Consider the following 67,882-nt stretch of genomic DNA (forward strand, 5'->3'; position numbering starts at 1 on the left):
GGGTTTTGATCATCTTGAGAGAGGCCTCTTATATTCTCATACTGAATTCCTGAATTTTCATTGTTTCAATGTTTTCATTGTCCAGTCTTTTGCTCCATTAGTAATTCGTTTGTTTTAATTCATGAGTTAGGACTCAAACTGTATTTTCCAAATGTCCATGATGTTCTCCCAAGAGCATTTATTAACTACTGAGTTTCCCCACATTCCTGATTCTCATCTGTGTTTGAGTCTGTTCAGAGACTTTTCATCCATTCTATTGGGCTGTGTGCAGGAACCCCAGTGGTTTGGTTTTGTTTGCTTTATCTTTGAAGCACAGTTGACCCACAATGTTCCATTAGGTTCAGGTGTACAACATAGTGATTCGGGGTCTCTACATGTTTGTATGCTCACCATATGCCCCCATTCTTGCTACTGCGATATCACTATGTTCCCTGGGCTGCACCGGTCATCCCCATGACTTACTCATTCCATAGCTGGAAGCCTGGATCTCCCACTCCCCTTCACCTATCTTGTGTATCCTGCCTCTTTTGGCAACCATTACTTTGTTCTCTGTGTTTATGGGTCTGTCTCTGCTTTTTGTTTGTTTGTTTTGTTTTGTTTTTTTAGATTCCACATGTGAATGAAATCATATGGTATTTGTCTTTCTCTGCTTGACTTACTTCACTTAACATAATACCGTCTAGTTCCACCCATGTCATTGCAGATGGCAAGAGCTTTTTCATGGCTAAGTAATATTCCATGATATATATCACATCTTCTTTATCCATTCATCTATCAATGCCACTTGGGCTGCATCCGTATCTTGGCTATGAGAAATTAAATGGCCTATGAGTTGTAAACAATGTTGAAACAAACAGGGATGCATATATCTTTTTGGATTAGTATTTTCATTTTCTTTGGGTAAATACCAAGCAGTGGAACTACTAGATCATATGACCTTTCTATTTTTAATCACTCCATACTGTTTTCCACAGTGGCTACGCCAGTTTGCATTCCCACCAACAGTGCATGAGGGCTCCTTCCTCTCTGCATCCTCACCAACACTTGTTATTTCCTGTGCTTTTGCTTTTAGCCAATCTCACAGGGGTGAAGTGACGTCTCGTGGTGCTTTTGATTTTCATTTCCCTGATGATGAGGGATGTTGAGCATCTTTTCATTTACCTGTTGGCCATCGGTATGTCTTCTTTGACAAAGTGTCTATTTGGGATGTCTGCCCATTTTTAGGAGGCCAATGCCTAAATGGGTTTTGTTGTTGTTGTTGTTGTTTTGTTTTGCTGTTAAGTTGTTAAGTTCATTTTGGATATCAACTCCTTACTAGGTCTATCATTTGCAAATATCTTCTCCCACTCAGTAGGCTGCCTTTTTATTTTGTTGATGGTTTTGTTCACTGTGCAGAAGCTTTTTGTTTTGGTGTGGTCCAGAACCCCAATGTCTTAATTATTTTATCTTAACATCTGGTGTGGATAATTCATCCCTATTAGTCTTCTTTAACAGAATTTTATTAGTTATTCTTACTTATTTAAATCTTCAAATATACTTTAGGATCAAATAGTCTGGTAAAAAATATGGCTGATATTTTTATGGACTTGCATTACATTTATGGGTTGACTTGAGGGACAACTGACATCTTTATGAAATGTTCCATAATTGTGACATGCATTCCCTTTGTTTGTGTCCTCTATTGGGTCCTCAAGAGTGTAATTCTTTTTCACATGGAGTTTGTATAATTTTTGTTAAATTTATTATTAAAAATAATTTTGAATTTTATCAGAGCCTTGATAATATCACCAGAAATGATCACACAATTTTTCTCTTGTGATCTATTACTATGAGGAATTTTATCAATAAGTTTACTAATATGAATTATGTTCACAATGCTGAAATGAAGCTCTTATGTATTACCCTCCGATAGCATTACTGTGCTCTATTTGATGATATTTTAATAATTTTATATTGATATTCATAACTGAGACCAATCTGTACATTTCTTGACAGGTTTTGGAAGCAAAGTCTGAAATTCATAAAAATGATTTGGAAAGTTTCCTTATGTTTTTAGCCTTCAAATTAACTGTCCCTTAAAGGTGTGTTAGATTTTCCCCGTAAAAGACTTTTTGAAACTGGTATTTCGGGGGGAAATACCTCCTTAATAACTTATTTTTCCGTTTTCTAGGTTTTTTTTTCTAGGAGATTAGTCCATTAATACTCTATAACTCTCTCACTGTCAGGTTGGGTAACTTATATTTTTATAGAAACTCCCTATATTAATCCAAGTTTTTATTTATTCCATGAGGTAAAGTAAACATTTCCCTCCTAATGGTTCTTTACTTTCTTCTCCTTTTATGGTTATTTTCCCAATAGCATTTATTACTTGATGTATACTCTCTTTTCCCCTTTTTCCTTGATTAGGGCACAGAAGGCTCTGCATTTTACTGGTATTTCTCAAGAACCATCACTTCACCAAATATACCATTTTTCTATTTTCTGATTCAGTAATTTCTCTTTTATATTTGCAGTTTCTTCCTTATCCTTTCTTATGGCTATGTGGTTTCTTCCCCTAACATTTGAGTGGTATTGCTAATTAATTTGTTTTCATTCTTTTTATTTATTAAAATTATCTTTAGGACCCCAGAGCTGCTTTACTTGGGTCTCTCAGAATCTGAGGCACTATGTGTTCATTTCCATTTTCTAAATAATCTGCAATTTTCTCTTTCATTCAAATGTTGTCCCGCAATCTCCATATTCTTGCGGTAAAAAGAACCATAGACTGGTCTGGCTCATAAAGAGGGTAAAACCCAACTTTGATCATCCTAAAACATGAGTTGAAGTGTCAGCAAGTGTCTTTCCTGGTTTGTCCTCTGGATCAGGTGTTTCTGGGTGGGTGGAGAAAGCCTGGGGGATAACAGGGCCACGTTCAGGATTCTGAGTCCAAGTTTTCCTTGTAAATATTTATCAGCACCACCTTAGTACCCTAATTACCAATTGCAGCCCTAACACTGAATGGTGTTCACCTCTTTCCTGCCCCACTCAGTTAATTATCAGATCCAGCTGTCACTTGGGTTATTGGGAAGTCCCAGATGGAGCCAAGAATGGAGCCTGTGAGACACAAAGATCCATTGTGAGCAAGGGCCCCAGGACCCTACACAGTCTGGCAGGCGTTGGGCTCACCCTGGGTTCAGGAAGGTGGCCCAACACCACGAGGTCAAGGAGGGCCCTGGGAGCTGGATGTGACGTTCTGTTCCAGAACCAGCTTCTGGCTGACTTCAATAGCCCTGGACACAAGGCCAGTCTTGGTTACTAACTTTGTGAGTACAGGTCAGGGACTTGGCATATTCCAGCTCATTCTTGACATCTACACAGGAAGCTGATTGGGAGGGGTCAAAAGTGACAATGGACATGAAAGCACCTTGGAAAGTAGCAGAGCTTGAGAGAATGAGAAATTAAATGGCCTGTGAGTCAAGGAAGCCATTCATCCATCCGTCCATCTAGCCAACCTTCCATCCAACCGTCGACTATCCACCCCCCAGCCATCCAGCTGTCCGTCTATCCGTCCGTCATCCACCATCCCTTCTTCCTTTTCTCAAACACCATTTGCGGTTCTGTGTGCCCTGTTTTTACAATCTTTGCTATCTCAACACTGCCTCAGTAGAGCCCCTTGGACAGTCAACTCTGAGATAAAGTCTGCAGAGATTTACTACATGGAATACGGGTAACTTTCAAAATGCAAAAACAGTTGTTTCTGCTACACAAACATGGATCAGATGACATTATCGGTGCTGCCGCAGATGCCTGTGTCAAACAAGGCTGGCAGGTACAGCACGTAAGAAGCAACGAGCCCTTCTTAGGTTCAGAAACCGTATTATGCACATTGACAGCAAGAGCAAGATAAGCAAGGGTGCCAACCCCCACGTCCCCGTCTTACGGGATGATAGCAGGTCCAGAAGGATCTGGATACGGCAATGCAACCACGGTGCTGGGGTGTCCTGTTGTTGAGAAGCCCCTTCCCGACAAAGCTGAGTAGCTTTTCCCTGGGAGGCAGAAGCCTCAGACTGCATCGGAACCCGGCAGGAGAAGCACTGTCCCGTGGCAGCCTCCTAGGAAGGTGTGGGGCAAGTAGGAAACGCTCTCAGAGCGGCCTCTCCCAGGCCTCCCTGGTCTATGTTCCAGAAGGGTCACAGGGCATCTGTCAAGGCTCCTGTTCAGTAGGGTGTAACTCTCCACCCGCCTATGGGGTGCGTGCAAGGCGGCAAGCGTGCCGCAGGGAAGCCCGGCCGTGACGGTATGGGCCCCCAATACGTGGGACCTTCAGGCATGCCCTTCTCAGAAAGCGGTCCCCAAGCCTTGCCTCGCACAGGGAGGGTGGGTTTGGCAGCCGGTGTGCGGCGGAAAGGCATTCGGTGGGAAGGTTGTCGCTCTGTGGGGGTACCAGGGTGGGGTCCCGAGCTGCAGGTATGGGCTTGGGGCAAAATTCAAAGGTGAGGCAAGGAATGCAGGAGTGTAGGCCCTAGACGGGGGGACTAGGGAGTCAGCATCTACAAATCTCAAGAGCCAGAGATCCCCGGACAACCCCACAGACCGTGAGCCCTGCTGGGGAAGCTTTAACCTGCTTGAATCCGAATCAGAGGTGGGGAGAGGCAGCCAGTAAAAGGACCTTCTCGATCCCCAAACCCAGAAGTTCTGCCCTCAGGTCTTGAAGGAAGGCCAGATACACACCGTCCTGGGATCCCGATGCGCGTTCCGCCCAGAACGCTTCCCAGCACGGGGGCGCCCGCCTCCGCTCGTCGGTGTTTCAGGATCAGCAACACGATCCCACTGGCACGTGGGGCTTTTCCCTCTGCGGTGCCTGGAGCGAGGCGAGGGCAGGGACCCGGCCCTGAGAGCAGAGCAGAGGGCGGGGACTACTTATAGGGGAGACGGAAGGTCAGTCGGAGGAGGATGGAAATCGGGGATGACTCCCAGGCCCCCCGCGGAGACGTGGGGAGAGTCAGGTCTCTGGGAAAGGAGCCGGGTCAGAGGTGCTTTGGTGGGAGCTGGGGGATGTCCGGGCACGGGTGCCCACTAGGGAGCTGACCTAGGATTCAGGACACTCACAACCGAGATGAAAGCTAGAGGTCAAGCAGCCCAGACACTGGGGAGCGGGGGAGACCCCCAGCCGCTGAGCATGAAGGGCGAGCGCTCTGGGCATGGGGAGTGAAGGGACCCCGGGGTCGGGAGAGGTGTTCTCACGGGAGCCAGGACTGGTCAGCAGGCCGCCCTGGTGGAGAGGTCACCAGGGACGACACCAGAGGCCACCAGTGCAACTGCGGGGCCGAAACCAGACTGCGTGGCGGAGAGGGTCGGGGGCAGGTCACCATGGCCACCCAGACCCTGGGCCGAGCAGCGCGGGGCAGAGAGAGCCAGCGAGGGAGAGGGTGGGCGGACAGGAGGGGGCGGGTCACGTTCTTCGTTGTTCTAAGGAACGGTTCGCCCCTCGCCGTAACCCCGGTCGCCCTTTGCAGGGAGGCCATGGAACAGGCTCCAAGATGGACACAGAGAACGCTCCGGTGCTGATGGGCTGGCACCACTGCCTGGTGAGCTCCCGTGGCCATCGTGGCAGGGGGGAAGCGGGCCCCACTCCAGGCTGGCCCAGAGCTGGGGACAAACGGGAGGTCGGCAGAGTGGGGGGGGCGGCAGAGAGCCGGCCTCCTGAGAACGGGCTGAGCTTCCCGTCTGTGCTGGGCACGAGGGGCCCCTCACGTCCTGTGTCCCCGCAGAGGCGCGAGCCTGGGGGTGGCCACGGGGACAACCTTCACCCATCTGGGACCAGTTTGCACAGCTGGACAGCTTCGGCTGCCTCACGCCCATCACTGCAGCTCGGAGCCCCAGGGGGACACTATCCAGAGCTCCCCCCTCGCACCTGTGTGGGGTCTGCCGCGGAGGGGGGTCCCCAGAAGTGTGAGGTCTCCCGCAGAGGAGGCCCTGGAGGTGTGGGGTCCACTGCAGGGGGTACCCAGCAGTGCCAGGCAAGCCCCCCACAGGCAGAGTGGCCATCGTCCCGGCAGGGCAGAGAGCACGGTGTGGGTTCTGTCGCGGCCTGTGTCCCTCGGAGACGCCGTTTCCTCCACTGGGCTCGTGTGTTAACAGAGTGTGGGTTTTCACTTGGCAAGGGCAATGCATGGGGGTAATGGAAAACCACATTCTTGTCAAGAATTTGTGACTTTTAGAAACCCATGGAATTCGGGGCACCTGGAAGGCTCAGGCAGTGAATCATCTGCCTTCGGCTCCCATCATGATCTCGGGGTCCTGGGATCGAGCCCCACATCGGGCTCCCTGCTCGGTGGGGAGCCTGCTTCCCCCTCTCCCTCTGCCGCTCTGCCTACTTGTGATCTCTGTCTGTCAAATAAATAAATAAAATTTTTGAGGGGGAAAAAGAAAAGAAAGAAAGAAATTCATGGAATTCTCAGAACAAGACATAAGGTCTGCAAATGCCTTCGTCCACCCAGGCCCCGGTCACCATTCTCTGCCGGGACCGTCACACCTCACCTTCCCAAGCCCTCCGTCCCTCGTCGGGGTCCCCGGCATCCCCAGCACCTGGGCCTGTGGGACTGTCTAACGCTCCTGGACATGAGGACCCTCGTTGTCCCTTCTGGCTGACGAGCTCCCACACTGGGCCGGAGGCAGAAACGGCTTTGTGATCAGGGGCTCATAAAATGTCACCAGAGCAACCGGCAGGCGGGTCACAGAGGACAGCAAGTCGACCAACGCAGAGTTCGTGAGCCCCGATGAAGTCATCAGGAGGAAACGAACCAGAAGGGGTCCTCGCCAGCCAGCCCCAGACCCGCGGGCTTTCCTCTTCCTTTCTTCCCTGAGTCATGTAATTACTCCGTCCCTCGCTCTCAGCACCTCCCCTTGCTGTCCCTTCTGGTCTCCCCGGAGCCTGTGCTCCCCCTGAGCTGCCCTCCGAGACCCCCAAATAAAGGCCTGTGTTTTTTCCCGTTTGGGCTCCTGATCGACAGGCCCCCTGCTGCGCCCTGGGTCCCCTGGTCCCCCTCCCCGCCCACTGCGTCCCCACGTCTGCCTCCCTCTCCGGAGCCAGCCATGCGCTCATCCGCCTGGGCCCAGGGGCCCGCTCTCCGCCTTCCCGCCGCTGCTGCCGCCCTGCCCCTGCCCCCAGACCTGCGAGCAAGGGAAGGAAGCTGGTGCCTGTGCTTTGGGGCATCGCGAACCCACTGAGGGTAGCTCTGGATGGGAGGCGAGGGCTGTGGGCGTCCCGTCGGCGTCCTCTGCACACTCCGCATGCGAAACAGCTGGGAGCCAGCCCTTGCCCCGAGATGATGACGTGTGGGCCCAGGAGGCCGTGCAGGGGCAAGGAGGGGTCCCCATGGGGCAGAGCAGACTGCACGGCCACGTCCAGCCCCAGGGCAAGCATGCTCAGGACAGCTGTGTGAACTGGGTGGCCGCAGGAAGGGACCGGGAGGGTGACAAAGTGTGCCCCTTGTGCAGGACAGATGGCCACCCACGTGCCACCGACGGGCACGTCGCCCACAGACCCTGGGGCTGGCATGGGGCCCTCCCACCCTCCGGGGCACGGCTGTCCTCGGTGCTGATTCTGACCTGCTGTAGCCCACGTTCGTGACCCGGGAAGTGTTCCTGTCGCCAGCACCAGCCCGCACCCACCCGGCCCGGGAGCCTCCCTCTGGGGCTGCCAGGAACTGTCCAGGCTCCGGGCACACGGGGACCTTCCTGTTCCCACTGAGAGGGAAAAGGCCTCCTATTGTCCTGGGGGAGGAAGCCCTGGGGGTCTGGGGAGGAGCCCCGGGGGATGTGCCCGGGGGTCTGGACGGGGCTGGCTTGCAGGCCCCCGGCCCCCATATAAGGGCCTGAGCCCGCGGCCCGGCCTTCCTCACTCCCGGGAGCTCAGCGTGTCACAGCCGCAGCCATGAAGTGTCTCCAGCTCGCCCTGGGCCTGGCCCTTGTGTGTGGCCTCCAGGCCATCGTCATCCCCCAGGCCACGAGGAACCTGGATATAAGAAAGGTAGGGGCCTGTGGGGTGGGTGCTGGGGGCCAGGGCCAGGGCCGGGGCCAGGGTGACTGACAGAGGGCAGGAGGGCCCGGCTGCAGACATCTAAGGGCAGACACTGAGGCAAAGAGCTCGGGCACGTCTCTGTCCCCCCGAATGCTGGCTCCAGCCACCTCCCCGCCCCCTCTCGCCCCCGGAGTGGAGTCCCGTAAGACGGGGCCACGCCCTGAGTGGGAGCTTACTCAGGACAGAGCTGGGGCGGAGGCGGTGGGAGTTACGAACATGCAAGAACCCCGCGTGGGCTTTGGCATGGGGTAGGGACCCTCTGATGTGCCAGGTCCTAGCGCACTTGCGGGGCTGCTGGGAAATGCGTGCAGGAGACCACCCAGCAGGCGGGGTGGGAGGGAGAGCCCTGGGGGGGCCGGGCCCCTTCCCGTTCCCCATGGCACTCAAGGCCCCGTCCCCAGGTGGCTGGGATGTGGCACTCCATGGCCATGGCGGCCAGCGACATCTCCCTCCTGGACTCCGAGACCGCCCCCCTGAGAGTGTACGTCCAGGAGCTGAGACCCACCCCCGAGAACAACCTGGAGATCATTCTGCGCAAACGGTGGGTGTGCCCCTGCCCTGGGCTGGGGGCAGTGAGGGCCTAGCTCCGGGTGGGGCAGGGGGAGGGCAGGGAGGCGTGGAGGGGTGTGGGAGGGCAGGGTCCTGATGGAAGCCGACTCCGTCTGGGTGATTCCCGGTGCCGTGGGGCCCTCCGGGCTCTGGGACAGCAGGCCGACCCCACAGGGCGGCCACAGCTCCGCAGGCAGAGCGGGGGCCAGCGCTCAAGGAACTCTAAGTGTCCCCATGACGAGGTCCCTGGAAGTGCTGTCACCCAGCCCCTCCCAGACTGGGTCAGTTTTCTGACACGGGCTCTCGGCCACCAGCAGGTGTCCCGGCCGGCTTGGTCTGCCCCATTGCCGACTTGACCAAGTCACCTGATCAGGGCCACGGGGCTGCTCACATTCGGCCACGCACTGCCCTCAGCCGGCCCGGGGCCAGACGAGGCTGGGCGTGCGCAGGGCTTGTGGACGCTTCCTGGAGCCGCTCCTGTCCCCGCACTGGGGCTCATGGACGACCCCCCACACTCTTTGGCTTTTCAGGGAAAACAGCGCCTGTGTTGAGGAGAACATCATGGCCCGGAAGACTGAGGACCCCGCCGTGTTCACGGTCGACGGTAAGTACACCGACTCCACGCCTGAGGGCCCCCCGCACCCCCAGGCGACTCCCCTCAGGCAGCTCTGGACAAGCAGTGCCCCCTCCCACGCTGGGCACTGGGGGCTCGCTCGGAAGCCCCGCACCCCGGCGGCAGGAAGGAGTCAGGCCCTGCTTCTCCTGCGCCTACGCCACAAAGGCCACGAAGGGCACTCACGGGGGGTATGAGGCCTGCGGACCCCACTCCGTCCGGGACTCAGCCTCCTCCCGGCCCCTGCGCTCCCTGCGGGGCGTGGGAAGACGGCAGAGCCGCATCTGGCTCGCTGTGACGTCTGTACGGCCGTGCAGGTGGGGGTCCGTGGGGGGACGCATCTGAGGGCGGGTGTGAGGGGACCTCCCTGCTCAGGGACAGGCAGCCTGTGGCTCCTTGGACGTGTCCCCCAAGCCAGACCTCTGGCTAAACACACTGTGCATTTGCCTCTCGGTCCTGGAACCTGCTTCTGGAACGTTCTGGACCTCACCAGCCTCGGTCCCTCCTTCCCATACCGCACTGTCCCCTGGGTCCAGCAGCCCCCTGCCCCACCCTCGGCCTCCTCTGGGACAGACCCCGGACCCGCCCCATGGCTGCCAGCCCTCCCCTGCCACCACTGCCCACCTGCCCTCTCCCGAGTCTGTGGGGATCTCGGTAGCAGCTGTGGAACTGAACGGCAGGGGAAGGCGAGGCCTGAGAAGGAGGGGGCGGGCCCTTGGCTTTGGGGAAGGGACCGTGACAGCGCGGGAGGTCCCAGGGGCCCACAGACAGATTTCGGGCCTCTGTTCCGGCCTCTGTTCCAGACCAAGGGGAAAGAAGGATTTCCGTGCTGGACACAGACGACACCCACTACCTGTTCTTCTGCATGGAGGCGCCCGTGCCCCGCGCTGAGAACGGCATCACGTGCCAGTACCTGGGTGCGTAGCGGAGCCCTGCAGGGGCTGGGGGGCGGGGGGCGAGAGGGGGAGGGGCCGCCCCAGCCCCCGGGGCTCCCGTCAGCACCGGCGTGGGGGACTGAGGGACAAGCGACAGGCCGAGGGTGTGTCCACGAGCAGAGGGGCTACACGGGGCAGTGGGGAGAACGGGTCAGTGAGAATCCGAAACCAGCCAGGAAGGAGATTTCTAGTGGTCTCAGAACTGTTCCAACATGAACGCAACTCTGGAGGGCGACATTCAGACACACCCCCGGGAGCTCAGTACCAGGCTTGCTGCTGTCCTCCGGCGTCTCTCCCCGGTCCCCGAGGGGCCCACGGCGCGGGGGCAGCTGAGGCTCCCGGGTCCATAAGTCAGTGGCTGCCGGTGCGGGAACCCCAGCAGCCCGGGGCGGGGAGGCCTCTGTTCCCAGCGCCGTCCCAGGAGGTACGGAGGGGACAGGGACCCTGCAGGCGGGTGGGCTGAGCCCCGGATGCCACCCTGGGAGCTGACCGCAGGACACTTCCCAGCATGCCCTTCCTGCAGTCACTCCCTGGCCGGGGCCCCCACAGCTCCCCGAGGTCGTCAAAGCCCCGCGGCCCAGGGACTGACCCGCCGCCCCCCACAGCCAGGACCCTGAAGGTCGACAACGAGGTCATGGAGAAATTCGACAGAGCCCTCCAGACCCTGCCGGTGCCCATGCGGATCATCCTGGACCTGAGCCAGGGGAAGGGTGAGCTCCGGCCTGCCGCAGGCCCTCCCCCGCCTGCTGTCCCAGCTCAGCGTGCCCGTCAGGGGTTCCAGAGACATCCGGACAACGTCTTCCTTCCCTGTGGCCCTCATTCCCCGGGATCGGGAGGGTGAGAGGTGCAGAGCCCCCGAGGAGGGGTCCTCCCGCCCCACCCCCTCTGCCGCACCCCTCTGGGCCCAGGGCTGTCCTGGCGACTTGTGACCCCCCCCACGGCTCTCCCCTCCCCCACCAACAGAGCAGTGCCGCGTCTAGGTGAGCTCCTGCCTGACCTGCCTCCTGCGGTAACGTACCAGCCCTGCCCCCACGTCCTGGGCACACGCATGGGTGGGGGGCGTCCCAGGGGACCCCCAGCTCCCCTCTATTGGGTGCTGGCCCCTCTGCGGGAATGGCTGGAAACTGCCGTCCCTCCTGGTGACCGCAGGGGCCAGGCTGGCCACGGACACCCTCTCTCCCATGGCCTTCCTGGGATGTCCTCCCCATGTCCCAGTCAAGCTCTCGCACTGATGTCCCCGTGGCCTCTTCTGGGCAAGGGTGTGGGGCCTGGCGTGGGCTGCCCACCACTCAGCCTGAGGCGGAGAGGCCGTCCCTCACCCCCAGGCTGGGAGGGGCTGGCGAGGGCCCAGCAGGCTCCCCAGGAGTCACAGGGGAGCCCGCGTCCGTTTCAGGTCCCAGAGATGACATCGTCCCCTTCCTGCCCCATCAGAGGAATCAGGAGGGACCGAGCCCTCCCAGACCTGCTCCTGCTCAGGCCCTGGGGTCCTCGGGGCCCCTGCTCTGAGCCTCCTCCTCCAGCAATAAAGGGATCAAGCAGCCGGCAGTCTGCCTGGGTCTTTCTTGGTCGTCGCGTGCAGGATGCACAGCTTGGGCAGTGGGGTGGGGGCGGGGTGGGGGCGGGGTGGGTCCCAACAGGGCCCCTTATCATCCCCGCCCCAGCATAAGGAGTGTTGGCCACAATCTCCCGTTACTGTGCCTGGCACCTCCCTCGCCCAGGACCGCGGAAGTCCTGTGTGCTGACAGGGAGACGCCTGGAGACGCATAAGTTTTCGGTTCCATTTCTTGAGAAAGAAATGTCTCGGGAGTCTTCTTGGTTCCTCCTGCTGTCCCTCCATCCTGGAGGTGGGGGTGTTGTGTCTCCAGGGTGGGGAGGGGACACGGCCTGCGCTGTGGACAGACAGATGCCGAGACAGCAGCATCACAGGGCCCCTCCCCAGCTCCGCCTTCTGGTTAGGGCTCCGGGCTCCCAACAGGGGAGCCGCTGCAGAGGGGACCCACTCCCCCCAAAAGACAAATGGGAGCGGGAAAATGTCCCGACCTTTGCACGCCAAGGCTGTGAGAGCCTTCCTTGAATCCTCACCAGCCTCCGGAGGGCAGCCGCTCCCCCCGCCCCCCGTCCACCCCAAGGGAGGGTGGCCAAGCAGCTCCCAGGCTCCAGGGCACACAGCCCAGTCAAGGCAGAGTTGGACGTGGACCCCCGCCCCCATCCCCAGGTCCCACAGTTCCAACCCTGCTCTAACTCCGACAGAAACCTCCTCTGAAGGGTCCACCCAGGTTCCAGCCCCGGAGACACAGTGATGGCCACAGGTCACTGGATGTGCGGGGCGCCCCGCACAGAGCCGGGGTTCCACCCTAGTTAGTGGTCCTCTGGGCCACGCAGCCGACGTGGCAGTGAGGTGTGGGTGCTGTGGCCAAGAACACGGACTGCAGGCCGGCCTGCTGCGACCTGCTTGCTGGGGACCTGGGCGAGCCCCTCACCGCCCCGTGCCTGCTCCTTCTCTGCCCCGTGGAGAGGACGGGAGCGGCGGGTGGGGTTCCCCAGAGCTCAGGCTCCTCCAGCTGCGGGCCACCACCACCGCAGTCTCACGGTCCCGCCTTCGTGGCCACCGCCACCCCCTGCCACGGGGGATCAGGACCCCACATCAGGGCCAGCCTGAGGTCTGCGGACTGCCCTGCTTCCTGCTGGGTCCTCCTGCCGCCACCCCTTGTTGAAAGTCGGCAACGGCAGCTCCGTGCTCCTCCGTGCTGCCCCACAGATGCGAGCCCTGGAGACCCCACCAGCCTGGCAGGGGGACGGGGAAGGCCATGTGGTCTGGGACCTGGGATCAGACAGTGGCAGGCTGCCCTGGGCGCCCCCACTGGAGAGAAGGTGACCGCGCCCCGGTGTGTCCTAACACTGGCCAGGTAGCAGAAGGCAGCCCAGGGCGGCTCATTCCCTGCCTGGATCAAACCAGAGTCCCTCCTGTGACACCAGGTTACCCAGTGCCCTGGCCAAAAAGATCCATGGGGCCCCTCCCATGGGAAGCCGCCTCTGGACGCCGCCACCTTCCACAGGAGGCCGGGCCTGAGGCTGGGCTCATTTCAGAACGAGGCTTCACACACACCGAGCCCCCAGCTTCGGTGCGAACCCCAAGATTATTTGGCACAAGAAGGTTCTCAAAGGAGGTTTCAGGGCAGGCCACCCTGGCCTTTCTGCAGAAGAGTGGTCAGGGCCAGGGGACGGGGCTCAGGTGCCTTCGGAGGAAAGAGAGTGAGACCCCTCCCAAGATGAGTGTTCCCGGAAAAAGGATCAGGAGGGCAGCCTCGGGACGAAAGGACAGGAGTGCCCAGAGATGGGGTGCTGCGGGCAATTAGACTTTTAATTACGGCAGAATACACAGAACGTGCATCACACCATCCCAGCATTTCTGAGTGCGCAGTCGGGGGACGGCCGCTGTGCGCCGTCCCCTCCGTCCGCCCCCAGAACGCGGTCGTCTGCCCACACTGGACTCTGTCCCGTTAGACAATGTCTGTCCTTCCCCGGCCCCCGGCCCCCGGCCCCCCATCCTACGGTCCCCATAAACTTGACTCCTCCGGGCCCTCACGTAAGTGGAACCTCCCGGACTGGTCCATCTGAGCCGGGCTGATGTGTCCAGGCACCACGTCTTGCAGCTCCAACCACATGGTAACAGGTGCCAGGATTCCCTCCTTTGTAAGGGGGAGCCCTGTTCCAAAGTGTGGCCGGGCTGCGTCCTGCTCATCCATGCGCCTGCGCGTGGGCGCTCGGGCTGCCCCCCTCCTCCGGCCGGTGTGGACAGAGCTGCTGGGAACACGGGGGCGGAAAGCACTCTCCAAGGTCCGCTTCCAGACCTCTGGGGCACGGCGTGGCGTCATGGGATCGTAGGTAATTCTGTTTGCTTTTTGGGGGAGCTGCCATCCATCCCACGGCAGTAGCTTGGCTTTTAAGAGATTCTCTGTGGGGCCACCTGGGGGCTCCGCCAGTGAAGCGTCTGCCTGTGGCTCAGGTCATGGTCCCGGGGTCCTGGGATCCAGCCCCGCACTGGCTCTGGGCTCGGCGAGGAACCCGCTTCTCCCTCTCCCCACTCGTGCCCGCGCGCTCTCTCTCAAATGAATAAATAAGAAATGTATCAAAAACAAAGAGACGCTGTTTGGTGACACCCCGGGGGCCCCTCGGGCTCACTACAGCGTCTGTTCTGCGACAGCGACGTCAGCGCCAGCACGAGCGCCCGCTGCGCGGGGGGCCCGGGCCGCGGGGTCCTCCCAGTAGCTGCGGATCCGTGCAGGGAGGGGGCCCGCACCAGGAACGGGGCTGTTTCCAGGAGAAAGGGACCCACGGCTGTGCAAGCCTGGGGGCATCGCGTGCCGGCCCCACGGTCACACCCAGCAAAACGCAGACGCCTGCTCCTGAGCCACGCAGACGCCTGCTGGGGGCAGGGGTCCCCGGGAGACAGGGCGGCGCATGCAAGAGGGGCGCTCACAGAATGAAGTCTCACTGACCCTCCCTGGCCCCGGGAGTTCAGCCTAAGAACGCCCCTCCTGCAGGGATGGGCCTGCTTTCCCGCCCCACTTCCAAAGCACGGCGGGGGGGGGGGGGGGGGGGGGGGGGAGGTCCAGGAGGGTGGGGGGAGGGGGAGCAGGGGGAGCGCCTGCAGGGCCCAGTCTCCTCCCAGGCCCACTGGGGCAGCGACCTGGGAAAGTGGGACCCCCGGGGCCTGGGTCTCCCACTCCCCAGACAGCACAAACCGCGGGAGGCCAGGCACGGCTTCTCACCCCACGTGCCTCTGCAGCGGAGCTCCCCGGAACACCGTTTCTGGACAGACAACTGTCTGGCCCCGTGCTGGCCCCCATGGGCAGGAACACCACAGCACCTCTGAGCCCCGTGCCGGGCAGATGCTCCCGTAGGTGGTGGGACCTGCGCCTCCCAAGTTCACCAGAAAACGGGGTTACTTTTCACCCGCGAACCCGTCTGGAAGCCGGGCGGGATTAGGAGCGCAGCCTCCCGTCTCGCAGCCGCGGCCCAGGGGACGCCTGCCAGAGCCACCGGGCCCGGCCCGCTGGGGTCTGCGGTGGGCAGAAGCCCATTCTCCCCCAGTTCAGAGACCCAAAGCCCAGGGTCAAGGTGTGGACAGGGCCATGCTCCCTCCGAAGGCCCCAGGGAGGGTCCGGGCCTCTTCATCCCCGGGTGCTGCGGCGATGCCAGGCGCCCCTTGTCTCTGTCCCTCCAGATTCTGGCTCTGTCGTCACATGGCCTCCTCCCTGGGTCCCCACTGTGTCCATTTTCTCTTAAAAGGACACTAGGCGTGAGCCCCTGCTCCTGTGGGCCTCATAGGGTGTCATCACAGCTGTACAGGCCTTGTTTCCAACTAAGGTCACGTTCAGAGGTTCCAAGGACACACGGGTTTTGGGGGACGCCAGCCCACCCAGTGCGCCGCCAGCGGCTCAGCTCACACCATGAACACGCTGACCGTGGCGGGCCGTCCCAAGGCTGCAGGCGGGGTGGGAGGGCCGGAGGGGCCGCTGTGCACAGGGTGCCCCTGCAGAGCCCGCCAGACGCCCGCCTCACTGGGCTGCAGGATGGTCCGTGTCTCCCCGCTTTGCTCAACCCCCACCCAAGTTTCCGCAGACCTAGAACCGTGGCCCTTCGGGCGCAGGCCTCCCTGAGCAGAAGCCAAGCCCACATTGAGACCTGCCACCTGCCCCAGGAGACACAGGGGTCACGGGACTTGGATGCCACCAGAGGGCCACACCTGAGTGATCGCCTCGCCCCGAGACAGGAGCCCAGTGGGCCCAGGACCACCATCTCGCAGGAGGGGTGGGCTCCCTCCTGGCACAGGGACGCCGGGTCCCCATGGAAGAGAACCCAGAGCTAGAGCAGAAGCGACCTTATCCTCCAAGACGCGGACGGTGATGACACGGGGGCACCGAGGCCCCGAGCACAACCTGTGGACCACCCGGGAAGGCCCAACACTTCTGGGCATCAGGAGAGTGAGGCTGTCCCTCTGTGGGACGCGCTGGAGGCAGCTGTCCCCCTTCCTGCTCCTTCCTCTGCCCTGAAGCCCGCCCCCCCCCCATGAGCAGGTTAACCACCAGACGTGTCGGGCTCCACTTGGGACACAGGGCGCCCATATCCCCTGCGGGGGCTGCCCGGACAACAGGGGTCAGCATGACGCGTTCTTCTGCCAGGGGATCCCTGGTGACAGCTCACACAAGGAGCCCTGGGAAGCACGTCAGGAAAACGAGGGAGCGAGCAGATGCAGGATCCCCACCGTGTGGCCTTCACCAGCACACAGAGCCACGCGGAACCTGCCCGAGCTGCCCGCGCGTGCACCGCCCCCCGAGGGGCCACCCCGCCGATGCCCGCAGCCGCCGCCCGCCCATTGCTGCCCGTCGCGGTTACTCAGCATCCCATGTTCACAGAGCGCTCGCGGCTGGCCAGGCCCATCCTCGGGGCCACCAGAAGCCGCCCGCGCCCCTTCCTGCCATGGGTGGGTGCGGTGACCAGGGAGGAGCAGAAGCCTGAGGGGAGAGTGAAACGGGAGAAACACCAGGAAGGACTGAGACCTTCAGGGAGGCCAGGCACTGGGTGGCCTGGGGGTGGGGGCGCCAGCAGAAAGGAGAAGGGCAAAGGTGTGGGTGACGTCTGTCCCTTGTGCAGGACAGATGGCCACCCACGGGCACGTCGTCCACAGACCCTGGGGCTGGCATGGGGCCCTCCCACCCTCCGGGGCACAGCTGTCCTCGGTGCTGATTCTGACCTGCTGTAGCCCACGTTCGTGACCCAGGAAGTGTTCCTGCCGCCGGCGCCAGCCCGCACCCACCCGGCCCGGGAGCCTCCCTCTGGGGCTGCCAGGAACTGCCCAGGCTCCGGGCACACGGGGACCTTCCTGTTCCCACTGAGAGGGAAAAGGCCTCCTATTGTCCTGGGGGAGGAAGCCCTGGGGCTCTGGGGATGGGCCCCGGGGGATTCGGGGAACCGCGTCCCCGGGGGGCCTGGACGGGGCTGGCTTGCAGGCCCCCGGCCCCCATATAAGGGCCTGAGCCCGCGGCCCGGCCTTCCTCACTCCCGGGAGCTCAGCGTGTCACAGCCGCAGCCATGAAGTGTCTCCAGCTCGCCCTGGGCCTGGCCCTTGTGTGTGGCCTCCAGGCCATCGACATCCCCCAGGCCACGAGGAACCTGGACCTGCAGAAGGTGGGAGGACGGCGGGGGCGGAGCGGGGCCGGGGCCAGGGGGAGCCGCAGGCCGGGCAGGGCAGCGGGAACTCAGGGGTCCACAAGGGCACGAGCCAGACCCTTGAGGTCAGGAAGCCCCCCTACCTCTCTGTCTTCGGGGCAGCTTGTCCCTTGGTTTCCCAAGATCCAGAAGGTTCTAGAGAACGTGTCTGATGTGTATCCAGACCCATCTGGGGAACACTGGGGTGTTATTTCCAGCGTGGATACCGTGTAGCCCCGTGTCTGGTGGACGGCCCAGGGTCCTCCAGAGCTCACTGACGGCCGCCCTAGCTAGACTGGGCCTCTGCCCAGGTGGGAGGGAGAGCCCTGGGGGGGCCGGGCCCCTTCCCGCCCCCCATGGCACTCAAGGCCCCGTCCCCAGGTGGCTGGGATGTGGCACTCCATGGCCATGGCGGCCAGCGACATCTCCCTCCTGGACTCCGAGACCGCCCCCCTGAGAGTGTACGTCCAGGAGCTGAGACCCACCCCCGAGAACAACCTGGAGATCATTCTGCGCAAACGGTGGGTGTGCCCCCGCCCGGGGTTGGGGCCAGCAGGGAGAGGGGTGGGGGATAGGCCGGGGGGTGGGGCAGGGCAGGGTCCTGATGGGAGCCGGCTCTCTCTGGCTGGTTCCCAGTGCCCTCGTGACCCCTCCCCGGGCTCCGGGCCGGCAGGCCGACCACACAGGGTGGCCTCAGGTCCTTGGGCAGAGAGGCCCGTGTGGAGGCCGCTGGGCAGCCGTGGGGCCGGGGCCCTGGGGGCCTGGGCTGGTCCTGCCATGAGCCCTGTCTGCTATGAGGGACCATAGCGAGAACAAGTTCAGCGTCACCCCCTAATGCTGTCACCACCTTTCAGGGAAGACAACAAGTGTGTTGAGAAGAAGGTCTTTGCGGAGAAAACGGATTGCGCAGCCAAGTTCAACATCAAAGGTAGGCGTCCCCAGCGCCGTCCCTGGGAGGCGACCGTCCTGGCGCTGGGAGGGTGCGGTGGGCGCCTGCGCGTGCCCCGCTCTCACACCGGCCGTGCTCTGCCCAAGCTCTGGCCTCCGGCCTCCAGCCTCTCGGGTGCGGTGTGCGGCCCCCGCCGCGAGAGTGTCCTCCCCCACGACTGTCCTCGGAGCGTCTTCTGGCTCACACGGAGCAGCGCTGCCTCCCGCTCGCTCCGGACGGCTGGGACTCGCAGCTCCCGCTGGATGAGGGGACGCGGCGCACCGTCGGGGGCGGTGGGACGGGACGCCGGGCACCTCCTTCTCCGCATTCTCTGTCGCAGATTGCAACGTTCGTGGGGGGTGGGGGGTGAATTATAAAACACACAAATGGAGGACTTCGTGGTAAAATAGAAACAAAGGAGGCATTGAAACGTCTTGTGGGGATTCCCCCAGAAAATTCTACTCGTTTCTCTACTTCAGAGCTGCTCCAGGCCACCCTGACCCTCCCTGTCCCCCCCAGAACCCACGCCTCTCCAGGGCCTGGGCCTTCTGCCCCCCTCCTCCCTGGCCCTCTCCTCCCCGTGCTGGTCCTGCCCCCGCCCCCGGAGCCCTCCCGCTCCTCCCTGCCCCACCGGAAGGCTGGTCTGTGTGCAGCCTCTGCTCTCCCCTCCGGGTCCGGCCACACACGCCCCCCTCTCGCCCGCCCCAGGGGCTTTGTGCTCCGGGGCTCCGGCCCTCCTCTCCCTTTCCTCTCCTGCCGCCTCTGGCCATGCCCGCGCCTGGTGCTGCCCGGGGGTGCTCTGGGTGCCCGCCAGCACGTGGGAGGGGTGCTCCTGCTGGACAGGACTCCAGCTCCACTTTGGCCCTTCTCTTCGCCCCCAGATCCGGAGAACGAGGTCTTCGTGCTCGACACCGACTATGACAACTACCTTTTCTTCTGCGTGGAGAGCACGGGCGCCGCCCAGCTGAGACTGATGTGCCAGTACCTGGGTAGGTGCCGGCGATGCACGAGGTCACCCTGAGGGGGACGGTGGCACCTGGGCACCTGCCGGCACCTTGGGCACCCAGAAAGCGGACAGCGCAGCACCCTATGGGCCGGCAGGCCTGGGGGTCCCCATTTTCCCCCAGGGGTGGCCCGGTGCACTCACTGCATCAGAAATCAAAAGGGGCCAGGAGGATGGCTGCTGGGTCAAGGGGCTGGGCTTAGTGTTACTGGCTTGGTCAAAAAGATTAATACTAATTAGAAGCTTTTGTTGGCGCTAATGTTCTTAATGAAATGCAAGCCAGGAGAAGCCATAGCAGAAGGCAGAGACATTCCAGGTTTGCCCGAATGAAGCACTTTCTGGGGGCTCAGCTATGCTGGTGAGACCCTAGCCTAGGGGGCTGGGCCCTCTCCTCCTGTCCACAAGCCATCCCGGGAGGAAGGGGAGGGGACAGGGACCCTGGAGCCCAGGCCTGACCCGCTGCCCCCCACAGCCAGGACCCTGAAGGTCGACAACGAGGTCGTGCAGAAATTCAACAAAGCCCTCAAGACCCTGCCCGTGCACATCCGGCTCTTCCTCAACCCGACGCGGGTGGAAGGTGACCCCCCCCACACACCCCACGTCCCCGCTCGCCCCCACATGGGGCTCGCCCATCGGACAGCCATGAGCGCTGGGCCCCACTGCCTCCCATGGTGGCCCCCCGCTTCCCAGACCACCCGGAGGGGGGAGTGGGAGGTGCAGAGGCCCCGAGGCAGGGTCCTCCCGCCCCACCCCCTCTGCCGCACCCCTCTGGGCCCAGGGCTGTCCTGGCGACTTGTGACCCCCCCACGGCTCTCCCCTCCCCACCAACAGAGCAGTGCCGCGTCTAGGTGAGCTCCTGCCTGACCTGCCTCCTGCGGTAACGTACCAGCCCTGCCCCCACGTCCTGGGCACACGCATGGGTGGGGGGCGTCCCAGGGGACCCCCAGCTCCCCTCTATTGGGTGCTGGTCCCTCTGCGGGAATGGCTGGAAACTGCCGTCCCTCCTGGTGACCGCAGGGGCCAGGCTGGCCACGGACACCCTCTCTCCCATGGCCTTCCTGGGATGTCCTCCCCATGTCCCAGTCAAGCTCTCACACAGATGTCCCCGTGGCCTCTTCTGGGCAAGGGTGTGGGGCCTGGCGTGGGCTGCCCACCACTCAGCCTGAGGCGGAGAGGCCGTCCCTCACCCCCAGGCTGGGAGGGGCTGGCGAGGGCCCAGCAGGCTCCCCAGGAGTCACAGGGGAGCTCGCGTCCGTTTCAGGTCCCAGAGATGACATCGTCCCCTTCCTGCCCCATCAGAGGAATCAGGAGGGACCGAGCCCTCCCAGACCTGCTCCTGCTCAGGCCGCGGGGTCCTCGGGCCCCTGCTCTGAGCCTCCTCCTCCAGCAATAAAGGGATCAAGCAGCCGGCAGTCTGCCTGGGTCTTTCTTGGTCGTCGGGCGCGGGAGGCAGGTTTCGGGCTTCGGCAAACCACGGCCCGCGACATCTGGGGATCAGCACTCATCACGGGGTCTCTCTTCAACCTGACAAACGCGATAACAGGGTCTCGGGGGGCAGCGGGCCCGATAGGCTGTGGGCTGCACGACCTTCACAAAGGACGGGCAAGGAACGTGTGGGCCCTGATGTAGTAAACACCGACGGAGAACCGGACGTGCGTTACTTGCCCATCAATCCGTTCTCTTCCAAAAGCGCAGCCCCGGGACCCTCACGGTCGTGTCCAGAAACAGGAGGGTGATTGCTACCAGGAAGCCTGGGCACGAGCTCCACGTGCCGATGCCCCGACCTGTTCTGGGCTGGGACGGAATAGAGGTGTCCCCAGTCAGTGGGTCCCAGGAAAGCAGTCAAAGGTGGAAAGGAGACCTGTTTCCACACATTCAGCGTCCCTAATGTAGGGTACAGAGAGAAGCATCTTAAATACCAAGAACAACTTAGGGACACCTGGGGGGCTCAGTGGGTTAAGCCGCTGCCTTCGGCTCAGGTCATGATCTCAGGGTCCTGGGATCGAGTCCCGCATGGGGCTCTCTGCTCAGCAGGGAGCCTGCTTCCTCCTCTCTCTCTGCCTGCCTCTCTGCCTCCTTGTGATCTCGTCAAATAAATAAATAAAATCTTAAAAAAAGAACAACTTAGATACAATTTATACACATATTTTTATATGTGTAAAATCAGATACATGTGTTATAGATACACTTCTGGAAAAACACTAATCACCATTTGAGCTAAAAGGAAAACGTTAAAAATCAATTTAAAATATATGTATTTTTTTAATTTTTTAACGGAGGCATAGATGAGCCGCGATGCTATACCGGCCTCAGGGGTCCGGCCCAGCGGCCTCGAGACCGCGTACCCAGCACGGCGCCCCGCCCCGGAAGCTGGCGCGCTGGTCGTGTGGGCACGGCTGACTGTGCCCCCCGCTGCCCGGCTCGTCCGCACGGCGCCTCCCGCCACCGCCAGAGGCCGTACCCCTCCTCCCCTCCCCCGGGCTGGCCCCCACGCTGGCAACCACCAGTGCGTTCTCTGTATTTGTGAGTCTGTGTTTTTGTTCGTGATTTATTTTTCCATTTGTTTCTCAGATTCCACATTCACGTGCAATCAAATCGTGTTTCTCCTTCTCTGTCCTGCTCAGCGTCCTCTGGGTTGGCGCGTGTCGTCACGAACGGCGAGACTTCCGTCTGGGTTCGGGACGGGCAGGGCTCCGTACTCCTGCGCACAGCGTCTCCCTCACCCGCTCACGCCCAGCAGGACGCGGGCTGCCGCCGGTCTCGGCTCCTGCGAACGTGGTGCCGTGACTGGGAGAACGGGCGAGCACCGGGCACCGGCGGGAGGGGCCGAGGGAGAGAGAGACCCAAGCAGGCTCGGCGCTGAGTGTGGGGCCCAATGCCGGGCTCGACCTCACGACCCTGAGATCATGACCCGAGCCCCCCAGGGTCCCCTGTTTTTTAATTTTTTTCAAAGAACAACAGCTACAGAAAATAAAGAGCAGCCCCAGACCTTCTCAGCCGGCTGCGATCAGGCAGCCCCTGGCTCTTCCGGTCGTCCGGGCGTGTCGACATAGACGGGAACTTGCTGCACTGGCCTACGGCCAACCTGGAGGAGGAGGACGCAGGAGAAGGGAGAGGAGGATGGGCCTCCCCTCTGGGGATAAAGACCCAAATCTCTAAATAATTTATTAGCAGGTTGACTCTAACAATGAATTCAACACATCATGATTCAACCCAGAGAGTCAAGGACATTTCCATGTTAGGAAACATCAAAACTTCAATAGCTAGGAGATCAGTGAAATGCCCATACAGGCAGTTTTTTTGTTTTGTTTTGTTTTTTTATTTGACAGAGAGATCACAAGCAGGCAGAGAGACAGGCAAAGGCAGAGAGAGAAGCAGGCTCCCTGCCGAGCAAGGAGCCCAATGCGGGGCTCGATCCCAGGACCCTGGGATCATGACCAGAGCCAAAGGCAGAGGCTTTAACCCACTGAGCCACCCAGGCGCCCCCATATAAGCAGCTTTAACTTAGTTTTTAGAATATGTTCCAAAAGTGTCATATCCCTTTCAAGAGGCAAACTTTGCACATACCGAAGGTGTCGTCCAACATCAGCTGGTTGATGCTGCGTCACCAAACAGCCTTAAGATCTCAGGGTCTTAAAACGTCCGATTTATGTCGTGATTCATGATTATTGCAACTTCCTCCACTGGGTATATTGGACCTCACGGTCACATAGGAATCCAGATGATCAAACATCCACCCCGGGAGGTCCCCGGTCACCATACCAGAGGGAAAACGTAGACACCCAGAGGGCGCAGACCGTCTGCTCCGGGCTCCGTCCTGAGAGGCTCACGCGCCAACTCCCTTCCCCGCTTCTGGGCCGACGTCGTCGCTCAGCTAGAAGGAAGCGGAAATGAAATACAGTCCTACCTAGGCCTGGAAAGGAGCTCCCTTAAACCGATCATTAAAAACAAAAACAAGACAACAACCAAAACACACAAGCAGCGAACGTCATTCTTAGTCGTAAGAAACGGCTTGCTTTCCCCGGGAGACTGACGGCACAGCGCCGTCCTGCTGGGCCTCGGGTTGAAGTTCTCAGTGCAGAGGGACCAGGAGAAGAAAGGAAACGCGTGAGCACTGGGAAGGGGACGCCTAGTGTGACTGACCCAGCACGAAAGACAGAAGACACCAGTTATGAACTCGGGGACGGAAGTGGGATCTCGCCACGGCCCCTGCAGGCGTCAGAGGACAAGAAGGGAATGTCATGACCGCCTCTACACACCAGTGCGACGCTTGAGATGAAACAGGCCAATTCCTCGAAAACTACAAGATACCACAACTAATCCCGTAGGAACCAGACGATCTGAATAGCCCTACACTTGCAAGAAAATCGAATTCCTGATGTTAAAACTCCTCACAAAGACATTTTCTGGCCCAGATGATTTCACAGGAGAATTGCAGCACATCGTCGAAGAATCGGTCTGAATGCCGCACAACCTCCTGCAGAAGATGAAAGAGAAAAGAACATTTCCTTATTTGCTTTATGAAGCTAATATTGCGCCGGTGCCAAAACCACAGAGTTTTTTTTAACAAAGGAGAAAATTGTAGGCTAATGTTTCTCATCAATACGGATGCAACAATCCTTAACAAAATATTAACAAATAGAATTCAGCAACATATGAAAATAATTATACACGGGGGGCGCCTGGGTGGCTCAGTGGGTTAAGCCGCTGCCTTCGGCTCAGGTCATGATCCCAGCGTCCTGGGATCGAGTCCCACATCGGGCTCTCTGCTCAGCGGGGAGCCTGCTTCTCCCTCTGCCTCTGCCTTCCACTCTGTCTGCCTGTGCTCGCTCTGACAAATAAATAAATAAAATCTTTTTAAAAATTAAAAAAAAAATAATTACACGCTGTGACAAGGTGGGATGTACACCAGGGATGGGGGGGGCCATTCAGCACTTAAAAACCAGTCAGTAGAACGCGCCGTATTACTAGGATCGCAAAGAAAAATCACGTGAGCATCGCAGACAATGTAGAAAAGGCATTTGACAAAATTCAGCGTCTACTTGTGATTTTTTAAAAAAATCCTCAGACAATGGGAATAGAGGGAGTTCCCTCAACTTGATAAAGGCATCTGCAAACACCGTAGGATTGACACCGCACTGGGGCGCCCGGATGGCTCCGTCGGGTGAGCACCCCACGCTTGGTTTCCGCTCGGGCTGTGCTCTCGGGGTCGTGGGATTGAGCCCCGAGTGTCCGGCTCTGCCCTCAACGGGAAGCCTGCCGAGATCCTCCCTCCCTCTCCCTCTGCCCCTCCCACTCATATGCTCTCTCTCTGTCTCTCTCTCTGACATAAATGATTACGTCTTAAAGAGAACAAGAGCGTTAACGCTGTCCCTCGCGGGGCACGATGAACGCCATCATCCGCGATGGACGGACGGTGAGCGACGGCGGAGGCGGTGAGGACATGCGCTCCCCCCGACCCCCGATCACGGTGCAGAAGCTGCCAGCCAGGGCAACAGGGCGCGCAAAGGTAAGAAAAGGCACACAAACCCGAAAGGAAGAAAGAAAAGTACCCGTGTTTGCAGAGGACGCGATGATCTAAGTGGGGAGTCCTCGGGAATCTACAGACACAAACAGAAGGAAACTCCTGGAAGTGCCGAGCTCATGGAGGTTTCAGGAGATCAGATAAACCCAGAAAACCGATGACGTTTCTGCGTCCTAGCGAGGACGTGTGGACACTGACATTCAAGATGCCGGAGTCAGTCACCCCCAAGATGACGGAAGACTGGGGTGCGAAGCTCGTGAAACTCGCGCAGGGTCCGCACGCTGGGGGACGCACCGCTGCTGAGGGAAATCAAGGCTCTTCTCGATACACAGGCCTACGGCGCTCGCGAGCGGAGACGTCCGTCCTCAGGCTGGCGCGCAGCGTTCGCGCGGTTCCTACCGGAGCCCCAGCAGGGCTTTTTGTAGGCATACGTGAGGTTTTCTAAGTTTATATGGAAGCACGAAGGTATTAGAATAGCGGACGTAATTCTGAAAAAAATAATTGAATCGGAGGAATCGGCCTATTAAATTTCACATCTTACTATACAGCCGAGGAATCAGGACTGCGGTGTTTGTAGGGGCAAAGACACACCAATCAGTGGCACGGGGTGATGAGCCCAGAAACGGAACCACACACACCCGATGGGCATGCAGTTCCCGGGAATGGGGTGTCCCCAAAACCGTGCTCAAGCCTCCCTAATGTGAGTACAAGCCTGGACAAGCCTCCCGGCAAACAGTGGCCTCTCCTTCCCTCGCTCTCCACGGGTCCTTCCCAGGAAGGAGCCTCGTTTCTCCAAACCACAGCCCGGCCCTGCTTGGCTCGCTGGCCCCTGGCTCCCGTCCACGTCCCACCTCATTACCAAAACTTCTCCGAAGAAATCCCGTGGCTGAGCCGCCTGGCCTGGGTTGGGTGGGCAGCCCGGACGGCAGAGCCCCACTCCGCTCCAGGACACCGGTCCCCACGCCCTGACCTGGGGCTTTCCGGGGCTCGTGCCTATCTCTAGAAGGTAGAAGTCTGTTCCGTGCCTTGGGCGCTACACATTCTGAACAGCCTGGGCCAGGGGCGGCCTCGGAGCCGGGCGCAGCCTTGGTGGTCACAAGCGAGCAAGAAGCTCTCCTGTCCTCACCTGGCACCCTAACGACGGAGCCACGGCAGGACAAGAAGCGGTGGGCAGGTCCCGCCCAGCGTGGAGCGCTGCAATCCCCAGGGCGGCCGCTGGGTGGCACCCGCGCCCCCCGAAAAACACCGGCCCAACCGGCAGCGCAGAAATGCGGGGGGACATTTGCCCCAGAGGCTCAGTCCCGCTCCTGCCCGTCTCCCTCTTCACTCAGGCCGGGCCCAACCCCTCCTGGAGAGCCATTTCGGACGTCCACAAGTGGGTCTTGCTAGAGTCCTTCGGTGACCTCCACGGCATGGGCTGGACCTCGGGTCTGCAAGGACATGTCAGCCAGAGCCTTCTGAGCTCCCCTCTGACGTGGCCATGACTGTCCCAGGTCCCCCGAGGCCAGGCGTGCAGTGACCAGCGTGTGCGAGCTGCCAGGAGGTGCCCGGGCCCACGTCCCTGGCATCCTGCCCGGCGCACCGGCTCTCTCCCCCAGGCCCACCCCAAGTCAGACGCTAGACCCCTCCCGGGGCAGAGGGAGGCCCGGAAGAGCCATGGGCTGTCATCTGAAGTCCCACCCTGGATGCCCGCGGGGACACCCCCTTGGTGAAGGTGCTGGTGACCTCTCGGAGGCCTGGAGCTGCTCTCCCTGTATCTGTAGTGATGGGGGACCCCGGAAAGGCCGGGCGGGACAGCACCGCAGCCCCAGGCGCGGGTGGGCATAATGACGATAAGAGCAGCCCGCCTGTCCGTGGGGTCAACTCTCAGTCCCGGGGCTCCCGGCGCAGGAGGGGGGCGCAGAACAGAGCTCGGCCAGGGCAGGGTCCAGGACCCAGAGCGCACAGCAGACACTCTGGTGCTGACCTCTGATGTCCATGGCTTGTACACCGGGGCAGAGGGGGCAGGGGAGATGGCAGGAGGGAGGGACGGAAAGATTCGGGAGCGCCAGGACGAAAACCCCTACCGCGGGCTCCGGTCCAGCCCCAAACACACCCTCCCCCCCCATCGCCGCTCCCGTGGCCAGCAGAAGTCTTTTTATTTCCAGCGTGTGTACATTTTTTAATGTTTGTGGGAAAGGATCTGAGGCGTGGGAGCTGCTGTCCGGGACGTTCCCGACACCCCCCGTCCCCACCCCCACACTGCCCGGTGCAGTTTCCACAACTCCGCATCCGGGCACTGCCGGCCCCGGCTCTCTCTGGCCTCGGCCCTCCTGGCTGCCTGGCTGGCCCGGGCTCGGGGGCTGCTCTCCCGCATAGCCTCCAGCCCCTCCCCGCCAGCCCCGCCTCTGCGAGAAGGTGTGACCCCGATGGCCTCGCAGCCCAGGGATCTTTCCAGAACATCACCACCAGCTGCCGTCCCACTGATGAAATCCACATTCTACACGTGACCCAGGAGCTCCTGTGCCCTGGCCTTGGTGACCTCCGGGAGCGCCCTCACCTCCCCCACGCCCCCGCGTTCCCACGCCCCTCAGACCTGGGCTCCCTCAGTCAGCCGTCCCCCATGTGCCTCAGGGCTCTCGCACATGCCCTTCCACCCTCTAGAGCACTGTTCCCTCCTCCCCTCGCCCAGCCTCACCCCAGCACACAGCTTAGCGGTCACCCCTTCCACGAGGTGGGCACTGGGTCACACTGTCAGTCGTGTGTCCACGCGTGGAACACCCGGGCAGGTTACACGTTCCGGAAGGCTCTGTCGACCTGTCACCACCTCCCCGTGCCCGCAGGTACCTGGCAGGAGGCGGGGGCCCGCTCTGGGACAGAGCATGGTCTGCCGCTGTGCCAGCCGCCTTCCGTCAGGGCTTCTGGACCGTACTCCCGTTCCTCCTTCTGAGGGACACAGTCCCCGCTCTGCAGACCCCCCGCATCTGGTGTCTGGGCTCAGGGGTAAAGTCTGTCTTCAGCCCCACCGTGGCTCCGTTGGCCCAGCTCTGGTCTCCGGGCCCCAGGGTCCGGCTCTGCCTGGGGCCGGGCCCACTGTGGACCTCACAGAGTCGCCCCGGCCGCCCCCCCTCCCACAGCACAGGAACAGCAGTCCACAGCTCTCCCGTGTGACTGCGAGGTCCTCTCCACCCTGCGAGCCCCAAAGCAAGTCAGCGCCACCTGGGCATGGGGACCAGGCGCCAGGTCCAAGGATGGAAGCAGGACGCTCCCACCCAAATGTCCCGTCTGACCTCAAAGCCCTGGAACACTGCAGCCTGAGCCTCCAGTCCCTTCCCCCAGGTGGGGGCAGCAGCCACCTGCTCAGCCCAGCCATGTCCTCAGAGACCCCAGGGCTGACCAGCCCCCCCAGCTTTCCTGCCGCTCCTGGGTGTTCCTCGCAGCCCCAGGGGATTTGAGGCGCCCGTCTGGGCGGCTGCAGTGGACGGGATAGGATCCCGCAGCCCCGCCTGGGTGAACCCAGCGTGACTGGTTCTCACTCCTGGTGTGACCCAGATAGCCGGGCTCCAGTGGACACGGCTCACGGGAAAGTGGAGAGTCAGTCAGAGAATTCGACACTGTAGCCTAGACTCATGGGGGCCCCCAGACCCACTCCGGGAACCGTGCAGGAGGGCGGCCCAGGAGCCAAGTCCGGAGCCCGGTGACCCTGCAGCTTCACGGACGCTCGGAGCACCAGCCCCATGAGGATCCAGGGTGCTCGGCCGCCTCAGCAGGCCACGGGTATGGGGGCCGGGGGACCAGCGGGAGGACACAGGGAAGGGGCAGGCTCCCAGGAGAGGGGACAGACAGAGGAAATCACCTGAAGACCCCTGACATGGGAGCCAAGTGTCCCTGGCACATGGAGGGAAGGGTTCCCTCTGGGCTGATTCCTCAGATCCTCCAAGGTGCAATCCCAGGGACATTGTCTTGTCCCCCCATATCCACCTCTGGAGTGTCCTGACCTCCCTGTCCCCCTCCCCCATGGCTGTCCTGTCCTCTGTGCCCCTTCCCGAGCTGTAAAGCTGTAAATAGGTTCTGCCTCTGCTCCAGGCTCTCGTCTGCACCCTGGCCTGCAGGGTCATGCATCTTGGAGGGCCCCAGTAGAGGGTGGTGGGCCAGCAGCTGCTGGAGTTCGGTTTGAGTGGCCGTGAGGGGAGAGGGTGTGGGACACGCTGTGGGCAATATGAACCAGCCCCACGGGGCCCGGGTTCAAGCCAGCGAGCCGGGCGCCATCCCAGAGTCTGCGCGCCTCCCGCCTTACCTCCCCGCTCACCTCCCCAGACGGCGGAAGGGGAGGAGCGGGGAGGGCGGTTCGGCTTGGACGGAGCACGGATGCCCCCAGAGGAGCGCCGGCCGGGAGGAGGAGCTGAGCTCCCGCGGGTGAGGGGACGCCCAGGACAGCCAGCAATGTGGCCAGACTGCCCCGACAGCACCCGCAGCCCAGGTCAAATGACCTGGGCCCCGCCCCCTCCCTCAGAGCCAAGGTGGGTGTCGGGGAGGCCGCATCCTCCCGTGGGAATAATTCTGAGTGTTCGGGGAGGCTGGCAGGGACGGTCTTCTGACAAGTGGCCTCTGGAGGACGCCCAAGAAGAAAGGACCCGGCCGCCGGGCCTCCTCTCCCTCGGGCCCCGCAGTCATGGCCCCGCAGAGGGGGCCACTGCTGCTGCTGGCCCTCAGCCTGGGCCTGGCCGGTGCCCAGAAGAACCTAGATGACGTGCCGGTACAGCCCGGGTTTAATGCCCACGAGGTAACAGAGCCGGGTCAGGGCCCAGGCACAGTCCTGGGACGAGGAGGCAGGTGCCCCTGGGGGCTTGGCACAACAGCGCGGCAGCCTCCGGGAGCGGGACCCGGGGAGAGAGGCCCGCCGAGAGGCGAGGGGCGGCCTGGGCCCAGGCACAGGCTCGCAAAGGGACAGCTGCTTCTCGCGGAGTCTGCCCAGCCCAGACAGGAACGGAGGGTCCTCGCACTCCCGCTCGGCCCTGGGGGCAAGCGGAGTTGCCTGCCTGTCCCATCTGCCCAACACCCAGCACTGTGGCGAGCGTGGCTGGAGCGAGGCCAGCACTCGGTGTGTTCCGGGGCGTCCCTCTCACCTCCCCAGACCCGGCCAGGGCGTCTGGAACCCAGCAGGGGACAGCGCTACCACCAGACATGGGAGGAGCTGAGGGAAGCGGGGCAGGGAGAGGCAAGAAGGGGACAGAGGGCAGCCTCACAGAGGAAGCCATTTGCAAAGGACCAGCTGTCCTCCCCCCCAGCACACCCCGCTGGCCCTTGAGCTCCCCGGGCGGCGCTCAGCGCTGGGGTGCTGGGGCCTGAGAGTGGGGACTCGGCCAGGGCGTGTGCAGCCCCCCGCACCTTATGTCCAGCCCCCCGCACCTTGCACCCCGCAGGTGGAGGGACGCTGGCTGACTGTCCAGCTGGCTGCCAGCCAGGCCCACCTGGTCTCCCCAGACGACCCCCTGAGGCTCGGCCTCCATTCCATTTGGACGCGGGGCGAGGACGTGGAGTTCGTCTTGTTCTGGACGTAAGCATGGCCTCTGCAGCCCCTCGAAAAGTGAGCCCACCCGGAGGCCTCCCAAGGGACGGTGACCAGTGGGGAGGACCAGAGGGACATAAGGCACTAAGTTGCAGGCTTGAGACCCCCCCGAGAGGTGTAAATCTAACTTCAGAAGCCCCAGAGCCTTACAACGAGGGGCCAGGGACAGACCCGTACACACCTGGTCCCTCCCGCCGTGGAAACCACAGAAGCCGGGGCAGCGCTGGGCTTCACACTGGTCAGGTGACGGGGAGCATCTACGGTGATGACATGTGTGCTGCTGTCAGCCATACCTAGACCTGTCCTGCGCCCAGGGCCTTGAGGACCCCAAGTCAGAGCCACAGCCTTGCTGGTGCTCGGCCACAGACACCCACCCCAAGGGCTGTGCGCTCCCAGGGTCCGCGGGCACCCGCCCACGCCCACCCACTCCAGCGGAGACACTGAAGACCCCGGGGCGGGGGGCCAAAAAGGAGGGGCCTATGTGTGGAGCCCAGTGACTAGGGACAGCCAGGACCTGGTCCCCACCCACGGACCTGGAGCTCCAAGCCAAGGACAGACTGGGTCCCACTCCTTCCGGGAGGTTTGTCTCCATTCCAGCAACAAGGAACTCGCTGGTTCCTGGCTCCTGCCCTCTAGCCCTGTGCCCCAGCTGGATGACCTCTGGAGCCTAGGGAGCCAAGAGACTCCGGCAGACACCTGGGACCTCAACCAGGGCACCTCCGATGTCCCCAGGGGCTGGGAGACAGGAAGAGAACTTGACCACCATATGCCCCTCTTTTCCCCAGGGGAGAGGGAGTGTGCCAAGGAGTGAACATCACCATCCACCCAACCGGGCTCCAAGGCCAGTACCAAGGCTCCTGTGAGTAGCCCGCCCTCTGGCCTGGGTGCTGTGCTGGACGGGGACGCTCGATGTCCCGAACCAGGGTGGGGGCTGGAGGGAGACAGACTCCCGGGGTCCTGTGCTGTCCGGGGTCCTGTCGGGGGGGTAGAGGAGAGAGGCTTCACCTGTCGCCGGGCGGGGGTCGCCCACAGTGGTAGGAGGCACCAGCATACACGTCTGCTTCGTGAGCACGGACTACAGTAGCCTCATTCTTTACATCCGCCTCAAGGACGCTGGCGAGGTCACCAGCCTGTGGGCTCTTCTGGGTAGGTGGCGGCTCTCCGGATGCCGGCCGGGGCCTCTGCCCAACACCTGGGCTTAGGGGGGATGGGGGCTCCGGGGGTGCTGGCGCCACCAGGGACCCTGTGGGTGCTTCCCCCGGGCGCCCGTCCCTCAGGTGAGGCAGCCCTGCACCTGCCCGCTCGCTCCCTCTGGATTTCACTCAGATTCGCCCCTGGTGCGCACGTGTGGGAGTGTGCGTACATGTGTGTCTGTGTGTGCATGTGTGTGCACGCGCATGTGTGTGTCCCGGGAGCGGGGACACTGTTAGAACAGAAAGCCCCCCCACTGGTCTTGACCGGGGAGCTAGTCAAGGATCCTAAAGGCCCTGAGTCCCGTGAGGCCCAGAAAGTGGAAGAGGCACATGGGGCAGACCCGGGGGTGGGGGGCATCCCCCAGGAGGTGTGGAGGATGGGCTGGGCAGGTGGGGGCGCCTGAGGACTCTGCGCCGCGGAGTCGGCGGGGGGTGTCCTGGGCTGGCCAAATGGTGCAGGCAGCAGGCTGCCGTGTGAAGGGGCCCCCCATGGGGGCTGGGGCCTGACGCGCCCCCGGAAGGAGCGCTGTCCCTACTCCGCCAAGGGCGGACTGCTCCCGGGGCAGACGAGGACGGAGGGGACCAGGGCTGAGGCCACAGCCACCAGCCAGTCAGCAGCAGGGCTCGGGACGGCAAGAGGAGGGGCACTCGGAGAAAAGCCACGGCCTCCTGACTCTGGGCCCCTCTGACTTCAGCCAGAAGAACGCGCAGGGACCCCACGTGGCTGCAGAAGTTCCTCGAGTACGTGGCCAGATTTCACCTGCAGAAAGCCCCCGTCTTCAACCTCGACGGTAAGCACGGCGCTCCGGACACACCCCCACCAAGACCAGGCCACTGTGCTGGGGCCTCACCCGCCGGGCCCGGAACCCCTAGCAGCAGTGACAGGCACAAGACCAGAGCAAGCAAAAATACGGGCAGCCTCTCCGGGGCCGCAGCCGGTCGGCCCAGTGCTGGGCGCCTTGCCTGCCAGATGGCACGAAGCCCCTAGAACACAGCACAATATCCGTCCCCAATCTGTGAATTTGGGCTCTGGGGTCCGAGGGGCTTGGAAACAAGGCCAATGCCACCCAGCAGAGCCCCTCACCCCCACACCCCTTCCCCGTGTGCCGTTCAGTCCATCAACACGCATGCCAGGCTGTTTGGGGTGGCAGTGGGGGAAGCATGGAGAACAAGGCAGACACACCCTCCAGCCCTCTCCCGGGTTACCCAGGGTCACTGCAGGCCCGTCCCTGATCTGTCAGGGACAAGGGAGCCCGGAGCAGGGGAGCATGGCCGCGCCGCAGAGTCAACAATGCCTGGAGGCAAGGGGGGCGACCCAAGGGGCAGTGGGGGGTGGAGTCTGGGTCAAAGTGAGGGCACAGAGCCGTGGGAGGACAGGCGGCCGCACAGGGCCGTGGCAGGACATGGTGGCCCATGGGTGCTGTGCTGCAGAAGGCAAGCTGCTCCCCAGCGAGGGCTGCCGGCTGCATGCCGGGTTTGGTTGGTTTCAAAGGCAATGGACAAAACCTTGGGATCCCCATCCTGTCCTCTCCCCTCCACAGCCCGGTGCCCCGCAGCTGAAGCCTAGGTCAGGGCCGCCGGAGATGTTCTGCCTGGCCCTCCTGACTGACTCCTGCCCTGGCCTCCCTCCCCTCCCCCTGCCTTGCTTGCCCTGGGGCCTCCCGAACCCCTGGGCCACCTGAGGCAGCCCCTCCAGCCTGAGCCTGAGCCCAGCCTCCAGCCGTCCCCTTCCTGGCCTCTCCCAGCCGGGCCCAGGGGCATGAGAATGCTCTGAGTGGCCGGGAGGGGACCCGCAGCCCCCAGGGCTCTGGGCCACCACAAACACAGCACTGCAGTGGCGCAGGGGACAACCCCGCTAGGGTCTGGGCTGGGGCTCCTCTGACCTGCTTCCACCTGGGTCCTGATCTGGGTCAACTCCGGAGAGGTGCGCTGGGCCGGGGAGCCAAGCCTCATGCCCGCCCAGGTCAGAGAGCTCCGAGGGCGCCCAGTACCCACACACACGCTCCCAGAGAAGAGCGAGGGAGACAGGCCCAGGCACCCGCACGACAGGGGAGCCGAGACAGCCAGCACCCTTTCCTGAAGGTAAAGGGGGCCACCAGGACAGTGGCTGGACCCAAGCCGTCCCTTCTTCCCGGGTGAGCAGAAGACAACCCAGGGAAGGGCAGGCGGTGGGGAAACTGGGTCAGCGGCCTCCAATACAGACCGTCTGGAAATGTCAGAGACAGGTATGACCAGATCCTGCCCCATTACCGCTCCTGCCAAGACAAGACCACGCCCCTCCAAAGGCCACGCCCCTTCGGACGGCCACGCCCCCTCCGAAGGCCACGCCTCAGCAAGGCAGCATCCACCACGCCCAACCAAGCGCTTGGGGTCAGCACCAGCGCCCCGGACCCACCCGGCCCCCAGCAGACGTCCACCTGCCGCGCTCAGACGCTCCGCAAGACCCGCGGATGCTCAAAGCACGATGCTTGCCTGTGAACCAGAAAACCCAAATTCCAGACACAGAATGGCCGCGGTACAATGAGAAAGTAATGCTCATTTAGCCAGAAATCTGCAGACTTTATACGGAGAAAAAATGTTCAAGTCCTTCCTCGGGGACAGTGAAAAAGTGACTTAAGTAAATGGACATGGGGTTTCCTGCATAGTCTTCAAAATCATAAATATGTAATAATCCTCAGGGTAACCTGTGCCTCCAAGAAATTCAATCAATATTCCAGTTGGGCGGGGCGAGGGCCCCTGGGGGCTCCGGCGGTGAAGCGTCTGCCTTCCGCTGGGGTCACGATCTCGAGGTCCTGGGATCAAGCCCCGCATCGGGCTCCCTGCTCAGCGGGGAACCTGCCTCTCCCTCTGCCTCTGCCTGCCTCTCCCCCCTTGTGTGCCCGCTCTCTCTCTCTCTCTCTCAAATAAGTAAATAAATAAAATCTTTTTTTTTTTTTAATTTTATTTATTTGAGAGAGAGAGACAGTGAGAGAGAGCATGAGCGAGGAGAAGGTCAGAGGGAGAAGCAGACTCCCCATGGAGCTGGGAGCCCGATGTGGGACTCGATCCCGGGACTCCAGGATCACGCCCTGAGCCGGAAGCAGTCGTTTAACCAACTGCGCCACCCAGGCGTCCCGTAAATAAATAAAATCTTTACAAATATATTCCAGTGGGATCTTTACCCGGAACCAAAAACCCAAATCTAGAACCCACACAAAAGAACGAAAGTTTTGACATGTTTAGAGAGGAGTCCCACAGGTGCCGTTCCATTAGAGCGAGCAGGACCCAACAGCAATCACAACTGTACAGACTCAGCTCGGGGACAGAACAACCAGGGAGTAGCGTCAAGAAATGAACACTAGGGGCACCTGGGTGGCTCAGTGGGTTAAGACCTCTGCCTTCGGCTCGGGTCATGATCCTGGGGTTCTGGGATCGAGCCCCACATCGGGCTCTCTGCTCCGTGGGGAGCCTGCTTCCTCCTCTCTCTCTGCCTGCCTCTCTGCCTACTTGTGATCTCTTGTCTGTCAAATAAATAAAATCTTTTAAAAAAAAATGAAATGGACACTAGCAAGCATAGGAACAGTGCAGTGTACCAATGGCCCATCTTTAAAGACATTATTTATTCAATAAATAGTGCTGGGAGAAATGGCCAAGAGATTTAGAGGGAAAAAATTTCAGTTTAGCTGCCTCACTCTGCATTATCTTAAAATTAATTCCCAGTGACTCTGGCCAAACATAAAACCTTGAAAGTCTATCTCTATCTCAGGGATGGGTCCCCACCCGACAGATATAAATATCAGGGGAAAAGATGGTAATTATGCATTCGAGGTCTCAGAAACATCCTCACCAAAATTAAAATCCAAACCGGAAATTAATATTGTCAAGAAGCTTGACAGAGGGCCCACACGACCTCTCAGAAGCTCTCCGTCAGAGCGCGCGGAGGACCCCAGCATGCAAGAAGTGAGCAGAGCACAGACGCCGATCGTTTGTACTGTCACGAATCAGACAGCCGGTCATTAGAGCGTAAGGGGAGGTTTGACCTCACAAGGATTCCTAGAAAAAGAGATGCTATTTTACTTATCAGGTTGGCTAAATTAAGTGTTTTTTTATAGCTCACTTGGCGCCCGCGGTGTGGGGAAGTGCACTGTTGCTCGGAGGGATGGAAATGGGGGGCTGTTCTGGGGGACCCGGCTTCATGTCCTCTGGACAGACCTGTCCTTGGACCTGGGAATTCTAGACAAGAACACGTTGACCCATCCTCATCCCAAACAAGCCAGGGAACTCACAGTGCTTTTGGTCTGATCCCATGGTTTTGTTGAAGGTAGAACACTGGAGACCCTTCCAGGATGTCCCCGGGCCTGCCCAGCAGGTGTCGAGGGGGAAATCGGCGTGTCTGTCTGAGTGAGGCCCTCCTCGCTGTCTCCAGGCCCCCCCTGAGGTAGCTCGCACCAAGCTTGTGCTGGCGGGGCTGTGGGTCGTGGAATATCCCTTCTCCTTTCCGAGACGTTCACAGATTGTGTTTCGAGAGCTGCTCTGGCGCCCAAGGATGGAGGTCCCTGAACGTGGCATCATCAGCCCCAGGACAGTGGGATCTGCTAATGACAGATCCTTCACACGTCCTTCACGAGCACCTTCCGGACGGATGGTGAGGGACGTGCCCTTACACGATGGGCGTGCCCACGGCTCAGCCACGGGGCAAGTCCTGCCCCACCTTCCTCTCCAGGACGCAACAGCCAGTGCCCCTTGTGGTTTTCCTGTTCTATTTGCCGTCCAGGAGTGCTGTGCCCTTGGGTGGCGGCAACACAGCCCCCCAGAGGGGCAGCTTGAACATCAGAAGGGTGTTCCCTCACCTCCGGGAGGCTGGGGTCCAAGGGACCGGTGTGGCCGGGCTGCTGGTCACTGCGTGTGTACGCACGTATGCATGCGTCCTGACCTCCCATCCAGCAAGGTCACCAGTCCGCTCGGATCAGGACCCATCCTGGGACCTCACTTGCTGTAATCGCATCTGCAAAGACCCCATGTCCAGGTAGCCACGTGCGGCGCTGTCAGGGTCAAGGCTTCCACCTCTGACCACAGGTGTCACACTGACCAGCACTGGTTCCTGTCCCACAGAGGAAACCTTCAGCCCCTCCAGCCCTCATGGGGACTCTTGAAGCCCTCCCTGCCCTAAACAGACAGCCACTGTGCTTCCTCCACGGCAGCCTGTCGCCTCCCATGGAGAAGGTTCCCCTCCTGAGCCACCAAGCTGTCCCCGCCCCCCACGCTCCCCCTCCTCGCTTTTAGCACTTTGGACTTCCAAAAGCAATGCGGTGAGCGGTCTCCTGTGCCGAGCGGGGCCACCACGGGCTGCTGCGGGACACAATTCTGATCTCAACAACCACTTCCTTCCCTTCACTGCACCCGAGACAGCCTCTGCCGCAGGGCTCAGGGCATACCTTCTTTGTGCCAGGATCAAAGAAGGGTCTGCATTCGGTAGGAACGCCCCAGGCCACCCGTGTCCGTCACATACCGACACAGACGATTCGTGGGGATTCAACATGGCAACGCACGCCCAGGACCGACGCACATGACGCATTCTGCCCGTGAGCTGAGGGACATTTATTTTTTCCCTTTTTTCTGTGCCCTTTTGTGTGCATTTTTTTCCCGGGCTATAGTCTTTCTCCATTACGCCTCCTGCCCCGCCGGCTGCCTACAACATGCAGATTCTGACACTGCTGTGATCAAACGCACGTCATCATTTTTATGCTTTATCCCGCGTGGACCAAACTGGACGGTTCACAGCCACAAGGAGAAACATCTCCCGCGGTGGCCTCCGTGTGCACAGCCCAGAAACCAGGAGCACTTTAGGACGCCCTCTGTGCTCGGGAATCCATGTCCACACGGTCGGTCAGTGGGGGGAGGAGCTGGCAAGTCAGAGGGCCCTCGGGGAGCACCGCACAGCCTGGACCAGGCAAACCTGCACAGGGGCCACAGCGTGTGCCCCGGTGGACTCCGGGGACGGCAGCTTGGCCTGCTGGCCATGACAAAGTACTTGTCTGGGGTCTTCCATAGGTGCTGCTCAGCCCTTTGTCCATGTTGCAACTGACGTCCCCCAGGTATTCTTTGATGACATTTAAAATCTCCAGGGCCGTGCCACCGGGGACAGGGCCGCCGTAGTAGTAGTCGCCTGTCCCGACGGGACACACGCCCGGACGCAGCCTCCTCTCGTGAGGGAGGTCCCCCGTGTCTCGGACGTGCAACCAGACGTGGAGCGGAACCACGGACGCGCCCAGGGTCTCCACGCCGCAGGCATCCGGGAAGAGCTCTCGGGGCCTCTTGGCCATCACGCTGGAGACAAAGTCCACTGCGACCTGGATACACCGTCCTGTGTGTGCGGCTAAGTTCGTGCGCACGAGGTCCGAGCCATCCCGCCGTGGCCCCCGACGTCGAGGACCTGGAGCGTCTGCTGCGGCCCCGGCATACAGAGATCACAAGGAGGCAGAGAGGCAGGCGGGGGGGCGGGGAGCAGGCTCCTCACTGAGCAGAGAGCCCAATGCAGGGCTCGATCCCAGGACCCTGAGATCATGACCTGAGCAGAAGGCAGAGGCTCAACCCACGGAGCCACCCAGGCGCCCCATCCTACAGTCTTCACACATCATGGGGTGTGAACTGGATTTGCATTTCCCTGATAACTAATGAGGCTCTTTTCATAAGCTGAATAGCCATGTATTTGAAATGGCTCATTTTAAGTCTTTGGGCAACAAAAGCAAAAAGAAACCACTGAGACCCTCTCAAAGTAAAAGCTGTGGCAAAGAACCTTCAGCAAGATGAGGAGGTGATCTACGTGGGAGAAGATACTTACAAACGATGTCAAGATATTTACAAGATAGTTAAGATATTTACAAACGATGATATTTACAAACCTGTTACGGGGTTAATATCCAATAAATATACAAAACCTCAACACCAAAGGACAGTGCAATTAGAATGTGGACCGATACCCAGAACAGACAATTTCCCAGACATCCAACCCGCCAGCACACGCGTGGAAAGATCCTCAACACCCCCACAGCCATCATCAGGGAAATGCAGATCAAGACCACAACGAGATGTCACCTCACACCTGTTCAAGGCGAGTGTCCGCAACAGGAGACAGCAAGTGTCGGCGAGCACGTGGAGAAGCAAGAACACTCGCGCCCTGTGGTGGGAAGGCAAACCGGGGTGGCCGCCGTGGAAGGCAGCATGGACGTTCCTCAAAATTTGAAAATAGAAATTTGAAAATGGAAGTAATTCCACTTCTGGGTATTTACCTGAAGAACATGAAAACGTGGGACGCCTGGGTGGCGCAGTTGGTTGGACGACTGCCTCCGGCTCAGGGCGTGATCCTGGAGTCCCGGGATCGAGTCCCACATCAGGCTCCCAGCTCCATGGGGAGTCTGCTTCGCTCTCTGACCTTCTCCTCGCTCATGCTCTCTCTCACTGTCTCTCTCTCTCAAATAAATAAATAAATAATCTTAAAAAAAAAAAAGAACATGAAAACGTAAATTTCAAAAGATACATGACCTGTCATATTTATTGCAGCATTATGTACAAAAGCCAAGACACGGAAACGACCCAAGTGTACTGATGGACGGACAAATAAGAGGAGTAGACACACGATGGATGATCACTCAGCCATACAAGAGAATGAGACCTTGCCAGTCACGACAACACACATGACCCTACAGGGTATTATACTAAGTGAAACAAGTCAGTCAGAGAAAGACAAATACCATAGATTTCACTTATTTGTGGAATCGAAAAAAACAATTAAGCAAACAAACAAAAAAACACACTCATAGATACAGAGAACAAACTGGTGGGTGCTGGGTGGGGGGGTGCAAACTAGGTGAAGGGGTGAAGAGACACAAACCATCAGTTATAAAATCAGTAAGTCCCAGCATGAGAAGTAAGGTCCAGGGATTATAGTCAATAATATTATATTGTACACTGATAGGTGGTGACCACATTCATCATAGTTAGCATTTTGTAAAGTGTAGGAATACTGAATCTCTGTGTTGCATACCGGAAGCAAATATAACATAATATCATGTCAACTGTGCTTCACTTAAAGAGTTTTTGTCCCACACCCATCTTCTCCAGGGGCAGTCTGTTGATTGACTGCTTTTCTCCTCTCCTCTCCTGGGCAGAGGCCAAACTGCCCTATTTCTTCACATGTTTGAATGTGAAGGGTTGAAAAATGGGTCATTTAAATAAAGTAGAAACTCTATAAATCAGATCCTTTCTGAGCAGAGATTTCCGTGACCATAAAGGACAAAGAATACAGACTTTGTCAAAATAGTTCGGAAGCAATTAAACCAAAGACCATAATGTCAAACAGCAAAAACACACCCTGGGGAGGAGGGAGGAAGGAAGGGAGGGAGGGAGGACCGGGCTCAAGGCCATTGCAGAGCTGGACAGAGGCACCCAGCCCAGGGCAGGGGAAAATGCCCAAGAGCTCACTTTCCTTTATCTTGAGCAAACGCTCCTGAGAGTGGTACAAGCCTTTGGTTAGTTTCCAGAGTTCTGAAAAAATCAACTGTAACAATTTTGGTCAGTTTCCTCATTGGTTTTAGGAAGGATAAACCTGGGGGAGTTAGTATTTCATCACATTTGGTGACATAACTCTGCTCTTGTGCTCATTCTGCTGGAGAATCAACCATCATAAAGCACGAACTTTGGGAACTGACATCAGGTACCAGCTTTGGAAAACCCCTAGCACCATCTTCTGGGCTGGACAGTCCAGCGTCCAGCCCCCCCCCAGGGCCTCCACCTCCACCCTCATGAGGCTTCCGCACACACATTCTGGGTGACATGTGTAGGAATGGTTCCAGCAAAGCACAGAAATGATCCAAGTGCCCACCAGCAGGAAGGCTGACGGATAAGTTCACCTATTTCCACGCTGGACTGTTATAGCTATCCAAAATGGACGGTGATGTGCAAAACTGGGGGAATCTTTCAGCGTCAAGAGAAAACGTAAGTCCCAATAGTGCATACGTGTGATATCCTCTTTGTACAAATTACAGGGGTCAAGGGTAAAGGAATGGAAAAGGACAAGAAGCCAGATGCACATCACGATTGTTGCCGCATTAAAATCAGCAAGTAAGCAAACCCATAAGTAATGCCAGTAGGTTTTGCATGAACGAATGAGGCTAGTGTCGTGAACCGTGGGTGTGAGTCATCTCAGAAGCTGAGGTCTATTCAAAATGCATGCCCACGTGAGGAGAACATTTGCAGAAGATCAGATACAAATGAATGATAAAATATGCTCCAACACGGGAATAATTACAGACTTGCAAGCTAACTTGGGGTATTTTAAACTAGCAGTTTGGCCTAGAATAAATGATTTTCTGATGCCTCCATTTATCCACTGAACCTAACTACAACGGGACCGTTATTGAAGAGAAGTTTACCAACCCATGTCCAAGTTATAACCGCCTGCCTTCTTTGACCCAATGACCGCATCTGGGGGACTTGTCGCCCCGATCCACTCACTCGATAGTGGGAAAAGAGCTGCAGACAGGGTTAGTCATGGAAGCCTCACTTGCAAAAGCCCCGAACGGCAGATGACCCAAGACCAGCAGGGACCCGGCTGAGCCGATGATGGTGCACAACTCTAACAGTGGCGACCACGTGGCCATGGCAGACAGGACGCGCCAGACGCCTCCGAGGGCCGCTGTCACTGATCGGACACACCGCCGGCTGCAAACCCAGCGCCGTTCTCTGTGTGGGTGTCCAGTGACAGCGGCCAGCCCCAAAAGGCGACCCTTCTAGACTGTGTTGGCACAGAAACAGAACCACTCTGTGGCTTCCAGGGCTTCAGGGTGGGGAGGGGGGCGGCCTGAAGGGTCCCGGCGAATCTGGACTCTGCCGGAGGGTATGGGAGCCTGTTGGCCCCAGGAAAGGCGCCGCAGACCCACACTCGCCCTCACCCGCAGGGCGCACCAACAGGCTGCGTGGGGTGGGGGTGAGGGAGACACCAGGGCCCGTGTCGGGGGCGGCGGGGCCGGCGGCGGGTAGGACGGGGGCATCGGGAGGACAGGTGAGGGGCACCAGGGGTCTCCTGACGCCGTTCTCACAGCTGCATGGGAGTCCACAGTAATCTCAAAATGAAAGGTTAAAAAGAGAAAATGTATGTCCTTCCTTCTAAGTCAACCCCCAAAATGCTAGCAGGTTCCCCCGCCCATCGTCTCCCCCTCCCCAGACCCAGGCCCCACCACCATCGCTGCCCACTCGCGTCCCGCCCGGGATTCCACCTCCCTCACAGCCACTAGGAACAGGGACCAAACTCTGCCCACAGGCTCTGTAAGCGCTTCTCTGGCTGGCGGGCAGGGCGAGGAGGGGGCTGTCCTGGCCCCTGGGCACCTGCAGTCTGATGAGCAGCTGGCCCTGGCCGCCCTCCACAGGGGAGCACAGCCGGAGATCTCCCCACAGCCCACCATTCCAGAAACCTCCAGGATGGATTATGCGCTGGACGGCCCTGGCTGAGGTCAGCAGCCCAGATTCAAAGCCACAAATCTGGGTTGGGGCGGGGGGTCCCAGGGTGCTGCAGGGAACAGTGTCTGCTCGAAGCAGAGTTGGGCTGAGGAAAAGCGCAGAGGAGCGGCTGGAGTCTGGCCCCCGCACTCACAGCCCGGCCAGCCGCGCCTCTTCGACGGAATCCGAAAGTGAGAACAGGACAGATGTCCTGGGGGACGCGGCACGGACCCGCGGGCCAGACCCCTCATCTGGGGGAGAACGCCGTACCCTGCTCCCCCGAGGCTCTCCGAGGCAGTTCCGCGACTCTGGTCCCGCAGCGGCGCCCCACCCCGCATTGTGGGGAGCTCTGTGTCGCTTTTCTTCCCGGCTTCGGTGTTTGATCAGGACGGACGTCCCTCCGACAGACAGGACATCTCCAACCCCCCCACCCCACCCCGCAGCCCCCAGGGGCTCAAGCAGACCCTGGCCTCCGCCTCCTGTTACTTCTGTCACATTTTGTCACACTGCTGCATCACAACCACCGTCCATTCATAACTGGATCCTGTCCCCCGCCCCTGGGCGCCTTTCTCGCTGGCAAGCCCCCGAGGAGGTGTCCGCGCCGGCCAGCGCTCTGCCTCGCTCCCGGCTGTGGGGCCATCCACGCGGGCACACGCGGCTCTCCCTCTGTCGCTTCAGCCACCGACTCTTGGGCTCAGGTCGTGGTCTCAAGGTCGTTGGGCCCGTCTCGGGCTCCACGCTCTGCCCGGGGTCGGCTTGTCTCCCTCTGCCCCTCCCCCGCACACACTCGCTCTCTAATACGTAACCGACTCCTTTTAAAACCTACGCCACACTCGCTGCCTCTGCTCTTCGGGGGCCGAGGGTCTGGGGTGCCCTGCTCCGCCTGGGTAAACACTCCGGGGCCGGGCCCAAGGGTGCGTACAGCCCCCACACCCCTGCAAAGACTCCAAGCAGCTCCGGCCCCCACGCCCCGTCACGGCCCGCTCCGTCCTCGGGGGTCACCCAGCCCCGTCTCCCGGGTGAGAGACGAGAGCCAGCTGGCCGCCTCCGCAGCAGGTGGGGGTGCGTCTGTGCGCTCTCCTCCCCCTGGGGCTCCCCGTCCAGATTCGTCACCCCCTGTTTGCGGGTTTTCTTCTTGTTGATTCTTAATTCTCGGCTTTGGGTACGGATCCGATTTTGCTCCTGGGCTGCAGACCCCTGCCCCCGTCTGTGACCTGCCTCTTACCGTGCTGATTCCAACACGTCCTTCCAAAACCCACGCACCTCTCGTCTGTCTGTCCGTCTTGGCCCACGAACCTGGTATGCTCAGGGCTGCCTCTGTCCTCCTGTCCCTCCTGGCTCTGGCGGCAGGCGGCCTGGCTCCCCACGGGGTCAGACGCTGGCCCGGACCCTGCCATCACTCTGCGACCTTGGGCATGGTTCTTGACCTCCCTGTGCCTGTCCACTTGCTGGGGACAAGGACCCCGCACCATAAGGTCACTGTGACAAGGATCACAGGGGCGGCCCTGGACCAAGCACCTCCCCCACCAGCGGGCAGACGGCATTGGCACAGGGGAGCCGTGTCTCCTGGCCGTCACCGCAGCCTCAGCCCCTGCCAGGAGGCTGGCACACAGGCCCCCAATTAAACGATCGATTGTGGAGTCTGTGCTCTGAGCCAGGAACAGATCCGTGGGTTCACCCTCTCTCAAGGTCAGGGACGTGGGGGGGCGGGAGGCTCGGGATCCAGGAGAGGCTGCTCCGTGTTGTTTTTAAAGGCTGACCTTTCAAAACCAGCATCCCCTCAGTGCCAGAAGCACATAACAGAGCCAGGTTTGGACCCAAAGGGTGACCTTGGCCATGCCTACAGAGAAAGGCAGCCTCTGGGAGGCAGGGAAAGCCACGGGGTCAGACTGCTTGCAGGACCCTCGGCCCCCAAGACCCAAGCCCACCCACGGCCTCTCCGTCACTTGCTCCCCCAGCCTACCTGCAGGCACTGACCTCAGTTTTGTAGGGAGAGTGGAGCTCAGTGTTCCAGAATGAACAAGGCATGCGGGCAGCCCAGTGCTGGGGGCTCCAGGCTGAAGAGAAGCATCCTGGGGTAGTGACCCTGCGTGGCAGGGTCAAGGGTCAAGGCCGTGACACAGAGTAAAGTGTGGGCAGAGGCATCCATGCTGGCCATCTACCACCCCCAAACCAAAGCCCCAGAGGCACAAGCACAGGCTCCTCGCCCTCCGCTTCTCCAGCCCCAAGTGCATCACAGGCCCCGGAAGGTAATGGAGAGGTCTGCGGGGGCGGGGCTGGTCTCACACGTGGCATCGCACCCCCACCCCAGAGCCGCCTCGAGGTTTCCAGGCTGACGCTCGGCTGACAGGTGCAGCCAGAGCTGGGCCCAGGACGGAAAGACAAATGACGGACACGGTACACCATGTGGGACGGTCCCTCGGGATCGGGACCATCGCTGGCCTGCGGGGCTGAAGGACAGGAAGGGGGTCGGAGCTCAGCCCCCAGGACAGGATCGCCAGACACCGCACAGCACAGGGCGCACCCGCGCGGGAACGCGGTTTGTGCTGCGTCCGAAGCTGCGGTCTAACTGGGTTTCTGCACGGCCTCGGGCAGGGCTGAACCCAGCGAGGCGCCCAGAGAAGGGGTGGGTCGGCCGGGCCCTCCCGCACCCACCCCGTCCACAGCCCCCCTCGGCCCACTCGCCTCCAGCCCAGGGGCAGGACACAGAGCTCGGGCGCCCGTGAGTGGCCCCATGACGGGCAGCCAGGCGTAGGGAGTCCGTCGTCTCGAGGGGCTTCCGCCCCGGGCGGCCCCACAACACTCAGGCATCTTCCAAAGTCCGTGCGGCTGCAGACTCTTTCCTGCCAGCACCACTGAGGCCATGATGGGCGCTGCCCCCGACAGGGTATTGCCAGGAAACCCTGGAGGGAAGGGGGTTCTCAGAGGACCGGTTCCCGGCTGCACCGCTCAGACCCCCTCCACCTGACACGAGGCTGTCCCTCATGACTGTCCCCAGGTGGACTGAATCTGGGGACATCCGCCTCCTGGCAGGAGGACGGGGTGGGGCAGGCTCAGGGTTCACGGGACTGCAAGAGGTTCCTGCCACCACAGCCCCCCATCCCAGGAGGCTGAGGGTCAGGGCCCCCTGACGCCTGAGCTGTGGGGGGAAGAGGGGCCTGGCTCTCACCTGCGCTGTCCTGGACATTATTCTGTTCCATTCTTGCTCCAGAAGCCCCAGGAGACAGACATGGCGCTCCAGTCGCTTCCCAGGGGTGCCCTGAAACTCAGAGCCCCACAGGGGGCTTTCCCAGGGCTCCCCGCTGGGCAGTGGCCACACTGGAGGTCCGTCTCTCGTGGGACATGATGCTGGGATCCAGGGCCAGGCCAACAGACCCAGCAGTGCCGAGCACCTGCCAGTTCCACACGCACACCGATGTTGACAAGGTCCCTTCCGTTCAGGGCACCTGCAGCAGAACGCACGCTTCCCCCGACTCCCAACTGTCCAGGTGTCAGGACGGCACCTCAGTACCATCCTTGGGCCTCCTGCTCCCACACCCTTGGCCGATCCCCCAGCAGGAATCCAACTCCTCAAAACAGAACCCTTGCCCCCGCCTGCTCCGGGGCTCCCCTGAGCCAGCCAGACCCTCCTGCCACTGAGATTCTCCTAGGGCCCCCTGGCTGGTCACTCGTGTCCTCTCCGCCCACCGGCTACGCTGTCCCAGTTAAGATGGGAGTCTCTGTCCTGCTTCCAGTAACACGGGGTGGCGGCCATGGGACCAGCCCCACGGCACGCACAGAGGTGACTAGTCTGAGTAGGACACCAACAACCCCCTAAACGCATGGGACCACGTCGGAAGAAGAGACAGCACTGAAGAGATGCGGGTATTTTTCCTTCTTTACTTCTCTTTTTCTCTTTAACAGCTCTCTGCGTGAGCACAGGCCCCACTCCGCTGCGGCTGGGTGGCCAACACGCAAACAGAAACCCCCGATCTTCCTGGCTTCAAGAACCCGAGAACCAAGCTGGAGGCAGCCCGAACCCCAAGCAGGGACGGGCGCCCTGGGCAGGGGGGGCGCGCTCCGAACCCACCCATGCGCCCCTGTCACCTCTCTGCGTGCCCGGGACAGACTGTGCAGCCAGCAGGCCTGGGAGGAAGGAAGGGACGTTTCCGTCCCAGCAAACACACCGTGTTCCGGGTCTGGATCCAGCCAAGGACATGACCGCTGAAAACTCCGGAGAGGAATCAGATAGGACGCAGGCTCTCAGTCACGCCATTCAGGGTGTCCTGGACACACTCCCAGACCAGCAAACACGCGAAGGGCGAGCCCGTGCTGGGAGGGCAGGTGCCGGAGTCGCCGGACCGGACACGTGAGCAGCTGCGGTGAAGATCCGTGTTCGAGGACGTCACGGAGAAACATGCTCATAAGGAAAGGAAACAAGGGACAGCTCGGGGACGTAACCGCTCTGAGAGGAAACAGACAGAAATCCCGGGGCTCACCGTACACACATCAGATTAAACACTCCCTGGATGGTCCGGGGGCCACGTGGAGACAAAGAAGTCGGTGATCTTGAGGACAGATCGGGAGAAACTGTCCAATCTCAAAACCAAAGAGAAGAACGGGGGGGGGGGGCGCATGAGCAGCACATCCGCGATCGTGTGACGACAGCGAGGGCCTAGTACTCCACCGCAGCTTCCAGACAGAGCAGGGAGGGACGCGGGGGACGCGTTTAAAGGAATAATGGGTGGAACAAATCCCAGATTTGGCAGTAAACATGAATTGGTAGATTCTAGAACTCTAGAACCTTCCGGCCAAAACAGCACAAAGGAAAGCGCCCCCAGGTCACCCGCTAACGAGCACCTGTCCCGCCTGGCCCTTTAGGGACCGGAACCACTGGGGAGCAGGGACTCCCCATCAGAAACAACGCAGGACACGGAACACAGACCTGCGTCAGCGAAGGCGGGAAGAGAAGCCAAACGCAAACCAGGACTCAATCTGGTCCTTCACGCACGGAGGCAAAGCCAGTGCTCGCTGGGCCGTGTGCCCTCTGCTCCCACCTCGCCGCGGGGGCGGGGGGACCTTGATCCTCTTTCCGGCCACCCCGTCCTGGCCCCTGGGAGCTCACTGCACCCGCCCTGCCCTCCCCCTGCCCTCGACCCTCCCCGCGCTGCCCCCCACTCTGTTTACAGGTCCCATTCTCAGGGGAACTGTCCCTTTCAACACGGACCCAGAAAGGCTCCCCAACTTCCCGTGTCTTCCTCGTATTGTCTCCGCCATAGAACGTAGGGTCTGTGACCCCCCCACATGTCGCATCCTGACGTGTCCAACCCCAAGCGGCGGGGATTCCCATGGGCACACACAGGCGCTCCACAAATCTAGCCCAAACACAGGAACAAGCATCTAGGGTTTGCGGAATTCACGAGGATTAAGGAAACCCGTAATCCCTCCAACACGTGTCTGTAAGGTTTTCGCTGCGAACGTGAACCAAGGGCCCCCCTTGCGTGCATGGCGGGCACCCATCGGGGGACCGTTCGAGAGGGCGCCCACTGCCCAGCTGGCTCTCGGGAGCCCTCAGCTCCGCGGGCAGAGCCGGCCCGGCCACGGCCGCCCGTGCAGGTCGCCCCCTTCACACCGGTTTCTCTCTGACTGCCGAGGGGTCAGTCGTGCCGTGGCCGAGGCTCTGCCGCTGTTCCCGCTTCCCCCTCCTCCTCACGCCCCGGGCTGCCCCCAACACGTTCCCACGGACCGGGCAGCTTAGAAGCCCCCATCAAGGCCGGGAATAGTGGGGGCTCCTTCAGCAGCTCGGGGGAAGCCCCACTCCCAGCGTCTCGCAGCCCCCGCAGACACCGGCTGTCCTGGGTGGGTAACACCTCCTGCCTCCCGCCACAGCCCATGTCCCGGCGTCCCTGTCCCTGCACAGACACCGGCCGCCTTGCACTGAGGGCCACCCGACCCCTGCATGACCTCATCTTCATTGCATGGGCGAAGACTGCGTTCCCAGACCACGGCACGTCCTGAGCTCCCAGGGGTTGGGACTAACACGAATCTTTTGGGGGGACGCAGTTTGACCCCCAGCAACCTCCCCGACCGCTTGCATTCCTGACTCCATCACCTCCCAGAGAGCCCAGCTGCCATCACTAGGGATAAACACACAGCTCATGACAACGCTGGGAGAATGGCGGGTGGCGGCCATGGGGGACGAGCCAAGCTCGGGGGGTCAGCGGTCCCCATGGAATCCTCATCCCGGGAGAGGCAGGCCGCCAGGACACGGCTTCTCATCGTGGGACCTCCTCAGGGTTCCGGGGACGGGGGTGTCCTGAGCGCTGGAGCAGGACCCGGGCCCTGGGACTTCCTGCAACCCAACCACGAAGGCTGGGCAGGGGCTCCCTAGGGAAAATGCCGCACAGCCCCTCCCAGTCCTCCGGTCTGGGCAGAGGGGACGGGATGGGGGCTGCAGGGCGGTGGCCTCTGGGAGCAGCGGGGAGCACCCGTCAGGTGCTGAGTCTGCGGGGAGGGGGGGCAGGAACAAAGTGACACACACCGGTTTAAACAGAACAGATCTCCCCTCTCCCAGATGGGAGGCTAGAAGCCTGGGATGGGGGAGTGGCCTGGCTGATCCCACTGAGGGTCCGTCCCTGGCCTGTCCCCGCTCCTGGGGGTCCTGCCACCGTGGCAGCGAATCCCTAGTCCCCACTGAGCATCTCCTCGTGCGAATCTTGTGCCTCAAACTCCCGTTCCTGAGGACAGCGGCCACCCTGGCTCAGGGTCCTGTTCCAGCACGATGTCATCTAAACTCACATCTGTCACGACGCTGGTTTCTAATAAGGTCCCATTCTGAGGTCCTGGGGGTCCGGACTCCCACATACGTAGCTGGAGAGTCCCGATTCAGCCCCCGACAGGCTTCAGTCACTGTCCCCGGCCTGCGGGGGCCTGCAGGGACCTGCGGGGGCCTGGGTTCTCAACCCCGGGGGCTCCCTGCTCCCGGCCCCCGTTCACCAGCCATGTTCCAGCAACATGACAGGCACGGAGGCCAAGGTGACCCCAGCACCCTTTGGGCCCCATTCGCTGACGCCCACGCGGAGAGCAGCGACTGTCTCTGTGGGCAAATTACACTCATTTAAAACGCAGAAAGGGGCAGGTGAGCAGAGGACACACACCGGCCTCTCTCTGCAGGCAGGAAGGCCAGTGTGAGAAAGTCTCCCTCACTGCGTTCAAGACGGACACCGACAACAAATTCGACCTGGAGTGTAAATGTGTGCGGACCACGGGCCCCCTGCGGGTACAGCCGACTCGGAGGTTTGGCACTGTGGCAAGGGCCCGGCAGCTCCATACCTGAGGGATGGGCTGGCATCAGGACTCGGGCCCCCAGCCCAGCTCACTGGGCACGGAGCCTGTCCCCCACCCAGGTCCCTGGGGCTGGGCAGGACGCAGGGCTGGGCCCCAGGCACAGGAAGCAGAGAGACTTGCCTCCACCCACATGGGCCTGCAGTCACCCCACTGGGCAGCCCCCCATCTCCAGCCAGCCTCAGCCCCCATGTCCTCCGCAGTCTGGGGACACAATGACCTCTACCTGGACAAGGCACAGCCCAAGGGCTACCTAATTCTCCACATGATCAACCAGCACAAAGACCTGACCAGCCTGGTGGTCCACCTGATGGGTACGCAAGGTCCCCTCCAGGCAACAGGGCACCCAGGGCCTCCCTCACAGGCAGGACTCCGCTCCAGCCAACCTATGGGGAGGTGGCCCTCTGCCCCCCAGCAGCAGGACTAAACAGGTCTGGGGGTGCCAGGGGGTGCTTGGAGAGAAGTATGAGTACGTTACTCTGTTATCTCGAGGAAGGCGGAGGTCGTCTGTGGCTGCTGGCAGCTGTATGGGCAGCCGGAGAATGGAGCCAACAAGGAAAGAAAGAAAAGAGGCAAGAGACAGAGAGAGATGGCTCTTCTACTCCTGGATACAGCCATGCCTGCGGGCAGCTCTGCCTCAGCACCTTTCATGTGTAAGAGCCAAGACAGTCCATGTACCGCCAAAGTGTGCGTGTAAGGTTTCTGTCATTGGAAGCCAAGGTCCTAACGGATGCACGTTCACACATTTGGGAGGGTGAGACTGTAAATGAACGCGTTCCTCGTCACTTGGCAACAGTCTGTGCCTGAGTTCTGTGGGCACTCAGGTTTGGGGAGGGCTCTGGCTGCTTCTGCCCACGCGCTCGGATTGGGGGAGATGGTTCGTCTTTTCCTTTGTTCGTTTCTGCAGCACCAGAAGAAATGACCCCGGGACAATTTTGACCAACCCGGCAGTCCTCTTTTGAAAGGAGCGTCCTTTATTGTGCAAGGGGAGGGGGGCCCCCATCATGGGGCTGGGTGGAGCGTGTGGCCGGCGCAGATGGAGAGCAGGGAGCAGAATGGGGCCGGCCAGGGCCGCACACGGAAGCGCAGGCGGGTGTCCTTGGTGGAGTCCCTGGAGGGCTTGCAGCGGGGAGGGGTGGAAGGGGGAGCTGAGCATGGCGTCCGGACCTGCGGTTTGAGTTCCCGTGTAGGCGAGACCCTGCTTCTTGGCTCTGCACACGGGGGCGGGGATTGGGGAAGGGACAGCACAGAAGGTAGGGCAGGTCTGGTCTCTGAGAGGCAGCTGCAGGGCCAGGTGGGGGCTCTGTCTGCCTCCTGGGCCCTTTTGTGTAGCTTGGGGGGCCGTGGGGAAGCCTGCGGGCACAGCTCCAGAGCGGCACCACTCACGTGCGCGGGGCCGACGGCCCTAGGACCTGAAACTCTGGCAGCGATCTGAGGGGCACAGTGAGCTGGAGTGAGCCCCTGCCCGCCGTGTGGCCACCAACCCATGGGGACCCAAGGGTGCAGGAGAGTGGCAGGGCTCACCGTCCGTGTTCAGAACCGCAGTCTGGTCCTCGTGCAGGCCGAGGTCGTCACAGATGGACTGGAATGTCTGCAGGACATCCTGCTGCATGCTGGGGTCCCGGACTACAGGGGACATGGGGGGTCTGCCTGGTGCCGTGGGGCATGGGGGGGCAGAGGCCCGGGGGCATCGGAGGCTGTTGGGCGTGGGCCAGGGGACAGTGCTCTGGACAGAGAGGGGAGTCTGTGTCTTGGTGGGAAATGGGGGCTGGTGTGGGGAGAAGGGAGAGACACTCTTTTCCTTGGGATGACCTCGGAGGAGGGGACTGTCCCTTTTTCCCCTTGCCGAGCAGCGTGGAGGTGGAGCTCCGGCTGCGGGAGGGCCGCGTGGGCGAGTGCGTGGGGTTGTGAGGGGATCCCCAGGGCCACAGTGGCTGAGGCCAAGCAGGAACACAGATGGGGCCAGAACCTTCCACCGGAGGGCGAGCGGCCCAGGGCTGCTCAGGGAGGAGCGCGGCCCCACGGGGCTGGAGGAGGGTCCTGGGGGGCAGCAAACACCGGGGCAGCGAGGACGCAGACGCAAGGGAGTTCTCACAAGACAAACGTGAAACGAAATCAAAGATGAGACGGGGCCACGCACTCAGCATCAGTGATATTTTCTATCGTTTGTCACGTACGAGACGCCACGAGCCGTGACCAGAGCACCCGAAAGAGGACACATGAGGCTGAGGCCTCTCCCCAACCCAGGCGAAGGCGAAGGCCGAGGCCCGAGAGGACAGGTGGACCCGCACGCTGGGTCCAGGAACCTCAGCAAACAAGCATCGGGGACGGTGGGTGGACGTCCAGCCCAGGGTGTCCACTCCCTCTCCTCCCCTGAGGACCCACAGCAGACACACCCGTCCGTACGGGGCCAAGGCCACCCACACGCCCCCACAGGATGCCGGGCCAGGCGCAGATTGGACCATAGGGAGGGGGAGGGGGAGGGGGCCGCACACAGCCCCAGATGATGCCCGCGGTCCTGAGCGGGGGCCCTGGGGGTGGGGCTCATTCCTAAGGACACGGCCAAGGAGAATGAAGAGCGCTGTGCCCGGGGAGCTGGAATCTGGGAAGGGCTGGGTAGTCACAGAGCCCCTGGGGACTGCGGGTGACTCATTGATCCACAGCTTGGGGAAAAGCACCCCAGCTGTGGGTCCAGGGACAGCATCCTTGGCAGGAAAGGGTGAACTGGGTAGGCAGCTCCCCTGGGTCCTTGAGAAGACTCCGGAAGGTGAAAGGGTGGTTGGTCCCTGGTCTGAGCTGGGACAAGCGCCTGGCCGGCCCGCCACCACTGACGCCTCACCCTGCTGCCTTGCTTGTGGTCCCGAGTCCCCCTCCATGGCTCACGGCCTCTCCCACACCAGGAGCCAGCTTGGAAAGGCCCCTGCCTCTGTTTCCCTACACATCCCATGGCTGCCAGTCAGCCCAGCCGCCCGGAGCGCCTGCTGGCTTCCAGGGCAGGAACACAACCCGCTGGGCGTGGGGCAGGACAAAGACAGCTGGTGTCCCCAGCAGGGCTCTGCCCAGCAGGGACAGGGCACCCACTGTCGTTCTTCAAGGCGAAGACGTCGACACGCTCCCCAGTGGTGCTGAGAAGCTCAGCGTGGACGCTGACACCCCTGGGGAGCTCCCGGCATAGCACATACCCTCTGGACCGATCTCGCATGCCTGGCCATCCCGACAGCCAGGCCCCAGGGGTCCGCGCAGGCCTCAGGGCACCCCCGGGACCAGGGGCAACGGGAGCATTTACAACCGAGTGCTCCTTTCAGTGAGAAGGCCATTTGCTCTTTGCCCACAAAGGGCTCCGTGACCCAGAACAGAGATTTTTTCCTGAAATGAGGTGTGCCCCTAAGTGCCACCTGCCGGCTGGCTTGGACCTTGTGGGCAAGTTTGGGGTGGAGGTGGGGACTGGGGCCAGAAGGCAAGGAGGGGGTGGGGACCAGGAGCCCCAGAGAGGGGCTAAGGGGCACACGGGCTGGGCCTGGGCAGGTGCTCCCACCCCTGCCTGGGGGAGGCTGGGTGGTGGAGACCACGGGCTCTGCGTTCACCAGGCAAACCCCGCCGCCCTGCCTCGCGGCTCCTCTGCCCAGCTCTGGACGTCGGAAGTCGGAGATCAGTCTCACTGGACTGAGAGCCAGCGGCCAGCAGAGCCTCGCTCCCTCCAGGGGCCCTCGGGGAGGATCCAGGTCCTCACCTGCTTCCAGAGCACCATTCCTGTTCCCGGCACCTTCTCCTGCTTCAAAGCCAGAAGCAGAGCCTCTTCAAACCCCTCCACCAGGCAAATTCTTCCTTTTGGGTCAAATATCCCTCTGCTTTTCCCCTCTAAAGACCCTTGCCGGTACGTTTACAGCCCAGCAGGTGATCCAGGAAACCCCAACCAAGGATGACTAACGTACTCACATCCACAAAGACAGCTGTTCCACGAGAGGCCACGTCCATGCGCGGACCTGCCCTCTCCGCGGTCCTCCCAGAGTCAGTGCCAGGCCAACGAGGCAGAGCGAGCACAGGTGCAGATGTGAGGAGACAGGACCGGTGCATAGCCACGGGACGCCACGCTTGGCGCGGCACACAGAACACCCGTCCCTTGGGGCACGGGGCACGCACGCCCACACCACAGCTTGCACCACGACCCACAAGCCTCAGCACAGGTCAGAGAACAGAAATCACGTGAGACGGTCCCCTTTTCTCTTCTGCGGCTTAATTCATTCCGCGATTAGTCATACCACAATTAACGGAGAAAAAAGTCAAGCCACACACATCCGACAGACCGCACGGGTAGCAACTCTAAGGAACTCCAACAAATCACAGCAAAAGGAAAACCACCTAATTTTTAAGAAAAAAAAAAAAAAAAACAGGCAGCGAAGGGGAACAGGCACGTCACCAAAGACGGCGTGTGGGCGCGCGGCCGAGAGGTCCGCGGAAAGGTGCCTGGCGCCACCAGCCGTCAGAGACGCTAAGCCAAACCAAGGTGTCCTGCCGCTTCCCACCCACGAAACGGCTAAATTTAGAGCTGACTCATCCGCGGCGGCGCCAGCGTGAAGAAGTCATCTCCGGCGTGGCCCGTGGGGCTGCCGCGGGGCACAGCTCCCTCCGGGAGTCTGGGGGTCTGTACTGACACGGGAGCACCACAGCTCGTACCCCGGCCACTCTGCTCCGAGACGTTTCAGTAGACACCGGGGTTCCACGTGGCGCTTAGCGCGGAATGTCTGTTCAGCGTCCAGTACGAGTTTGTGCTCAGCACCTCAGTAAGCGGCATGACGCGTCACCGAGGGACCGCACAGCCACGAGCCCGGGGCCACAAGGAACCCAAACGTCCACGAACAGCGGCATGGACGGCCTGCAGGACGGCCCCACACAGGACGCTCGTGGGGGGAGAACCCAGCACAACCCCACGGGCCACGCGGGCCACAGCCGTGAGCAAGGACCCCGCACGCCTGCGGTGTTTATGACATCACACACACCCACGGACACACACAGACACAGTCACACGGGGACACACAGACACACACACTGATGCACACTCACAGGGACACACACATTCACTCATAAGCACTCACGCTTACACACTCACACAGACTCACACACTTAGACACTCACACGGACCGACACACACTCACACAGACTCACACACACTCAGACACACACATTCCCGCCGTGGCGAGAACACAAAATGCTGCGGCGTCTGTGGCAAACAGCGGCAGTTTCCCGACAGATGAGACCCAGAACCACGACGCGGTCCAGCAAGTCCCCTTCCAGGCGGAGCCCCACACGCGCTGGAAGCCGGGACGCCGCTCTGTGCACACTCGCGTGTGAGCCGCCGCAGAGATGACCTGACGCCCACGGACTGGGGTGCGGGTGACCCGCACGTGGCGTGGACCGTCCGCCATAAGGACACGTGTCACGTGCCATGTGACCTTCGGGCACGTTCTGCTCCTCGGTGAGGTAAGGCCGCCCACGAAAGGCCCGAACCCGGAGGACTGCGTGTCTGTGCGGGCCCTAGCGGGGTCGTTGTCGCAGAGAACGGCAGGGTGGGGGCCCAGGGGCGGGGGGTGGGGCAGAGCTCCCGTCCCAGAGGAGGTGGGAGGAGGGAGAGCTCTGGAGCCGGAGGGTGGGGCCGGCCATACACCCCGGCGCGTGCGCTCGCGACACTTAGGACGGCAGATCTGTGACACAGACGCGACCATGACAAAAATAAACCCATTCACTTAGAAGGTCACGTGGGTGGCTCTTGGAATGCAGCATTTCACCAAAAAGCCTGGGTATGGGCATGTGTGCTCCGTGCGACGCCATTCCGATCAATCCCAAAAAGAGACAAAATGAAAACAAGGGCCAGGGACGCACTGTGGCGGGGGGGACGTGCTCGCAGGGATCCGGGGTAGGGGCGCCCCATGGCGGGGCGGGCACGGGAAGACCCGCGCCACCCGAGAGCTGCTTCAGCCCCAGGCCGGCGGCAGTAAGCGCTCACCATGGAAAGTCAACGTCCGGCCTCTGCGGGATCCGCCCGCCGCACCAGGGACATTGGCCCCCTGTGGGGGTGAACGTGCTTCAAGGACCGAGCAGCGTCAGACGTCACTCTGGGAGGACGGCCAGCAAGCACAGGGCACACGACCCCAAGATGCCCCACTAGACGGGGGACACCCACCCGCAGACATGAGCCTGAGCTCCCAGGGGGCGAGCGGGGGACACCTGGCAGCCTGGCCTGCAGCACTGCGGGGCGGGACAAGTGAGGGGCATCGGAGGGCTCGGGTTCTGCTCACCCAAAAGACGGGGTGCTGGGACAGCCCCAGGAGCCGAAAGCACAGGGCCACTGTGGGGACCACCTGTGGGAGAGCCACGGCCAGCCCCTGGCTGAGCCCCTGCCCCAGGCGTCAGCCCCCTGGCTGCTGCAGAGCTGGGCTGTGGCCCTCCGCCGCCCGCAGCTGCCCCGCATTCTCGGTCCTGCCCGGGCACCCGTGACCTCCACGCAGCCTGGGAGGCAGATGACGCAGAGCGGACACATGGACACAAAGGGTGCGGCCAGCGCCCACGGCTGGCTGAGGTCACCCCGGCCCCTGGACAAGGATGAAGGCGCCAACCCCGTGCCTGCCACAGTGACCGAGAACGCAAGCGGGAGACCTGCTGGCCCCAGGCCGGAGGCCTCCCTGCCAGTCTGTCCCGGGAAGAGGCCACCAGCACGCCAGCTTTGGTTTTTAGAAAATTAGCCTCTCAGGAACCTTTGTTGACGTGCCAACCGCCACTGCCGCCCTGGGCCCCAGGGGACGGTAACTGCGGCTGGGAGCCAGGCCAGGAAGGACCCTTCAGGGAGGGGAACTCACCATCGGATCCCCGACGAGGATGCCAGGCAGAGAGCGGGCGCCTGGGGCGAGGGCTCCACGTCTGGGCTGCCTCTGCGGCCGGTCCCAGACAGGGCGAGGTGCCCGTGACCTCCTCGAGGGGCCACGGACACCAGCGTGGCTGGGAGCCCGCTTCCAGAGCACGCTAGCTGACCAGGAGGCCTGCCCGGGCTGGACAAGGACGGGGACAGCCAGCTGAGCCCCAGAGCAGGCCAGGGACAGTGGCGGGGGCCTGCCTTGTCACTGCCACCCAGGGCGTGTCCTCGAGGGACCTGCCCCTCATCTCCGTATCTATTAAAACAAGAGAGGACTCGGTGGGCCGTCGCGCAGGGCACATGCGGCCTGACCCGGCACAGGCTAACAAGGTGGGTGGGCCTCCCGGGGGCCACCGTCGCGCACACACACCCGGGCTGACGCAGCTGAACTGTGCTCCCCCCTCCCTCCCCATCCGAGGCCAGAGAGCCAAGCCCCGGGTGGCCGCAGCCCTGAGCCTTGCCGAGGCTCTGAGGGAGAGACTGCCCCCCTTGCCTCTCCCGGGCTCGGTGGGGCCCGTGTCCCCGGCCTGTAGCTGCCACCCTGCACCCCCCGTCCGCCCCCGCCGGGCTCATCGCTCCGTGTCACACGTGAGCCTGGTCTCCGCACCCGTCCCCGGTTCAGGGCCCACGGGGATCCAGGACAGTTCGAGGTCAAGCCTCCCCTTAATTCCATCTGCAAAGACTCTTACTTCAGGTAAGGTCCCGTTCCGAGGCCTGGACGGATCAGAATTTTGGGGAGACCCTATCCAGCCCCATTCAGGAACAGCAGTGCACGCCCCATGACTCTGCCGGGGGGGCCAGTGCTCAACTGAATGGGGGCACAGGTAAGGGTCCCCAGCACCCGCCGGTCCGAACACGGCCATTCCTGAGCAGGGAGGACCCCAGGAGTCACGGGCAGCACCTCGGCTCGGCCCGGGCCCCCCCTTTGTTCTTGGAGCTTCAGGTGTCTTGAAGCCCAGCGGGCGCCAAGTGGGCCTACCCATCCCCACCAGGATCTCGGGGGGCTGGGAGGAGCTGGGCAACCCCGGGCCACAGAGGGACACCTGGGCAGCCACTCCGAAGTTGGGGAGTAAAGACCCCAAAGTCCCAGGGGTCCTAAAGGCAGCAACCAGTATTGTGCCAGAACAGTCCCCCCAAAATGCTTTCCAAACTGAAACCCAGAACCCAAGACCCTGGCCGGCCTTCCAGACTCTCAGTTCAGCCAGGGTCTTGGACACCCGACCCCACGCCCATGGCCCTGCTCACCCCCACACCGCCCAGGAGGCAGGGGCCTCTCCCTGAAGGAGTAGAACGCGACCGTGTCCCTTTCTTGCATTTACCCTCCAAACAAGGAGCCACCACTCTGCTTCCCCCACAAGCCCCTCTGCGAGGCACGAGGGTCCCCCCGGCCCCCTGCCCAGTCTCCAGTTCCCCCAGTTCTGGGCATCCCCAAGCCACTCACACAGACTGCTGGCCACACACATCCTCTCCCCCAGCCACCGCCAACAAGGTCGCAGGTGGCCCGGTGTCAGGACTGAGGTCACCCCCGAGGAGGACCCTGGCAGGCCCCACCCCCAGGCAAGCAGTGTGACCACAAACACGCTGCAGGGTTAAACCCTGGGGCGCAGGCTGGCCACCACCGCGGCTCCCCTCCCCGGGGCTTGCAGGGGCGGAACCAGCACATGCCGCCATGGCCGTTCGCCACCGAAGTGCCCGGTGCCCCTGCCGAGGGCCGTCGCCCACAAGCCGCTCCCCACCTCGCTCACTTGGACTCACGAAGCCTCCTGCAGCTCCACACGACCTCCCTGAGCCCGCATGCCCGCGGGGGCTGCCCCTGCACGTCTTCGTTCAGAACAAAGGGAAGACGGCGCCCACCACAGGAGGGGGTCCGACGACATCCCGTGTTCTCACAGGCATGGTTTGGGGCCCCTCTCGTGGCAGCACAGCAGGGGAGGCACCTGGAACTCCCGGCGGGGCAGGGAGCCTCTGGCAGGTGGTGGCTTCTCTGGGGGGTGCGGGCTGCCGTGCCAGCTGTGAAACGTGAGTGCCAGATGTTCCCCAGCCTCCCAAGGACAGCCAGCACCACGGTCCAACCCCTGGCCTTCAGAGTGGAGAATGCTGGGGACCCAGGGGGCTTGTGGGCTCACATCTCTGTGGGGACATGCCTAGCAGAGCAGTGGTCATGTCCAGGGGCTCTGGCCGGCTGTGCAACTGGCCTTCTGAGGGCTTTGGACCCACTGACCTCCCTGCCCCACAGCATCCGAGTTCCTGCGAGTTCCCATCCTCAGGACGACTGGTGTGGTCATTTTATTTCTAACATTCTGGGGTACTGGGGGTAGGGGGGGTCGAGAACCTCAGTATAACTTCCACTTCTCTGGTTACCAGTGAGGTCGCATACCCTTCCATGCTTTGGGCTGTCGGATCGCCTCTTGGTCAAGTTGCAACTCAAGTCTTGTGCCCACTTCTCCATCGGTGCGTTCTTGTTGCTTTGGTGTATGCTCTTTACATATTTTGGAGAAGAGCCCCTGGCTGGTAACAGAGACAGGTCATCTTTGCCAGCTGCGGCTGCATTTTCACCTGCTTGTCTTCAGTGAACAGGGCTCTTCCTCCCCCACAGTCCTGCTGAGTGGGCTTTTCGCCAAAGGCCTTGCCCTTTCGGTCCCGTCTCTGCTGGCTCTTTCTCCCCGAGCCCGTGGGATGTGCTCTGCAGTCCTCCTCCGGTTCAGAGGCTTGGCCGTTCTTGCCTCTCACATCCCAGTGGACCATCCACCTGTGCGGGACACCCCGCCTCTTCCTACAGACCCTCTCTCCTCTCTCCACCCACGACCACGTCCCTACAGCTGCAGTGACAGGCAGCTTCCCACGGGACCCAGGGAAGGGAGGCCCCGTGGAAGACGGGACCAGAGTCCAGGGTCACCAGCAGCCCACGCTGCTGCGTCCCTCCTGGGGCCCGGCCCTCCCCTGGCTGGTCTCTCCCCGCCCTCCCACACTAGCTTCAGTCCCTTCCTGAACTCCGCAGATGCCCCTCTGAGAGGGCCGGCTGTACCTGCAGGGACTTGTCTCCCGTCCTGCCGTAGGGGCGTCCTGCAGTAACAAGGAATCACAGACGGGGCAGACACAGCCAATTCTGAGGTCCAAAGGCCCCCTCCACGTGACAGGGCCATACCCTCCTCCAGAGACTCCAGAGGGAGACTGGTGCTTCCGGCCCCCTCTGGCTCTGAGGCTGCCGGCATGCCCTGGCTTGCGGCCGCATCCCCCCACCTCTGCTCCGTGGGCCCCCCTAGTACTGGATTAAACCCACAAAGACTCAATCTCAAAGAAGGTCACATTCTGAGGTCCCAAGGACAGAAGGGTCACCCAGCTCTGGGGAGGGACACCACACAGTGCCCTGCTCGGGTTCAACTTTGTGCGGGTGTTACGCAGGTTCACACTCATTCTCGTCCCAAAGGGCATCCAGTCCGGTCTTAAAAATGCCATCTCGTACCCCATTTCTCTGCAGGGCCTGCACGAGGGAGGGCGTGTGCTTCCTTCTGACTTTGCCGAAGTCAAATGACGGGGCCTCATCACAAAACCTCTGCGGTGAGAACACAAGCCTGCCGGAGCGAGTCCCACCAAAGTGAGCGGCCGGGCGCCGCGGCCCGTGCAGACCCACGCCTCCTGCGGGGCATCTGGCGAGGACGCAGCTGGTCCCGGGGAGAGCGCACATGGCCGCTGAGACTTCCAGCCCGGGGCCTGGTCTGTGATTGACTCCGTTGATCTAGACGTCTCAGGACTGGCTGGTAGTCTTCGGGCCAGAAGGCCTGCCGCATTCTCTGTTGGATTTATTGCTGGTTACTTGATTTTTTTTTTCTGAATTGCAAGTAAAGCCTCTTCGGCTTCCCACCCACAGGAGGACCGCTCACACTCAGAGATGGTGCATTTCGTGTACAGACCCTCGGACAACTCGCCTCCCAGAATTCGCCAGCGCGACAAGCCCACCGGCGGGCCATCTTCCCACAACCTCGCTAACGCTCCTTGTCGACCTTCCCCGTGCTCCCTTCGTCCCTTACCGGAGGGAGCCAGTGCCGTGTCCAACGGCAGGGGTGACAGCGTCCACGGTCCTGCAAGGTCAGGTTTCCTTGCTTCGTGCTGACACAGGACTGTTTTATAGGAATCTGGCAACCCCGCTTCCAACAGACCCGTTCCCTTCTGTGCCGACTGCGGCTTTGGGCACGCATCCTGCTGATTCTCCTCAGGCGCCTTGCCTGCTGCTAACGTGATGCCCACACGATCTTCTCCGCGTCTCTGCGCGTGAAATATGGCGACTCTCTGTGACCAGCCTTGCGTTTCTGGATCAAACCGCACAGGCTCTAACACACCAGCCTGGCCACACATGGCTGGGCCCACTTTCTGTCAGTGAGACTCGTAACATTTCCTTCTTTGTAACGGTCCCGGTCCGGTTCTGATAACCATGTGCCACCACCGTCGTGAGCACAGACCACGGGGGTCAGGGATGAGCCCGGGGACACAGCAGAGTGACCCAGCCTGGGTGGGGGTGCAGGGGCGGGGTGATGGAGACCTCCCGCGAGCACGTCCCAGGAGTCTGCAACCAAGTGGGCAGGCGGGCAGGTGGGCAGACAGGCAGACGGGCAAAGTCGTCATAGCCACGTCCACAGTGAGGACACTGGGGCTCAGGACCTGAGGCCCCTGGCCCATGGGGGACACTGTAACCTGCACTTGCACTGGTTCCTGTCCCTTTGGCCCCGGGGTCTCTGAGCAGCTGAATTTGGCCCGGCTCAGGTCACCCTGCAGTGGGGAGGCTCTGGAAATAGGCCAAAGTGGAAATGGGGTGCACCCCCAGCCCAGCCCACAGCCCCCAGCCCGTTCCCATCCTCCTGGGCCCTAGGCCTCGCCTTGCTCTACAAAGATGGGCAGTTCCAGGAGACGCACTGGGCAGCGAGGCCACCTCACAGAGCGGCCACAGTCCCCAGAGCCCCGGCACAGCCGCATGGGGCACGGGCACTCCAGTCTCCTCACATGCCCTGCACAGTCCCTGGACGCCGTGACCAAGCCCTCAACCACACAGGTGGCCGTCACGAGGAGACGTCACAGCCACCCAGGTTGCTGGCTGCATCAGAAGCAGCTCCGTGACTCCATGAGCAGAGCTCGGTGCCCACTGGGAACACACGGCTCCTGGAGGCAGCCCAGACACACAGCTGGGGTTCTGGGAAACGGCACAACCACCAGATGGGTTGGGCAGGGGCTTTGTGGACAAGTGGCCCAGTGGCCATTGTTGGCAGTACTGTCAACAAATAGAGGTCACTGTAGTGAGCAGAAGGGAACCCGTGACAGCCAGCCACGTGGCAGAAGCCCTCTCCCAGCAGGGCACGAAAGGGCCAGTGCCACAGGCTCTGGATGCCCGGGATGCCACCAGTCATTCCTGGGCCACGCCTGCGTCACCATGAACACCCCACTGCTGACGCTGGTGCTGGCTTTGCTGAGGGGGCCCTATGCCCCGCACACAGGCCCCCAGGACCCCAACATCGATGAGAATCTGGTAGCCACAGCGGGCATCTGGACTGGGGAGAGGTGGCAGCTGGGGGCAGAGAGAAGGGGACAGGGCCAGGCGCCGGCCAGCCCCCCTGCTCCCTCCCCAGGACCTGCATACCCACCTCGGCTTGGCAGGTCAGCGGCAACTGGTTCTCAGTAGCCCAGGCTTCCAAAGAACCAAAACTCCTCTGGAAGGACACAGACATGATGTTCTTCGTTCACAAAATCCGCATGACCCCCAGGACCATGGAGTTTCATCTCTACCGAAGCTAAGTCCGGGAAGAGGTTTCCAGATGGGTCCAAGGTCCAGGGGAGCCCTGTGCCCTATCCCCAGTCAGCTCAAGGCCATTTAACCGAGACACTGGAGAAAGGGTGACACAGTGACACAGGGCAGGGCTGGGGCTCGCTGTGCTGGGATACACGTGTCCAACATCCAGCACGGCCAAGCCCCACCGAGTCCCACCGAGGGGCGCTGTGGCCACATCTTCTGGCTCCGGGGTCCTAAGGAATCTTGCCCCGGAATACAGGGCACGTGGCTCCCGATTATAATGACGGCAGAGGAAACAAAACAGAACTTTCAGTACACGCTGAGATGAAGCATGAACGGTCAGCATCACCCAGGCTGCGAGCGGGGAGCCCCTGGGAGTCCCAGCAGCGTGTGGCCAGCAGCTCACCTGCCGGGACGCCCCCTTGCAGGAGTGTCCCCAGCTGGCTTCGGCACCCCCTAGGGCCCCTCCACCGGCAGTGGGTGTCTGGGAAGGGCAGGGAGCCTGCACGCAGTCCTGCCCCTTCCTGGGCCCCAACGGCTCACAAGCACGGAGCTGTCCAAGGCTGTGGAAAGAGGCTGGGGGACAGCAGGGCTCCCAGGGCCCGGTTCTGGCCCCGGGGAGAACCCCGTCTCCCACCGCCCGCCCTGCTGCCTGAGTCACAGATGCTGGCCACAACACCATCTTCCTGGGGGAGGTGGACCCCACTCGCTTTCTCATCTTCTGGTTCCACAACAGCCGGCACAGAAAGGAGACGGCAGTGGTGAACCTCTTCGGTAAGGGCCTGCCACCGCCGGCCAGGGGGACCCAGGTTCTGGGGGAGTGGGAAGGCACTAGGCCAGCAGGGGAGCCCCGACACGCAGCAGCTCGGGTGGGCCTCCGTTAGTTTCCTGGACGGTAAGTCTGGAAGAAACCCGAGGTCGCGCCCCTCCCACCATAGCGGAGCCGCAAGGTCTTGCCGGCAGCCCCCAGGCTGTCGGTCCCTCTGCTCTTCCCCGAGGCCATTAGGGCCACAGAGACCCACAGACAAGAAGCACAGGTAAGAGACGGGGCTCTGTGGGTTCACTGGGACATCTCAGAGGGGACCACGGCATCTGAGGTGTGACGTGGCAGCATCCAGACACGGCTAGGGGAATGTTCCTGTTTAGGAAAAGGCTGGCGACCTCAGTCGGGCCCAGAGGTAAGGGCTGTTGGTTGGGCTTCACCACTCAGAGCTCTCCGGGGCGAGCGAGGGCCAGTGGCGGGGGTGTGGCAAGGGCCCCGACTCCCTCCAGCCGCTCCAAGCGGCAGCTCCTCCTGCCCCTTCCAGCCCCGGGGGCCTCAGCGGTGTCCCTGAGCTCTGCCCCCGTCCCCAGGGGGCTTCTCCTGTTCTCAAACCTCCCTCCTCTTTCCCTTAAGAGAACACCTGTCCCTGGTTTTCCTGCCCATTCTGAACCCAGCTGTTACCTCCTCATCCTAAGACGCTCGCCGCACCTGCAAATCTACTTTCAGACTTTGCCCCATTTCCAAGTTCTGGGACCCAGGACGCGCCCCCACCTTTCAGGGGGCCCATTCCAGCCACGCAAGGAGCACGAAGACGTGTGATTTGTGCGTGGCCCCGTGTTGGACCCCCAGACCCGCAGGGCTGGTGGGGCGAGGTCCAAACGTCCAGGAGCCACTGGCCACGCCCAGGCCAAGAGGCACGCGGGGGGAGCAGACTGCGGACCCCGGGGAAGACCGATGCTCGGGAAAGGCGAGGAGAGGCTGACCGTTGGACGGGCAGGACTACTGCTGCCCCCAGCTGCTTGCTTCTGCTTTATGGGCAGTGGGTATGGGACTAGGGTCGCGGGGCACACGATGGTGAACTTTCACCCGTGTCCCCCTGGTGCTTCCCAGACACCACTGGGTCCATCTGCTGGCCTTTAAACAACCCCAACAACCAGACACCCACGGATGTCCTCAGGCCCAGGCCCCTACCCCAACGTGTGGCTGACAAAGGAATCACTGGCTGGAAACAAGGCCCGGGGCCCAGAGGACGGGCCGGACCCCAGCCGAGGGCCGGCTGGAGCTCTGTGGGGCCCCCTGCCTCCTCTCCAGCCTGGCATGGGGCCTTCCGGGCACACCCTTCCCACTCTGGCCACGGCAGCTCACCCCCACAACCCTGCCTGCACCCAGAAAACCCAGGGCCATCTCCCAGCTCCCAGCACCCCACAGCCCATCGTCTCAAAGGACCTGCCGGAGGGACGGCCCCTGCCGCTCTGTCTGCAGGCCAGAGCCCTACCGTGAGCTGGGACATCATGCGGATGCTCAAGAGTTACTGTAAACGCCACAGGATCAGCCCAGCCAACGTCATCTACCTGACCCGAATGGGTAAGTGGCCACTCTCGCCCCAGCCCTGGAGGCCGGAAGGCCGCAGCTCGGACCCCGGCTCAGGAACCCGTGCCCCTCTTCACCCATCGCCGCCGCGTGCCCGACAGTAGGTAGGCCGCTGGGTCCAGGTGAATGACCTCTGACCCTGCAGGGCTGTGGCTCGGGGCCCCTCGAGCGGGGCGGTGAGGGGCGACTGCTGCCCCCACACACTGAGCACCGGCCACGCCAGCCGTGGGGACCGTGCAGCCGCGGGCGGACGGCGCGGAGCTTTCAACCACTGGTTCTGCTGGCCGGAACCCAAGGTGGGGATGCCCACGGGGTGCCCCGGTGTACTGACAGGGCAGAGCCAGCCGGGCCTGGGGGACCTGCCGAGAGGCTCAGGGCCGGTCTGCAGAAGGAAGAGTATGGCAGAGCAGACGGGGGGAGGTCTGCTCATGGAAGACCCCCACCCCCCGGCCCAGGGGCAGAGCCCAAGGCACTGCGGGATCCGCCCCAACTGTCCCCACCCCTGAACCCACTCTGCCTGCCTCTCACTCACAGGAGCTGCAAAGGACTGACAGTTCACGGTAAACCAAGAGCCTTCAACCGCTCCCATCCCCCCAGGAAGTCCCCATCCCCAAAGACCTTTCCTGGTGTGTCCAATAAATGACTCCAGCCCCCAGACCGAGTGTGCTCTGTGGGGGTGTTCCAGCCAATGACCACACGGGGCCAGGGCCGCAGGGGTCAGAGAGGTGAGGACCGTCCCCGAGTCAACCCAGCTCACTGCGGGCTCATGTCCACACGGTGGAGGAAGCTGCTAGGGGTTCCCAGGGCACGCTCAGAAGTGACAGCCACACATGACGCAGGCAGTCAGCGAGGCCAGACCCCAGGGCCACCTGGCGCCCAGTCCCAGGGCTTCCCACCCAGCTGGGCCAGAAGCAGGTGTCGTGGGGACAAAGATGTCAGCACCATCCAGCTTGGTCGGGCCCGCCTCAGGAGCCCCTCTGGCCACACACGTGTGTCTCTGTTAAATGGGGGCTGAGGTCCTGGAGGCAAGGACAGCCACTGGGCAGCCGGCAAGGGACACCACCGCTGCCCCTTCCCCCTCCAACTGTGCAGGCCCCGCAGGTGCGTGCCCGCAGCTCCCACTGAGGCACACTGAAGGCTCCAGCCTCCCCTCCACGGGTGCCCCCCTGCATGGAGGACCTGTCCTCCCCCGGGGCCACCACATCTGACCCATCCCTCAAGCCCACCCCCGCCCCAGACTGGGGGCTTTTGCCAGCAGTCAAGGCTTCCCCGAGGGGGTCTCTCAGGGCAGGCCGTGCCGTCCAGCACCAAGGCCTGTGTCAGCCTGGGATGAAGGGGAGCTGGCTGTGGTGTCCCCCAGTCAGGAGAGGGGGTCTGGTCTGAGGCTCCCAGGCCCCGTGGACCCACCCCCAAGACACCCCCAGCACCAAGGGGCCCTCCCTGCCCGACGCCCTCTGTGGTCCCCACCCCTCGGGCCCCCACCCCGGCCTCCTGCATCAGAAGCCGCTGTACCCACCGTACCCGCCAAGGACGCTTCCAGCAAGACCCAACACTGGAAGCACGTCCAGCGGGGGGGGGGTGTGTGTGTGTGTGTGTGTGTGTGTGTGACCGCCCGTCCCAGCGGCCCCAGGCCTCGTTGCTCAGCAGGTCAACCACCCCAGCCTCTCCTGCCTCCCCCATCCGGGGGCAACACCAGTTCCCCCTCCTCGGCTCCCTGGAGCCCGGGCTCCCCCTGCGTCCCACCCCCGCATCCTTCCCCCTCCCCAGCCCTCACCCCGGGGCAGCACCGACCCTGGCCCACGGTGACGTGTCTGGGTCCCGGTCTCGGGGCGCCCGGTGTCTTCGCTCCTCTCCGTGCCAGCACAGCTCTCTCACCCCAGAGCCCCTGTCCCCCACAACCGCCACCCTCTAGGACAGGCCCAGCCCAGCCTGGCCCACAACCTGAATGCCCTGTCCAGGCACAGGGAGGCGGACAGGCAGGGTGGAGGGACCCGTCTACCATCCTCTGAGCAGGGGGAATGGGACCTCCAAACTAGGGCACAGGCTGTGAGCAGGCCTGGGGGCTGCTGGGCCCAGGTGATGGGCTGAGCGACAGCGAGGCCTACTGGGGGACAAGGTGTCCTGGCCATTGGCAAACGAGGGCGGGGCTAGAGACGCACCCAGCGGATGTGTGGCTCCCTCGGGTCTGAACGCCGGGGTCGGGAGGGCGGACAGCGAGGCCCGACCAGCCAAGCCAGGGTCTCCTCTCTCTCACGGGCCAGCTAAGGCGGGCGAGGGAGCCTCTGCCTGTCCTGCCAAGAGTCGACCAGAGCCTGGGGGCAAACGAGGGGCCCGGGACGGCGCCTCCTCCCAGCAGTGGAACGCGCAGCCCCCAGGGCAGGACCCGTGTGGCCAGAGAGCTGGATGAGGTCCCTGAGCAGAAACAAACACCTCGACCCAGACCCCAGCTCACGGTGAACACAGTGGCCCCGAGGCCCAGGGAGCGCGAGGAGCAGCAGAGAGAACAGAGCGGAGAGCAGGCAGGACGCGGAAGGGGCAGACGGGGTACCAAGGTCACTGCTCAGACCAACGGCCAACTGTCGCCGAGGCCCAGCCGTGAGCTCAGCCCCCCCAAAATGTCCCAACCCAAGGGGAGTGTGGACTGAGAGGGTGTGGCCTGAGGGTGTCTGGGGTCCGGCCCGGGCCGCGTCCGTTCTGTGTGCCCTACTTCCAGGCACTCCTCGTGGTGGGGGTAGTGGGGAGAGAAGCAGGTCACCGTGAGAGCTGAGTGGAGACTTGCTGAAGCCCCCCAGGCACCCCCAAGGCCCCAGAACAAGCCCGAAGTCACCAGCAGCACAGCTTGAAGCGCGCAGTGAGGACCACTGCCCCCGGGGCCGGAATTCGGGTTCACAAAGCGCTGGAGAGCAGGACGGCGGGAAGCGGGCAGCTCCCTGGACCCCACAGCTCCTTCCAGCTCTGGCCAAGCCCCCAGCAGGCCCTGTGGCAGCCCCTCTCTCCTCCAGCTCCCCTGGGGGGGTCCTGCCATCAAGCCCCGCCTGCCTCTGCCCTGCATGTCACTGTCCACAGCGGGGAGGCCAGGCCCCAGCCAGCTCAGGGATGGGGTTTTGCGTCCACACTCCTACAGCCGGCAGGGCAGGGGCCACGGCCCCCCAGGGGTTGCCGCTTCTGGGCCACCCTCCTCTCCTGGGGGCTGGAGGGCGGGGCAGACGCTGCTGATCAACCACAGCTCTCACCCCACAGGCCCGGACTGGGCCCCGGGGTTACCTGCGACACCGGCTCCAGGTGCCCCTCCCTGGGCTCAAGGTGCGGCAAGCCTGCCATCTGAGACAGGGCCTTGTCCCTCCCCTGCCCAGGGAGAGCCTGGGGCTGGGTCTCCTCCCTGTTCTCCAGGGCCTGGGCTGCAGCTCTCTCCCTCAGTAGGTGCTGACCTGAGGTCGAAGGTGGGGGGGCCCCGGGGCTCGGAGTCCGCCTGCTCTCGGTCAGCTT

At 61.6% G+C, this 67,882-nt stretch overlaps 3 protein-coding genes across 4 annotated transcripts; all 3 read left to right on the top strand.

Moving 5' to 3' along the window:
* The first annotated feature begins 7,887 nt into the window (after positions 1–7,887).
* LOC122917111 (beta-lactoglobulin-2-like) lies at positions 7,888–11,625 on the top strand. Its single transcript, XM_044264535.1, has 7 exons — positions 7,888–8,011; positions 8,464–8,603; positions 9,142–9,215; positions 10,028–10,141; positions 10,765–10,869; positions 11,123–11,168; positions 11,553–11,625. Exons 1-6 carry the CDS (start codon positions 7,916–7,918, stop codon positions 11,137–11,139), a joined length of 546 nt encoding a protein of 181 aa, XP_044120470.1. The 5' UTR covers positions 7,888–7,915; the 3' UTR covers positions 11,140–11,168; positions 11,553–11,625.
* A 5,611-nt stretch (positions 11,626–17,236) lies between these two features.
* On the top strand, positions 17,237–20,709 carry LOC122917113 (beta-lactoglobulin-2-like). Of its 2 annotated transcripts, none has more exons than XM_044264538.1 (7): positions 17,237–17,350; positions 17,753–17,892; positions 18,226–18,299; positions 19,181–19,288; positions 19,775–19,879; positions 20,134–20,179; positions 20,564–20,709. In XM_044264538.1, exons 1-6 carry the CDS (start codon positions 17,255–17,257, stop codon positions 20,148–20,150), a joined length of 540 nt encoding a protein of 179 aa, XP_044120473.1. In that variant the 5' UTR covers positions 17,237–17,254; the 3' UTR covers positions 20,151–20,179; positions 20,564–20,709. The 2 variants fall into 2 exon arrangements, with proteins under 2 accessions (XP_044120473.1, XP_044120474.1); XM_044264539.1 differs by having other exon boundaries at positions 20,134–20,150.
* An 8,671-nt stretch (positions 20,710–29,380) lies between these two features.
* Positions 29,381–33,257, top strand: LOC122917110 (uterocalin). The gene is made up of 6 exons (XM_044264534.1): positions 29,381–29,588; positions 30,229–30,362; positions 31,160–31,233; positions 31,407–31,520; positions 32,263–32,358; positions 33,109–33,257. Exons 1-6 carry the CDS (start codon positions 29,478–29,480, stop codon positions 33,132–33,134), a joined length of 555 nt encoding a protein of 184 aa, XP_044120469.1. The 5' UTR covers positions 29,381–29,477; the 3' UTR covers positions 33,135–33,257.
* Positions 33,258–67,882: the final 34,625 nt, after the last annotated feature.

This window comes from Neovison vison, chromosome 9 (assembly GCF_020171115.1).
Source record: "Neovison vison isolate M4711 chromosome 9, ASM_NN_V1, whole genome shotgun sequence".
In the NCBI taxonomy this organism is placed as follows: domain Eukaryota; kingdom Metazoa; phylum Chordata; class Mammalia; order Carnivora; family Mustelidae; genus Neogale; species Neogale vison.

What these genes read in the sequence shown, in the direction of transcription:
- LOC122917110 (XM_044264534.1), top strand. Translation starts at nt 29,478, where the DNA reads ATGGCCCCGCAGAGGGGGCCACTGCTGCTGCTGGCCCTCAGCCTGGGC. An exon ending in GAGTTCGTCTTGTTCTGGAC is followed by an intron (nt 30,363 to 31,159) that starts GTAAGCATGGCC and finishes TCTTTTCCCCAG; the next exon opens with GGGAGAGGGAGTGTGCCAAG. An exon ending in AGGCCAGTACCAAGGCTCCT is followed by an intron (nt 31,234 to 31,406) that starts GTGAGTAGCCCG and finishes GGTCGCCCACAG; the next exon opens with TGGTAGGAGGCACCAGCATA.
- LOC122917113 (XM_044264538.1), top strand. Translation starts at nt 17,255, where the DNA reads ATGAAGTGTCTCCAGCTCGCCCTGGGCCTGGCCCTTGTGTGTGGCCTC. An exon ending in GGAACCTGGACCTGCAGAAG is followed by an intron (nt 17,351 to 17,752) that starts GTGGGAGGACGG and finishes CCCCGTCCCCAG; the next exon opens with GTGGCTGGGATGTGGCACTC. An exon ending in GAGATCATTCTGCGCAAACG is followed by an intron (nt 17,893 to 18,225) that starts GTGGGTGTGCCC and finishes ACCACCTTTCAG; the next exon opens with GGAAGACAACAAGTGTGTTG.
- LOC122917111 (XM_044264535.1), top strand. Translation starts at nt 7,916, where the DNA reads ATGAAGTGTCTCCAGCTCGCCCTGGGCCTGGCCCTTGTGTGTGGCCTC. An exon ending in GGAACCTGGATATAAGAAAG is followed by an intron (nt 8,012 to 8,463) that starts GTAGGGGCCTGT and finishes CCCCGTCCCCAG; the next exon opens with GTGGCTGGGATGTGGCACTC. An exon ending in CGCCGTGTTCACGGTCGACG is followed by an intron (nt 9,216 to 10,027) that starts GTAAGTACACCG and finishes CCTCTGTTCCAG; the next exon opens with ACCAAGGGGAAAGAAGGATT.